The sequence below is a fragment of the Rutilus rutilus genome (assembly GCF_951802725.1).
Source record: "Rutilus rutilus genome assembly, chromosome: 15".
NCBI classification, from domain to species: Eukaryota; Metazoa; Chordata; class Actinopteri; order Cypriniformes; family Leuciscidae; genus Rutilus; species Rutilus rutilus.
In genome coordinates, this window is record NC_140220.1 from 3,716,948 (window position 1) to 3,789,036 (window position 72,089).

The following is a 72,089-nucleotide window of genomic DNA, read 5'->3' on the forward strand; positions in this document are numbered from 1 at the left end:
TTCCTCTCTCTAATTATGTGCATATGCATAATTTATTTCTCCTTCACTGTAAAAAAAAAAATAATATATATATATATATATATATATATATATATGATAAATAAGTTTTTCAACATATGTTTTTACATTGCTTTAACTCATTAAAACAAGCAATTTTCAACTTTTTCTATAACTTACACAAGATTCAACTAATTCAAGTCAGTTTAATGTAATTTTTTTTGTCTTAGAAACACTGAAGTTGAACCCTCAATAAAAAGCACTATTAAATCTCCTGAGCCACAAAAGAGCAATATCTGAGCAAGAGTAAAGAGGAATGAGTGTAGACTGGAAGAGAGAGGAGAGATGAGGGTGTAGACACAGGAGAGATGGATGAAGAGATACAGTGAACTGGACAGTAAAGTAGAGATGATAACACCACAAACTGTCCGTCTTCGCACAGATCGGGACAATCGGACCGCCTCTCTGACCAGAGGAGATAAGAGATGTGACAGCTGAACACACACTCCACACTGCACATTTTTCTGCTGTCATAACACTAAACTAAACATTCGCGCTACCTTCTTTTCTGATAGTTTCTCTGGAGATGTTTCTTTGTGTTGGTCCTGAAACTGAAGACACATGAGGAACAGCAGCACAGCATGAACTCACGCCACATCAGCGAACTACAGTCTCGCATGCAGTGAGCTTCGGCTTTCAGATGCACATTCTGACACATGCACTCCATCATCTACTTCATGCATACACAAAATATGCACTTACTGCACAAATAGTAAGAGTGTATGATGGTATGCTATTATTAAACAAAGACTTAATTATGCATATGTACATAAACATAATTATGAAATTGAAACCCAATTGTTTGTTTGTCTAAATAGCATTCCTGGAAAGACCAGCCAAAAATATGCATGGAGCGCTGGGTTGGCTGTTTTGCTCTCCTCTAAATATTTCATGTTCATAACCACCTCAGTCTCCCCTATCTGAACCGACCTATTAAACTATTTATTTTTCATGTGCATTTGCTATTCAAATAAATTACAGACAACAGAATTTGCTAATATATTTTCAACACATTACCCATAAAATCACTGTGATGCACGTAAGTGGCTTATTGCTTTAGATCACTATAGGATTGGCAAAAATAAGGGAAGATGATAATTGATTTATTATATTTTATAAAACTTATTCATATTTTAATATTCTATTTTGAGAATACACCTTGTTTAATCCAATTTGTACTATTTTATTTAAAATATTTTGCGCTACTTTTTTAGCTATTCAAATGTTCCGCAATAAAACACTAAATTGAATTGAAATAGAAAGAGAGAGAGAGAGACAGAGAGAAAGAGATGTGGGGAGGGACAGAAAAAAAGTGTGTGTATGTGTGAGCACGCAAGTGTGTGTGTGAGAGAGTGAGTGAGTGTGTGAGAGAGAGAGAGAGAGAGAGAGAGAGAGAGCGCACGCACAAGCATTCGGGAACGAGGTGAATTGCATCGTGATTTCATCCGAGCGCAGCTGTGAGACACGCTGGAATCCAAGCAGGCTTTTTCTATTTGCAAACGTTTGTTTCCTCGTGCAATGCTTCAGTGTTCTCTGTGTCACTACATGAGTTGGATTTTAATACAGTGAAGCCTCATGGAATCAGACGCCGGACAGGTTTGTTCTCCTGCTGGATTAAAGCATCCTTCAGTCCGTTCAGCTCCACGGACAGCGACCGAGCTCTGAGGTGAGGCGACCAATGACAGCACTCATCTGTGTCCTCGACCTGTTCATCAGATCATTTCACAGGACACAAAACAGCACTTTTAACTGATATCACAGAACTAAACTAAAAGTAAGAGTATACGACAGTGGCTCTCAACTGGTTTTGTTTCATTGCACATCACACTGAAAGAACTACAAAATTGTCTTAAACATGCGAAAATGTCGAGATTGGACATGCACAAGTAGCCAAAATACACACTGAGCCAAAAAAAGCATCAATACACACAAGTGACAGATGAATTTGCACCAAAATAGCAAACACTCTGGGTTGTTTCAACCTATGTTTGAGTCAAATATGAACAAACCCAACCATTGGTTACATTTTTTAAACCCTACTGTTACATTTGACCATATTTGACCAAAAGCTAGAGTTCAATTGGCCAATGACAAAAGATAATGCATTTATTTCCTTTGTAACTGTTCAAACTGTGCACGATTAGATGCATTTTATTGCATGCACTTGCAACTACTTTCTCCCTGCTGTCCAAGACCCATCAGAACCAGATGACAGACGGCTGGTTTTACTCGTGTTTTGTGGTGTGTGTTCATTTCTGTCTGTAGACGCTGCAGTAGTTTGTTGCTTCCGGCTTCTTAAGTATATTACACACACATACGCAGCGGCCTCGAAAGGCTCTCTGGGCGCTTTATGATATTACGCAGCTCAACTTTTGATTTATGATTCCTCAGTGCTGTGGAAACCACTGAGCCGGTGGTTCTCTTGGGAATGACCCGGTTCCCCAACCCGGCTTGTGAGTGCTACAAAAGTTGCCTCTGAATGCAATCTGTGACGGGTCTTGCTTCTCCAAAGGAGTACGAGATACAGAGACCTTCACTGGTTTATTTCAGCCGGCGTTTATAATGAGCATGTTGACTGGAGAGGAGTTCTCTCATCTACAGTGTCTAAAACACACACTATACGACCAAAAGTACGTGGACTCTCCTCTTTTATTAATAGGTTTGGCTATTTCAGTAATTGCAGTGAAATCCTCCAATTTCATTGGAATAGTTTTGGGAGGATTGTTTTCTCTTTGCTTTCCTGACTGTGGTGGGGATGAACTTGACTGGCCTGCACAAACCCAGACCTGAAGACACAATGAACTCCTTCGGGATGAACGGGAACAGCGAGCCTGTAATCCCTCAACAACAGTCTGATCTCACTGGTGCTCTTGTGTCTTGTTGAACATTTACTCTCAAACACGTTAATCCTTCTCTTCTGGGAATATTGAAACGTATTGTAGGAATTTGCTTCCATTTAGACACAAAAGCATCAATAGCATGGGTTTCAATCCATATATTTTCATAAAAATTAGAAAATTAGGTGTTTTCATCATAGCTTATGCACGTCTTATTGAATAAAAGTTTTTAATATCAAATTTATTGTAAGATTAAAGAAAGCTGAGACGTTCAGTGTAAACGTACAGTAATTATGCATATGCACAAGACCTTAATAATGAAATTATTACAATAACCCAAAAGGATAGGCTGTTTTGTTTTCCTCTAAACATTTCTAAAGCAATTTGAAGTAATTTATTATATTTAGTAAAGGAGTCACAAATGACTTCCCCAGTGGACGTAGCTTTCATTTCCATTTTTATTTTATTCCTCAGAAGTGAGGATTTTGTTCCCTCAACACACATATGATGGAAATGCTGCTTTATTCGAAAATATTGCTCGTGATATTTAGACGGCTCCAATTCATCCCAAAGGTTTACTCTGACACCGGAGTCAGTAAGTCATTTTCATATAGACCTCACTTTGGGTCACTGTCGTGCCGGAACAGAAAAAGACCCTCGAAAAACGGTTGAATGCACACAATTCTCTCTAGCATGTCATTGAATGGTGTAGTATTAAAGGGATAGTTCACACAAAAATGAAATCGCAGTCATTAATTACTCTCCCTCATGTCGTTCCAAACCCGTACGACTTTCGTTCATCTTCAGGAACACAAATGAAGATCTTTTTGATGAAATCTGAGAGTTTTCTGTCCCTCCATTGACAGCTATGCAACTACCACTGTGACACTTCAAGAAGTTCATAAAGAGACTGTAAAACTAATCCATATGAATTGAGCGATTTAGTCCAAATTTGCTAAAGAGACTCGATCGCTTTATATGATGAACAGATTGAATTTAGGCTTTAATTCACATATAAACATTTGAACCATTTATGATTTGTCCTCACAGAATAATCAAACCTATAATTTAGAAGGGGCCGTCCACATATTTTTGGAGCAGGAATCAAATCGTGGCTCAAAAGCATATGGTGTCCATCACACCTCGCATTATGAGATCCTGACTTGAATCCAAGTAAGTTTAGTTGGTCTATGCCTCCCTCACCAGAATGACTTGCCCTACTGCCGTAATATTAATATTATTTATTTTACTAAAATCAGCTGTAGCAAGAACAAACAGACCATTTTCTAATTTTCCACTGGCACTGAAATGTAAAAAAAAAAAAAAAAAATTGGAAGTGGAATAAACAGAGATCTTGCAAGATCATTGCTTTGTTTTGGAAATATTAAAAAATCATAATTTTACATTTATCTGGGATAGTGGAATAATGAGACGGCTGTTTTGCACATAAAAACCAACGCAATTTTCCCTGAGGATGAATTGTGCCTTTTCCAACTCCCCCAAATTGAAAAGGAAATAAACTCTACAAATTGCCACATGAATGAACTGGTTCCAAGCCAGAATAGATGATTTTCTTGCAGCTTAGTTTAAATAGGTTTCGGTCTGAAGTGTGTGACAGATACATTCAGAATCTCTTTTATCAGCTTTATTGACACTGGCGAGTCCCACTGGTGGTTTATCTAGAGGCCAGTAATTGAATCGCTCTATTATGTGTTTGTTTATAAGCCGCTCTCAGAGGAAAAGGCTTTTGTATGTTCAGATATGACACCCTGTGATAATACTGCTTGAATGGCAATGAATTCATCTCTAATATAATAAGCTAAGAAATCAAAAATGATTGATGTTGCACAAAGATTCGAAAGGCACAGGTCGTGACCACAAATACTGACAGACAGTCCAGTTAGAAACGACATTGCATGCTTGTTAATGCAACATATGCACATCGTGCTGCTAATGCATCTAGCTCAAAAAGTGAGAAAAAAGCCAAAAGAGACATGAGGCCACAGAGAAGCTCCTTCTATCTGATGGTACCGGACAGAAATTATCCCTAGTGCTGTTTTACAGCCGTGGACCAAAAATGGGTCACAACATAGCAGTCACTGGAGGGTTGTGACCCATTTCAGTGGCGGACAGCAGGGGGAAAAACCATAGCCATAGTTAGAATAGTAAAATAAAATAAACAGTCTTATCAACTTTTAAAAGGAAGAAAAGCACATATGTGACCCTGGATCACTAAACCAGTCACATGTCGCACGGGTATATTTGTGGCAATCGCCAACAATACATTGTATGGGTCAAAATTATCGATTTTTCTTTTATGCCAAAAATCATTAGGATATTAAGTAAAGATCATGTTCCATGAAGATATTTCGTAAATTTCCTACCGTAAATATATAAAACATTTATTTTTGTGAGTGAATGCAGCACAATCGTGAACATAAATGGATAAAGGCGATTTTCTCAATGTTTCGATTTTTTTGCACCCTCAGATAGTTGTATCTCGGCCAAATATTGTCATATCCTAACAAACCATACATCAATGGAAAGCTTGCAGGTGATGTATACATCTCAATGTAAAAAAAATTGACCCATGTGACTGGTTTTGTGGTCCAGGGTCACAATATTAGTTGGTACGCCATGAGTCCAATTTCATAGATGTCAACATGTCCTGTATGCACAGACTGACACATGTCCTCGTCCTAAAAACACACAAGGTAAATACAGGTTTAAAGTGCCCCGATTATGCTTTTTCGAATATCACCTTTCATGCAATGTGAAATAGGGCTGTATGTGAATGTAAAGGGTCTGCAAAGTTTTAATGATCAAAGTGCATGACCAATACATTTAATGTCTCCTAAAATAAAGAATCGATTCTGAACTGCTGAAACGAGTCGTCAGTAGTTCCAGTCTCACTTCCTGTTGCGTATTTGCATAATGGCAGCCTGTGATCTTGATTGGCTGCCCACGAACAGCGTCTGCTTTTCCCCGCCCCTCAAACGCTGCAGTTGTAGCTGAGACCGGTTTCGTGTGTCGACATGTCGAGACTCAAGAAGATGCTGTTTTCAGTGCTGCCAATCCACTTTGCTTGCACTTTAAAAGGTTGTAGCCTGGAAATCCAGACCTAAATCTGAAAGATTAATGGTCTGGGATCGACTAATGAAAATCGGCCAGCTCGAGGGGCGGCGCCAAGAATGCATTTGAAAATCTCACTGCACGCAATTGGATAACACTACGACCAATCACAACAAGCCCCATACGCTTAGCTACCAGCGGAGCTAACTGGTAGATTAGACTCTCGCCGTATCCGGTCGGCAAAACAGCAAACGCCCTTCTTGCAAAGGAACGATTAGAGCGCCGTCTTCTGTTCCTCTTTTAGATAAAAAGCCAAGTCTAACTCGTTCATTGTAGCGGCCAAAGCCGTTTCAAACAACTGGTGTTCATCCATAGCCATCTCGCAATGTTTACTAATGACTTCGACGTCACAGCGCTGTCGTCATCTTTAGCTCGCCTCTGGCCCGCCTATATCAGATAACCCGATGTGATTGGTGCAGCTCGGATACAAGGGCATATTTAATGAGCATCATTACTCGACGCCAGAGTAAACTCGCTGAGCAAATTCAACTTCAAGCTCTCGCGAGAACTCTGGATTTCCAGGGTAAAAACAATGAGGACTTGGGTTGGAATTGCTATGGAGAAACAGAAGCCATCATTCACATCACTGTCGACCAATCACAACAGACCGGGCCAATCTTTTAAAAATAAAAGGTTTTAGGAGACCGCTGAAATAAAATTAGGAACCTTTCAAATAACATGATAGGTGCACACAGTGTGTTATTGGCAGCCCAGAAACACACACCCATAACCTGTGGTGTTTTTTTAATGAAAACAACAGGATCCACACACATCTTAGCAAATCAGCAGACGAAGAAATAAAGCAAATACAATACATACAAACTAAAATGTCACGTCATGTTAATAATCTTGAATATTGTTGGGTCAATGCCTTTTTTTTATGAACTTAAATGTTTGATTTTGTTTGTTTGATTATTTGAAAGTTTGATTTAGATTGTTTTAATTTGTATTCCCTTCAAATAATTCTAGTACTGCGCTCGCTCTGGGCCAGATTTACTAACAGCTTGCGCCAGTGCAAACCCTCTTTTGCAGTTAAAAAAACGGCCGTCAGGATTTTAGGGATTAGGGATATTTTTGCGGCTGAGTTTATTGCATATGCATTTGTAGGAGTTTCCCTCTCAGACGCAGTATTTATGGGAGGAGAGTATTAAAACGAATCATGCAAGGTGATTTACTAAGGTTTGCGCTTGTCAATTTACTGGTATTTGCGCCATTATTTATTTATGTCTTAAATCAAATGCTAATTTGCGTTGCTCTTGTTAGATTGCGCTGGTCATTATGGAAATTAACAAAATTGAAAGGTTCTTTAATTTGAACTTTCCACTCCCATCTCCCATTTTTTGAATTGCGCTCTCACGATCCTGAAACAAAACCAGTGGCTTACAGAAGCTGCAGTGGAATCAGTTGCTGGCCAATGTGGAGACATGAGCAGAACGGTTCATAATGGATTCCAATCTGGCAACATCCTCGTGCTTGTCACTGCCTGGGGTGAGTCCAGCGCGAGGACGCTAATGGAACGGGCTCTTTTGATTATCCTGCTCAAACAAGCTGGAAATACTCTTCCCGTAGACCATCAGTGTGGAAACCAGGCTGACCATGAGTCGCTATTGATAGAACAGATCTAAACAGCACAGTGATTGCTCGGCCTTGCATTTGCTTTCTGAAACGATGCAGTGGTATTTGTTCAATCAGTGAGCACCAAGCTTCAGCGTCACACCAAACTCAATTTAAAATTGAAACTTTGACCTTGTTTGATGACATTTACAAGCACTAACAATGACGCATGTCATTAAACATAGAAACATGGCCACAACATAGCATGACATTCAGAGAATAATCATCACAATATATCAGTGCTACACTGGAAAATACCACAAGTTACACCATGAGAGACATTACATTCTTAGACATAATGCAACAGCAATATGATAAATGATGCCAGCGTTCAATGAATTAAAATGATTAATGATCCCAATAAACACATCTTCTGCCAAGTGATATAGTTCATTAGTTTTACTGTATCTGTTTATGGTAGACACGCAATGCAGTGAATGAATGTGTGGTTATATTGAGTATTTCACAATATGAATTTAGAGTCAGATGAGCTTTATAAGAAAATTAAAACATACAGCTGGTCATTAAAGCAAAATAAACCACAACAGGGAGAGCTGGAACCAATTACAAAGTGAATATGCCACTTATAGTGAGTCTACTTAACAAATAAATTAATAATAGGACATATTTTCAACTACAATTAATATTTTTATTTTATTATGTGAGAACAAAGATTGTGTGGACTGAGTTAGATGACAGACATGAAACTACCGCTGAAATGTATAAAGGGCTGGTTGATATTTATCAGGAAAAAATGAAATCCTCAATATTAATTATAATAACTGATTTTGGGAATAAATAAAACTGATTTCATGGGTCCCTAAATTAAGAGGTAGCTTAACAAAAAGTTGTTTGCATTACCGTAATTCTCAAAGTCTAACAAACATACAGTATGGAATGAAATTAATATCGTATGTAAGAAATTATTTACCTGAGAAAAGTACTGAAAATCACAGTTGTACAATGAAAATATCTGATCATAGTGTCATGATTGACCAGACACATGGTACTGCTAAATATGCCTATAGGAATGAAGATTTTAAGATATTATGAACATTAAAATCATGATTTTCTGTGAAGCAGCCGTGTTTATTGTTAAAAGTGCAATATAAATCATTCAGAATCCCGTCAGTCGAATCTAAGATTCTCTGACTTTCTCTCAAGCTAAAGCTCTTATTCAGGTGAGAGCAGAGTTAGTAGAGCGTGCAGATCAGCATGTCATCACAGGACGTCCTCCAGGGCCAGTGGCTCTTCTACAGGCACAAACTGAGGAAAGCAGAACCCCACAGAGATGATGGCACCTGCTATCAGAGGGTTTCAGTCTGTGAGATGGTTCTACGGCGACCCAAATCTGCTTACGTGCATCTAAAGATTAGAAGCAGCCCTGCTGGAAGAGCATGATAACTGCTGCAATCCTGCACCTGCACTAAACCCGGTTCCCCAGTTACACACGAGAGGCTTTTCCAGGTCAAGACAGCTGGACTCGTGCATAAAGATGGCCGGAGCCGCTCAATTAGATTCATCTTCTTCCTCTCAATACACTGGTGAAGTTGTGTTAGCGCGTACTGGACATCTGCAAACACAATGCTGTGCATGTCCTTTTGCATTGCATTTAACCTTAGGTTAACTCCAGAAGAACTGAAAGTAACTTTATAAACAAGCATTTACTAAGTGACTATTTACACTCCAGCTTTAAGTAAAAGCAACACAAAAAAGTATACATTTACATGTAGATCTAAGTATTTTATACCAATAGTAGGGTTGTGCGCCATTCAGAAATGAATTTGAATTAATAAAATTCATAGGTAGCCTACATTTTTAGCTGTAATTTAACTAGCAAGGTCTAATTAACTAGAAAAGTCAATACACACTTTGAATGTTGGCCTTACAGAAAAAAGACAGACAGACAGATAGATAGACAGACAGATAGATAGACAGACAGACAGATAGACAGACAGACAGACAGACAGACTATCAACCTTTACAATTAGAAATTGAATCTCACAAATAACTTCTTATAAGTAACGTGATAAACTCAAATCCTTTGCCATGATGTTTGTACACCATTACATTGAATGATGGGCCCAGGTCATAGAGACCATAGAGATATATAGAAACTATAGTGACCACCAACAACACCCCAACATCCACCCACAACACCCTAACAACCACAACACTCTCACAACCACCCACAACACCCTAACAACCACAACACTCTCACAACCACCCACAACACTCTAACAACCACAACACTCTCACAACCACCCACAACACTCTAACATCCACCTACAACACCTTAACATCCACCCACAACACCCTAACAACCACAACAATCTCACAACCACCCACAACACTCTAACAACCACCCAAAATACTTTCACAACCACCCACAACACCCTAACAACCATCTACAACACCCTAACACCCACCCACAACACCCTAACATCCACCCACAACACCCTATCATCCACCCACAACACCCTAACATCCACCTACAACACCCTAACATCCACCTACAACACCCCAACATCCACCCACAACACCCTATCATCCACCCACAACACCCTAACATCCACCTACAACACCCTAACATCCACCAACAACACCCCAACATCCACCCACAACACCCTAACAACCACAACACTCTCACAACCACCCACAACACCCTAACAACCACAACACTCTCACAACCACCCACAACACTCTAACATCCACCTACAACACCTTAACATCCACCCACAACACCCTAACAACCACAACACTCTCACAACCACCCACAACACCCTAACAACCACAACACTCTCACAACCACCCACAACACTCTAACATCCACCCACAACACCCTAACAACCACCCAAAATACTTTCACAACCACCCACAACACCCTAACAACCATCTACAACACCCTAACACCCACTCACAACACCCTAATAACCACCCACAACACCCTAACAACCACCCACAACACCCTAACATCCACCCACAACACCCTAACATCCACCCACAACACCCTAACAACCACCCAAAATACCCTCACAACCACCCACAACACTCTAACATCCACCTACAACACCCTAACATCCACTCACAACACCCTAACATCCACCCACAACACCCTAACATCCACCCACAACACTCTAACATCCACCTACAACACCCTAACATCCACCTACAACACTCTAACATCCACCCACAACACCCTAACATCCACCCACAACACCCTAACATCCACCCACAACACCCTAACATCCACCCACAACACCCTAACATCCACCTACAACACTCTAACATCCACCTACAACACCCTAACATCCACCCACAACACCCTAACATCCACCCACAACACCCTAACAACCACCCAAAATACTCTCTCAACCACCCACAACACTCTAACAACCACCCACAACACCTTAACATCCACCCACAACACCCTAACAACCACCCAAAATACTCTCACAACCACCCACAACACTCTAACATCCAACCACATCCTAACATCCACCCACAACACAAAAACATCCACCCACAACACTCTCACAACCACCCACAACACCCTAACAACCACCCACAACACTCTCACAACCACCCACAACACTCTAACAACCACCCACAACACCCTAACATCCACCCACAACACCCTAACAACCACCCAAAATACTCTCACAACCACCCACAACACTCTAACATCCAACCACAACACCCTAACATCCACCCACAACACCCTAACAACCACTCAAAATACTCTCTCAACCACCCACAACACTCTAACAACCACCCACAACACCTTAACATCCACCCACAAAACCCTAACAACCACCCAAAATACTCTCACAACCACCCACAACACTCTAGCATCCAACCACAACACCCTAACATCCACCCACAACACAAAAACATCCACCCACAATACCCTAACAACCACAATACCCTAACAACCACCACACTCTCACAACCACCCACAACACCCTAACAACCACAACACTCTCAACCACCCACAACACTCTAACATCCACCCACAACACCCTAACATCCACCCACAACACCCTAACAACCACCCAAAATACTCTCACAACCACCCACAACACCCTAACATCCACCCACAACACTCTCACAACCACCCACAACACTCTAACATCCACCCACAACACCCTAACATCCACCCACAACATCCTAACGTCCACCCACAACACTCTACCAACCACTCACAACACCCTAACATCCACCCACAACACCCTAACAACCACAACACTCTCACAACCACCCACAACACCCTAACAACCACAACACTCTAACATCCACCCACAACACCTTAACATCCACCCACAACACCCTAACAACCACCCAAAATACTCACAACCACCCACAACACCCTAACATCCACCCACAACACCCTAACAACCACCCAAAATACTTTCACAACCACCCACCACACCCTAACAACCATCTACAACACCCTAACACCCACCCACAACACCCTAATAACCACCCACAACACCCTAACATCCACCCACAACAACCTAACATCCACCCACAACACCCTAACAACCACCCACAACACCCTAATAACCACCCACCACACCCTAACAACCATCTACAACACCCTAATAACCACCCACAACACCCTAACAACCACCCACAACACCCTAACATCCACCTACAACACTCACAACCACCCACAACACCCTAACATCCACCCACAACACTCACAACCACCCACAACACCCTAACATCCACCCACAACACTCTCACAACCACCCACAACACCCTAACAACCACCCACAACACCCTAACAACCACCCACAACACCCTAACATCCACCCACAACACTCTCACAACCACCCACAACACCCTAACATCCACCCACAACACTCACAACCACCCACAACACTCTAACATCCACCCACAACACCCTAGAATCATTGCAGGCTGCTGGCACAGGCAAACACCACTCACACTTTAAAAAAAAAAGTAAAAGTCTGGTTATATACAGAATACTTAGCATTTTAATTTGAGAACACTTGCAAAGAAACTCAATAATCAGTCAGGAAACTACAAGGCAGAAAACAAGAATTAGTCAACAGGTCACATTAATTCAAGAAGCCAAAGCGGAGGAAGATAATAGTGCAGAATGAAATGGCATCAGTCCTGCTGCTGGCACTGAGATAATGCTGCTTTACAGGACAGAACGGCTACATCTCCCCCACTGTATTGACCCGGTGCACGATCGGGGAGATGGATGCTCAGGCCCGGCAGGCAAAATATCACACTGAAATGACCCACACCAATGAGGCTGTTTTCTGCATCTATGTGTGTAACGATTGTGCTTAATTACTCGGTGTGTTTGTGTGTGCGTGCTGTGGCCTGGAACAGCTGTGTGAAGGTTGGTTTGTGCTGTACCTTCTCTCTTTAAATACATTTTTCTTCATTACAGACGCTTGCATCCAGTTTTCTATATTTAAAGGTGTTTTCTAAGTCAAGCATCACTACTACTGCTGCTTATATTTAGAGTCAATGATCTGAACAACCACTAACTCTAAGCATTGTAACATCTCCAGAAATCATTTCTGCTACACACATGAATGATTCATCAATGAAATGGCACATGCCACTTACACTATTTTGGCTAATTTAGGCATCACAACATTATAATGTACAGTATAACAATATATATTCATTTTGATATTTGCTAATACATAAGTGTTTTTTTTATTTTTTATTCCTCACTTTAAGCAGAAGCATATGGAAAAATTTGCATGCTGTGTTGAGCACTGAGCATGTTGTTATTGTTAACTAAAACTAAACAAATTGGTAAAAATGTTGCCTTGGAAACTAAATGAAACAAATATGTTGAAGCTGAAATCACAAAAAATTCAACTGATTTAAAAATAAATTAAATCTAAACAGAACAAAATACAGTAACACTTTATTTTACAGTGCCCTTGTTATATAATGTTACATGTACTTACCATAGTAATAACAGTAAATTATGCATAATTACATGCAACTAACTCTCAACCAAATCCTAATCCTACCCTAACCCTATAGTATAGTATATGTTACTCAGTACTTAAATATATAAATACACTATAACAATGACACCTTAATATAAAGTGTAACCCAAAATACAAATGACAGAAGCACATAACAATTACTAAACTTGAAATATTTTTTTTTGAATGAAAACTGAAAATATAAAAAGAATCTAATTTAAAGTTATTAATACAATATAAAATACTATGAAATAAATACAACCAAAATAAATAAAAAATGATGTGATTAATAAGTCATAGCAACATGTTCAATATTTTTCCTCATCAAAATATTTTAAGCAACTTATATATTTATAAGTTATATGAGATTCAACTCAAGTCACTTTCATTTAACTTAAGTTGAGATGACTTGTACAGCCAATTTGATTATACTTAATTTCTGCATTATACTTCGTATACTTCATTATACAGGCAGCAGCTGAACTTAATTATTTAAGCTAAAATCGGTGGGGGGGTTTAACATATCAATGTATTTAACTTTTGCACAGGAAAACACCACTGGTATTTTCTTTAGACAATGTAAAGATCTACTTCTCCCTTTCATTCTGCAATTCTGCCCGTTTTTCTCTTTCAGTTTCGTTCGCTCTCAAATGAACCACAATCCCATACCGACATAATGGCTTCCATTTAAATCAAACTGGCATCTGTGATCAATGGGAGGTCAAACGTCCACCAGAGTCTCTGATGAGCAGCCAATGAAGTCAGTGCAGCCGTCTTACATTTCTATGAGCTTTACATATACAGAGAGTAAAACACTCACATTAAAGCGGCACCAGAAACATATACAGCACAAATGACTGGGCTGTTTGGAATTGCATATTGCGTATTACTCATACTATTTATGTACGTGGTATACTTAGTAGAGTTTACAGCAGAGAAAACTGCTTATAATACTGAACCCTGCAATGAAATGTGCTTTTTCAATCTGATTACACTGCCGATACACTCTATATGCTGGTTGTGTTTTAAATGTATTACCAAATCAGCTTCACAGGCTGTTACAAGGCAGATACAGATTCAACAATCTACAAAAAATAAATACAAAATAAATGCAAAATTCAACTTATAAAAAAAGACTAAACAATTTTGCATATAAAACTATAGAAATTATTCTGGTTCTCCTCATATCGTCGTCACACTCATGCCAAACACCTCAAACGTAACTTATTTTTTTTCTCTCTTTTTTAATTAAAATCAATGTAATATATGTTTATCAATAATATTTTTTATGTAATATTTTGCATTTTAAGATGTAAGTAATATTTATGTAATAATTATGTTATCCATTTGTTTCCACAATTTTTACAATACAATACAAGTTTTGTTTTACAATACAATACTATTATTATTTTATTTAATTTTTTTACTATTATTATTAGTTTTCAATTAATCGCTTAATTGCTGTGTTATTTTCTGCATTGTGGCTGATTTGTAGATTGTAGACCAAAAATATGTTCTGTATTTTAAAACTTTCTTTTAAATTCCCACTCATTTCCATGCTGGTCATTTTTGACCGTGAGGAGTAAAAGTGTGACTTTTTTTTTTTTTAGGACCATTTAACCTTTTCGAATCATGTCCACGATGTGTGTGTGGCTGATGTGATGTGTGTGTGTGTGTGTGTGTGTGTGTGTGTGTGTGTGTGTGTGTGTGTGTGGCTGATTCACAAAAGTCACCAAGTGTCATACCATTCTGATTAAGTAAAATTGGATTAAAAAATATATATTTTCACAAAGATGCTGTAATGTAATGCCACTCCCTGAACTGTGTGGTCATGTGATCGTGTAGCATGCTGCTGTTTGAAATATGCATCATTGCATTATGTGCACATTTCACATACTGTTACATGTACACATGCACATTTACATTTATTCATTTGGCAGAAGCTTTTATCCTATATGAGTCAGAAGCACTGCATGCAGTTACCAACAATATTTGCAATACAAAATGCCAATTTCCAATTGTAATCTAGAGCAGTAAGAGCATGTCAGATGACTCAAATCAACAGATTTTCTGAAAGCGCCACAGAGTCGGTTATTTATGTCAAACTTTGATAGTTCTCTGCAGAGAAAGTATTTTAGCATTGAAATATTACGCATGGCATCTTTAATCTCCTGCTCTACACATCCAGTTAAACACACGCAGGAAGTGCTAGAGTAGAGCTGATGGATTGGAGACCTTCGTTTCCTCATGGCACACAGTAATTAGTCGTGTGATGTGAAATCAATCAGCTCAAGTGGTGAGCCCAGCAGATACACCTACTAAACACACACACACACGCACACTAATGCCTCGCTCACTACTGCCTACATAGACAGCTGCCTTCTAAGGGAGCATATAACAGAAATCAGCCCTCATAAACCACTGATTTGGAGCACCCAATAAAGGTTTTACATAACTCTGCATGTGTTATTTTACTATCACTGAGATGCTATTATAGTTTTTTTTTTTAAAGTTTTTCTGTTTTATTTGTTTTAGTACATTATGAAAATGAAGAATGCAGCTTTGTCAACTGCTGAAATAAAGGGCCCTATCATACAGCCGGTGCAATGCAGCGACAGGCGCAAGTGTGTTTTTCTAGTTTCAGCCCGACGCACTTTTCATTTTCATGTCCTGCGCCATGTTGTTTAAATAGCAAATGCATTTGCGCCCATCTGTTCGCCCATGGGCTGCTGGTCTGAGAACGAGGTGTGTGTTCAGGCGCATTGTTGGTGCGTTGCTATTTTGAGGCAAATGAAATAGACTGAGCCCTTGACCAACAAAAACCTGGTCTAAAGTCAATGGCGCAGTATTATTTTTGTTATTTAAAGGGCGCATTAGTAATATGAGCCTATAGGCGGGTTCACAACACGCGTACACTCTCATTATTACACACAATCTGCTTATTACACACACAGGGATGCCAAGCACAGCACACAAGCATGCCAAATATTAAAAATAAACGGATTCCAATGTAAAAGATTATTATTGTGTACATAAAGATATGGTGGAATCCGGCTTGTCCCGTAGATGGTCTTCTCACACCCAAAACACACCCATTACTCATTAAGAGAATAGGGACAACCCTTTTAGACCATGCGCCGGGAGCGCCGACCATTTTTCCCGTCGTTAAACTAGCAAAAGTGGATTCGGACGCCGTAAGTGCACTTGCGCTTTAGACCATGAGCTTAGATTGTTAAAACAGGGCCCAGAATGTTTAAGTTTTGTGATGTAGACGTAGACTTACTCTCTCACAGCAGTGTGTCGTGTGTATTGACAGTAGCAAGTCCTGTATTTGCTCTGCAGCAGCAGCAATAACAGATCTATTCCACCAAGACCAAACATATCAACATTTTCATATCCATTACCATGCCAAACACTCTGAGAGTCGTCATGACAGAACTAAGGTTACTGGTGGTGAGAGAACAGTATTCAGACACACAGTATTGGAGACGCCACTGTAAGCTGCTGTGTTAACAGGAGTAAAAGTAAATACAGTTGTTGATCCCAAAAATTCACTGTGAACATACTTGGGGTTAGTGATTTAAAGCTGCATTCAGTAACTTCGGGATTTCTTCGCTGTATTCTCGCTTTTTGCTCGCAGGTTTCTCTCTAGAGCTCCCCCCACAGCTTCGGAATAGATATTTGACAACACTGTTGTAAAAACTCGTTGGCTATTCTCAGACACCAGAGGCTAGTAGATCAACGACATCAAAGCAGATCATGGGACATTCTTTAAAACGTCTTCTTCATTCGGGTTCGAACAGCGTGAGGGAGCGCAATAATGACAGCATTTTAGCAGATTTCTTTTGGCCGTAAAGCAATTGTTTACATCGCGAGACCTGATATCACGCGATACTTCCTGACGCGGCGGCCGGCGGCCCGCCGGCTCAAAGTTGCAAGTGCGCATTTTCCGCTCACGGGCACCAGGGGGGTGCGAAACGACCACCATTCAACCCGAAATAAGTATTATAACCATTCCAATGACTCCGAAGCTGTTCAGTTAAGGTAAAAAAAGTTACTTAGTTCACCTTTAAACAAACCCAAGCATAAAACTTTAAAAATCACTCTGACTTACGTTGAAGGAAAGGCCGAGCCATTTCTAGAGAGCAGAATATATAAGAGACTTGTGTGGTGTGTGAGAAAGCATCTGTCTGGTTCTGCTGTGTGTGTGTGTGTGTGTGTGTGTGTGTGTGTGTGTGTGTGTGTGTGTGTGTGTGTGTGTGTGTGTGTGTGTGCGCGCACATATCTTATCCTCAATTGTTATTGATTTTATCTTTCCAATTACGGAGTCCTCCGGCTGAATGAGAAACAGGAAAACAGTGGCAAGAGGTGAAGAGCATGAGCTTTTCTGTGCTGAACGAACACAAGCCCATAGAAACATCATGAGTTCAGCAGACAGGAGGGAATTCACTAAGAAAAAACTGCATCTGCTGAAAGCATTCTTATTTGAATGGGTTTATTTGCTGTTTAAGCACCTAATTTAAATTTGCCCCTAATGAACGGTGTAAAATTAATCCTCTCTAAGAACAAATAGATCTATCTATCTATCTATCTATCTATCTATCTATCTATCTATCTATCTATCTATCTATCTATCTATCTATCTATCTATCTATCTATCTATCTATCATAACTATGCAGTACTGTATGTGATGTAGGTGAAACGAGTAACACGACCGCATATACAGTATTCCATAAACAAAAGCTGGATAATACCCAGATGTACATCAGATAGACACTTTACTTTCAGAGCAATGCCAACATGACGGATGTAGTATGTCCAGATTGTATTGATAATAAATATGCATTCACTACTGTTCAAAGGTTTGGGATCAGTAACATTTTTGGTAACACTTTATTTCACAGTGTCCTTATTACACATATTATATGTAACATGTAACATGTAATATTATATTACTACCATAGTAGTAATAACAGTAAATTATGCATAACTACATGCAACTAACTCTCACAACCAAATCCTAATCCTACCCTAACCCTATAGTAAGTACATGTTGTGAATTAATGTTACTCAGTACTTGAATGTATAATTACACTGTAACAATGACACCTTAAAATAAAGTGTAACAGTTTTTTTTTTTTTTAGAAAGTAGCCTAATACTTTTAGGATGAATTAAATTTAGCAAAAGTGACAGTAAAAATTTATAATGTTACAAAATATTTATATTTCAAATAAATGCTGTTCTTTTGAACTTTCTCTTCATCAAAGAATCTTAAAATATGAGGCAGCACAACTGTTTTCAACATTGATAATAATAATAAATGTTTCTTGAGCTTCAAATCATCATATTAGAGTGATTTCTGAAGGATCATGTGACACTGAAGACTGGAGTAATGATGCTGAAAATTCAGCTTTGATCACTGGAATAAATTACATTTTAAAATATATTCAAATAGAAAACAGCCATTTTAAATTGTAGCATTTCTCAATATGACGTGTTTTTCGTCAAATAAATGCAGTCCTTATGAGACTTCTTTTTAAATTGCAATAATATTCTACAATATTAAAGTTTTTACTGTATTTCCAGTCAAATAAATGCAGCCTTGGTGAGCAGAAGAAACCCCGACATCAAATTTCTGAACAGTAGTGCAAGTTATACAAAGTATTAAGTTCTTCATCAAATGCAGTACATATTCTGACAGTAAACAGATGACAAATTACTTACATATGTATAGCGCTACATCAGCATCGTTAAGCTGGACTGCGGGTGGTATGCAAATAAGCAGTCATTGCACTATATTAAAATCCACAATTGTTAGTGTTAGTGTGTGTGTGTGTGTTTCTCGTCTGTGGGGTTAAGTTGGGGTTATGCTGTCTGCTGTGCTTTCCAACTTTAACAATACCGATAATCTTGACATGCATGCGTTTGCAAATCCAGCAGACGAGGAAGCGATCGGATAACCCTCTGGGAATACGCCTCAGTCTACAACGAGACGCCCATATCCCCAGCTCCTCTTTAAATAGATAAGAGTCTTTAATAATCCATAGCGACATATATGGATCTGTCCCCCTTATAATTCACTCCCTGTGAAAAGGTCAACTATATTCACAGGGATTTATGAAAGCATTACGCGAGTCTCTCATAAGAACATTTGTTCGTGCTCAGGTCAGCTACTTTGTATTAACGGATTTCCTGAAAGAAACACTTTCACTGGCGCTTTATCGAGTCTTTCGCCATTTGTGCAATGATCTAAAATGAATGTCCTGTCAGCTGTGGCCTCGGGGTCATTGTGATTGGTCAGAAACAACCAATGTGTGTGTGTTTGTGTGTGTGTGTGTGTGTGTGTGGATGGATGGATATATATATTAGGTATACTAATATTAGGTATAGTATTATATTCTATAATATAAGGTATTAGGTTTATTAGGTATCCCTTCAGACCTGCATGCCATGAACACAATAGACACAAAATAAAAAGACAAAAGACACCTAAAATGGAAAATATTAAGATTTAAGTGCCATTCATTGAAAAAACCTTCATAAATTATATTAACTCAACTCTTTGTTCATTAATGATTCGTATGTATGTTGTGAGCGATTATTTGCAAGTTTAACTTTAACTATCTCTCTAAATTATCGAACTATCCTTATAAAGTTGCAGGTTTTTCCTTCCTGATTTTTATTTTTATTATTATAATTTTTTTTATCTGGATGAATTTTAACTACAGTAGATTTAAATCTGAATCCAGAGCTGTAAATATGAATGTATAAAAGGTAAGCAGTTAATGTATCCGTACAAATTTCTGTGCGCTTTTTTTGTACACATATATAGGAAAAATAATTGACAACAGACAGAGCACATGGTCACACACACAAGATGCACACACAAATGCACATCCATTTGTGCTTGAAAACACAGTTTTGTTTGTCATCTGCCCATCTGAAGCTCAGCAGCTGTGTGTTCCTGAGGGATCGACTCCTGAACTCCATACAGTTCAACACAATAAGTGTGTGTGTGTGTGTGTGTGTGTGTGTGTGTGTGTGTGTGTGTGTGTGTGTGTGTGTGTGTATGTGTATGTGTGTGCGTGTTCAGTTTTGAAGGTTATAGCTTGTGTTTTGCTCATGCACCATTTCCCACTTGGTAAAAATCCAACACTAAATTCTCTCATTTCATTGTCCTCCAAATACTAGCAAAACATCAACACATAAACTAGCATCTCGCAGATCAATAGTCAGATTGAGTCTCAAACTTATGTTTCCTCAGTATAAATCAGTTTTAGGACTGTGTAATTGTTGCATGCACTACAACCATATCTGGAAAAAATTGAATTTGACTCTAAAGGAAAATAAACACCCAGAATGCACTGCAGTTTTGCCAGAAGCATTGCTGTTGGCATCCTTGTTTTTAGCATGTCTAAACTTGAAAGCAGCACGCATGAATATACAAGATAATTAGGGCAGAAATAATATCAGGCCGTCGAGTTGAGATGTTGTTTGAGGATCGCGTCTCAAAGACGTCAAACCTTAGCATTGTAATTTCATCAACACAGCAAGAAGACCATGTGCAATAAACAGAAGCGTTTGTAATGCACTGGGGTAATGTCACAACACGCTGGAGGGATTAATTGCACTCCTGCTAGCGCATGCACTGTTAGTGTCGTCTTAACACTCAATTCACTCCAGGAACTAATGCAAACCAGCTAATGATACAACACGCCAAAATTAGTGTTCATCAAGGAGGTCTACAATACCTGGAGAGAGGGAATGATGCACAACCCCAGAAATACACATCATGCATGCTGCCATCTTTCCCTGTGTGATACAGGTGTATGTTAATAGTGCACTATTACAGGTTCAGGAATGCTTTTAAAATTCCAATTCCAACTCAGTGAATAAAGTGTCATTTATTTGCTGGAAAGAGCAATCTACCATGCCACTCTTTGCACATTTTATGTATGCATGCAACATCCAGATCCAACTACATTTGCCAAAATGTGAGAAAAAAAAAAAGATAAACAATATGATCTGTGATTTCCAACAACATAATTTATTTGATCTTCAAAATAGCACATTCTACACAAACAATTATGTTAACTGAATTTGAACTGGAGTAGCAACCCGGGAATAGAATTCCAAATTGAATTTGAATTTAAGCCCCAAAAGTGTCATTTTTAACAAGACAAACTTTGACACTTGAAAAGCCAAAAAGTTTTGGTTTAAAGTTTGAAGGTTTTCAGAAAGACAGACAAATGTTCGAGAATCTCCCCAAATGCATTACCAGAGTTGAATTTCTTTAAAGTACAACTCCATATATTCCTGTCACGCCAATTCAACTTCCTGTGTTTGAATTGGATTCAAATTCACACTCAATTCTGAATCTTTTGCACAGCTCTGCCTTTGACATTTGCTAATACACTCTCAGAAAAAAAAGGTACAAAAGCTGTCTCTGTGGCCGTACCCTTTCAAAAGGTACACCTTTGTCCCTAAAGAGTGCATATAAGTCCCTCAAAGGTACATACAACTGTACATATTAGAACCCTTTTGAAGGGTATTGTCCCAGTGACAGCTTTTGTACCTTTATTCTGAGAGTGTACAGTACATGCTATAATAAGCCTAATTTGCATATCATTTAAATATGCATGGCGCAGTGCTATACTAGAGCTGGGTATTGCCTACCTGATGATTAAACATATTGCAATGAAACACGGTATCATTATTGCATCATGAATCAAAGAGTTCCAAATCTCTTTTTCAATCTCACAGCGCGCATCTCAAAGACGCTTATTAACACGGCCTGCTTATTCATCTGTGAGACATGAGATTAATAAACACAAAAATAAATGCAACATTAGGAGAAAAGAATCACAGTATGATATCGGCACAGTTAAGTTTGGTTAAGTTGGACTGCAGCTAGTTCGTGAAAAAGATCCAGGGTAAAATATTGCGAGTAGTGCATGGGGTGCAATACATTTTTTAATAACAATTAATCACCTTGCTAGCTATGAGTGCAGATGGATGTATTTCTGGTTAGATACGGTGAAATGATATCACTCTTTGAGCCGTGATATACGCATGCTGGTAGTTTATCACGGTATGGCTGGAATCAATGACAGTGCATTGAAGTCTGCTGCGTAATTTATTATGGATTTCTGACTGAAATGGCCCGATTTAATCAAGGTGGCGAGTTAGCATGCGTGTATGTGCGCGCGCATTTGTCTCTGAAATGCTCAAGTGAGACGGCGGCCGTGATGATGAACGATTTGTTGGTGTCTGTTCAATTGTGTGAAATTGGCCGAGTCTGTGACGAATTTACCAACAAGCTTTTCAGCTGATTGTTGGTGCATGCGTTTTTCTCATCATATTCATCTGCTCGACTCTTACCTGAAATGAACACCATCTCTAGAGTTAAATATGACAAACTAGTCCTTAAATTGGACCATTACGTGTGGTTTGCATGTATGAAATACCCGATGACCTAATAAAACAATCTGTGAATGCTGTATCCCACATTGCAATACAAAATAAATAATTAGCCTAAATTTAAATTACTTCAAAATTAAAGTAAAATAACTATTCATTTCCGAGATGACTCTTAATACTCTTACTAAATTAAACATGCAACATAATAAAGTCTCATGCAGCATCTACTCATACTAACATAATAATGCAGCATATTTGTGTCTACCTATAATTTCACTTTTAGTTACGTTGATCAAGGTATGCTAAATAAGATCACATCTAACCCTCTGGTGGTCTTCTGTCATTTTTGACAGAATTTTTGTACTTTTTTTTTTATTTTTTATAATAATTCATCGAAATGGTACAAAACTTGGTAAAGGTTTTGGCACTTGCTATGTGAACAAAAAAAGAAAATCATGGACATGATTTGAAAACAAATAGTCAAACTTGCACTCCTCGCGGTCAAAAATGGAAATGAACGGGAAACTAATTTAATCTAGTGGAAACTTTTGGTACTGCGCCCAAACAAAATCTTACCTAAAGCTCATTTTTTTAGATATCAACCTCAAATTTGGAGCACAACTTGTTTAGATTTATGGCTTTGATTTTCTCGCAGCTTTGGAGTAAAATGTGTTTTGGAAAATATATATTTGATTTAAAAAATTTAAATAGTAGTTTTGTGCAAAGTTTTGTGTTAAGTTAACTTTTTCAAATGTTTTTAACTTCAGCAATAATCTGCCAAGTTTCGTCCTTAAAAAGAGACCAAACTTTAAAGTTTTATGACTGAGTTGGAAATTTCTGATTTCTATGCATAACTACTGCATGAATATAATTTAGTACCATAAAATCCCCTAAAAATGCAAAACATTAACATTATTGAACTAAAATATGTACATTAATTTCAGTATATATAAAAAAAAAACAGCACCAGAGGGTTAATGCACATTTACTTTGATATGAATCATGGTCCTGTATACAGTATATTCATTTACAGTAAGGTGTCTTTCCCTGAATAATGCTTATTAAATGTGTTGCGGTACGGCATTAAATGTCATCTCACTGTGCCATAATAACCAGCCCATGTTTCATCTGCGGCTGATTATTATTATAAATACACAGGGAAAAAGTATTAACAACCATAATGATCTAATGGCTCAGTTAGTCAGTTCCTGGGGTAATGTACATAATTTATGATTCGCAGAAAGACATTTTTAATCTCCAGATCCGTCTGTAGATTCAGAGATCAAAGCCGGAGAGACGTACCGTCTTCCTCCTGTAGATCTTTACTGGCTAACGTCGATTTACTTTCTTAAACGAGCTGAAATAATTCACTCGTTAAAATGTTCACATCGGATGTGGAATATTTAAGACTGAGCAGGTACAACAGGGCTCTCACATTTCATGCACACCGCTACTGTTATATTATTTAAAACAAACAAAGACAGAATGTGAGAAAAGCGTGCCTGAGGATTTGAGAAGACAAAGGATTTCAAGTGTAGGTCAGTGAAATATTTTGTGGAGTATTGTTTATTAAAACATGCGATCAGATTTCAGGACTGCAGTTTCTGTTGTTTTTCACATTGCAAGGACAAAAGAAAAAGAAAAGACCAACATTTTGCATCACAGTGCTCGATAAAGCTAGAAAATGGGCTCAAAAATAGGGTTTTGTGATATTAAGGCCACATTAAAAATGAATAAACACAAAGCATTATACTGATGGATAAAATATTGACAGATAGATGAAAAATATCAGAGGAGCATGACATAAAATGTTCAACTCAAAGTGTCGTCAAGTATGAATAATGGTTAAAGTCATTTTTGTAAAACAAATGTGGTCAGACTTGACTTAATTGGGATCCAAAAAACTGGAAAATTGCTCGTTCATAGCTTTGACGGTTCATTTAATTATTAATTTAGTCTCAGATGTTTCTCCTAAAAATAGCAAACCACTGATACACAGTAAGAAATGTTTGAGCTCATATTGAGATCTCTAAATTTGGTATCTTTGCAAAGCTCAATTTGAGATTCTCTTCTGAAACTATAAGAGATGTGAGTTTGCCCTGGGGTGTTTTACTCATGAAAAACCTCTGAGATCGCACTAATATCTAGGAAAAACAATTACACACAACATGTGTGTGTTTGTGCCACGGCTAAACGTCTGGCTGCTGTTGCCGCTCTGCCATATGTGAGAACAGCAGAGGAGATGTTGGATGTGTCACTCAAACTAATCATTAAAAGCCCATAATTGGACCGTGACAGGCACTCTGAGAGCACTGATATTTCCTATGAGAACTTTTCTAAGACACACTAACTATCTGTTCCCTCATGAAGATGTTCGTTCTGTTGTATTTTTGGAGACATTCAAGTGTTGAATAGAGAAAAGTGGTGCATTGCATATAATTAAAGAAGTAAAGCTTAAAATAACATCCTGGAACTGTAGGCGGCTTAACAGCATTACAAAACTATCTGCTCCCATTATCTTTCTCTAGGAGAATCACGGGCACGTTTGGGTTTGTTCACCCCCTCTGGGACCGGATTCAGAAATCCGATTTCTTTTTTTGACGACCAGCTTATATCTTTTAAAAGTTACCCATATCCGATATCTGCATTTACACTATTCACTTGGCAAAACAACCCGAGGTTCGGCCGAAAAAGGAAGTAAAAACGGCGTGATTTGCAATGGATGCAGACGAAATGATAATACAAGCTTTTGCATTCCGCACCATCTTTAAAGATCAGCAAAACATTGGTCTCTTAAAAAGAGGAGAGCTCTTGTTTTAGCCTGGGCGAATGTAGAAATGATCACTGCTGTAATCACTGTGGTTAGAAAAGAGCCATTGGTGTTCATCCAAGTTGACGTCATTCTCTAAACGTCACTTTTTCAATGGCGTACGACTCGCATTGACGGGAATATGACCGCTTACGTCTCAGACACAAATGCACGTATCCGATTCATATCGAATCCATGTGCTTTTTTTCCTGCTTCCACATTCGTAGGTCAAATCCGATCTGTGCCACATGGGAGGAAAAAAATAATAATCGGCATTGGGTCACTTGAACCATATAATGTATGCGGCTTGAATGGCATGACACTTGATGGCTTTGTCGACAATTAAAAATATAAATCGGAATGGTATCCCGTTGTATGATAGTGTGGAAAAAGAAGTCACACTCAGGATGTTTGGGTCTCCCTAGACCTCACATTGAAAATGAACGGGGAATCGATAAAATCGATAATTAAAAATGTTTTTTTTACTATAACACATCCACAATGTGGAACGCTCATGCTAACACACACGCACAGTTATTGCAGCGTCATACACTGATATTAACACACAAACCAAGACACATACCATTAAACAACATAATTCTAAATTAAACAACAAAGTTCTAAATTAAAGTTTAAAAGTAACCATCTACCAACCACTCAAAACACCTTAAAGGAACACTCCACTGTTTTCTCATATTGAACTATGTTATTCCCTTAACTAAGACGAGTTGATACATACCTCTCTCGTCTCAGTGTGTGCACTCAATCGGGTAAAAAGGATAACTATAATGTATGGCGGAATAGCACTCGGGACTCGGGAGCACTTCGACTCGGCGCAGTAAAAAGTCACGTTGGTTCTAATGACAGAAGAGAGAGGGAGAGGATTTTTCAGGCGTGACTTTTTACTACGCCGAGTCGAAGTGCTCCCGAGTCCCGAGTGCTATTCCGCCATACATTATAGTTATCCTTTTACCCGCTTAGAAAAGCGCCACGTTTTATTTTGTGTCGCCATACTTGGTCTTGTAACTACTCGTGTAACTGTATTTAAATAGGGAAACCGTGGAGGTGTTTGGTCGCTTCTAACTTCATCTCTGTTTGTTCCCTAATGAATGAACTGGGCTAAGCTAAGTGCTATCAAAGTGTCGCCGCGTGCCAGAGCGCCGAGACGAGAGAGGTATGTATCAACTCGTCTTAGTTAAGGGAATAACATAGTTTAATATGAAAAAATGGTGGAGTGTTCCTTTAAAGAAAATGAAAAATATCCCATAATTTTACTGTGTATGTAATTTACTTTATATGTGTGTTTCTTCACATTGTGTTTGATTCTTTAGTCAAACACAATCAGAGTTACATTAAAGGGATAGTTCACTTTGAAATAAAATTTTGGTATGTTTTAGCTTACCTCAAGGGCATCCAAGATGTAGGGGTCTTTTTTTCCGCAGTTGTTTCAATTTTGATATTTTTAGGTCAAACCGTTCTTGTCTGTCAGTCATATAATGCAGGTCTATGGTCACTGTCTCAAAACACAAGCACAGAGTCCAAATTAAAACAATTCCCCGTCGTCCAAATTAAACAATTCCCCATCGTAAGTACACATTGATGGCCTAAGACACGAAACGAGCGGTTTGTGTGAGAAAACGAACAGTATTTATATCGTTGTTATCTCTTGAAAACAGCACACGTCCAAATGATCTGACGGCGCGGGCGGGTATAGATATATAAATAGATGTCGCCTTGGCTACTGCAGTTCATTGGAACGAAACCGTAGCCAAGGCGACATCTATGTGTACTTACGATGGGGAATTGTTTCATTTGGACGATGGGGAATTGTTTTAATTTGGACTCTGTGCTTGTGTTTTGAGCCAGTGACCATAGACCTGCATTATATGACTGACAGACAAGAACGGTTTGACCTAAAAATATCAAAATTGAAACTACTGCGGAAACAAAGACACCTACATCTTGGATGCCCTTGAGGTAAGCTAAAACATATCAAAAATTTATTTCAAAGTGAACTATCCCTTTAAAACTATCCTGCTTCTTCCAAGCTTTCCATCCATCATAAAAGTAATCCATATGACTCCAGCAGGTTAATAAAGGCCTTCTGAAATATCCATATTTATAACCTATAATTACTGGCTTCCGGTAACGGCTGTACACGAGTCCATTTCCGGCGGAAGACTGACCTCTGACCCGACACATATTTTTCTTACAAAAACACATCGCTTGGCTTCTGAAGGCCCTTATTAACCCCCTTGGAGCCGTATGGATCACTTTTATGATTGATTGAAGCATAAATTATTAAGGGTGAGTAAATTATGGGATAATTTTCATTTTTGGGTGAACTAACCCTTTAAGGCTGGAATTCAATACATGACTTTATAAATTTTAACAGATTTAAAAACACTAGGCATCATACACTTGCCGACTTTATACATGTTTACAGAGAAAAACTTGGCATACACTAGAAGACTGAGGATCACACACTAGCAGACTTTCAAATAGTTCAGAACACAATGAACACACACAGAAACACGTACCTCATTGTTAAAGGGGTGGTTGATTATGATTTCACTTTTCTAACTTTAGTTAGTGTGTAATGTTGCTGTCTGAGCATAAACAACATCTGCAAAGTTACAACGCTCAAAGTTCAAAGCAAAGGGAGATATTTGCTTTTAAAGAAATCGCTTTTTAAGGACTACAACAAACGGCTGGTAGAGACTACACCACATTCCTCCCGGGTTAGTGACATCACCAACCCTAGAATTTACATAAACCCCGCCACCGGAACACGATTTATAGATTATCATGACAGAATATGCTAATCAATGACTAGAAGATAACTACACATAAGCTTCATAAATTCATCAACTAACCATTCAGAAATGTCCTGTTGCTTCTACATGTTGTCACTTCTTCTTGAGTCTCTCCATCATTGTCTGACTCCGGTTTGGACATAAAAGGCTAAAAGTTTTTGAAATTTTCAGTGCATGTCTGTGTGAGTGCAAGCTGTTGAAGCTCCGCCCCCTGTGCCGGGAGCAGCAGCTCATTTGCATTTAAAGGAACAGCATTTTTGCTCACCCTCAAAAAGTGACAACTTTAACATGCTATATAAAAATATCTGTGGGGTATTTTGAGCTAAAACTTCACATACACACTCTGGGGACATCAAAGACTTATTTTATGTCTTGTGAAAAGGGCATTATACCACCCCTTTAAGAGACGCATGACAGATGAAACAAACAGACGACCTCAGTAGCCTAGTTGTTGTTGCAAATGTTGTTCTGAGTCACAAAAGAGAAAACAAGCCAAGTGCATTTGGATGCAGTCTTGAGAGGGTAGAAGCAGTTAGTATGAACTCTACAGATTACAGCGGGAGTTAGAGAGGAGCGCAGTCAGTTGTTTTATCTGTGCTGATGAGGCAAACATTAAAGTCCCCCTGTGGTGAAAATCAAGCTTTTAATGTTGTTTATATGTCTATGTGGTGTTTTTAATATGCTTCAAGACAACCATGTGTAAATTCATAAGTCGACACCATTGCTGAGTATTTCCTCCTTAAAACTGCAGTGAACCAAAGACAGTCTCAAAAACACGATTTGAAATCGCTGGTGTTTCTGACGTCACAGATCACGGCGTGATCGTCAACGAGTGGATCTCTGAGCTGAGTGAGTGAGTGGAGGCGGGGCTCATTTGCATATTCATAAGCGCGTATACTAAATGAGGCAAGGGTGTCGAGTTACAATCAAGCTATTTTAAGGCATGAAGAATTTTTGGTGTCATTTTGGTGATCAGAGATGAGTTTTAAGGGATAAAATGATTGACCAAGGCTAATTTGTTACAAATACAATAACAATACAAAAGTAAATTACCAGAACACGAGTATTGTATTTTACTGCAACTCTGGCAGATAGAGGACAGCTTCGGTTTCAGTAGCGACGCGTCATACACTACGATAAGCGCTCTAAAATCGGCTCAAAATATCAAACACGTTTTGATATCCTCCGACAGGATTCGATCATAATCTAAAGCTAAAGATTCGGAGTCTGTGTTCATCATAAACAACGCAATTCAACTCAGACTGACGCACACATTCTGCAACTATTGACTCGTCCAGACTGCAAATCAGGACAAAACTCGTGTAGTTTACTCCACAACACCATCCAACCAGTGTAGCATCTCTGCACAGGCACAAGACAACTTTCTTCAGAAAAAGTACAAATATAGTTATTCTTCTTGATCTCTGAGGGCTTGTGAGCACACAGCTCTGGGTCTATTTTTAATGTTCTTGTTTTTGTTTGTATATTTCACTCTTATGGTTTAAGTTAAAGCCCGTGCAGTGATCACTATGTGTCTCATGTGAATGTTCTGGAAGGAACGGGAACTTCTCTCTCTCTGTCTTCTGTTTCTGACGGATTGGCACAGAAAGATCTGTCTGCGTTTTGTCTCAGAGGATGAAGCAGATTTTGCATCAGGAACACGTTCCATCTGTGATGTTGTGAGGATTGTATTAACACTCAAATCAGTCACCATCACAAACACTGCAATCAGATTTAATAAAACAACAATGCATGTTCCTGTTGATATTAGCTATGATCCATCAGTGCATGTAGTTTTGGGATATCAAAGCCATGTTATTTTTTTTCCCATATGTATTCATTATATTATATTATATTAATAACTTAAAATAATTGTATATAAATTATATATATATATATCAAAAAACATGACAATACCAAAAAATAATCTAATGGTCTTAAAATATTTAATGATCCTTAATTTTATACTTTACTACTTGTATAATTTGCGTATATACATATATATATATATATATATAATTTAAGGACCATTAAATATTTTAGGCAAGGCAAGGCAAGTTTATTTATATAGCACATTTCATACACAATGGCAATTCAAAGTGCTTTACATAGAAGACATTAAAATAATAAAAAGAAATAAGAATAATTAAAACAGTTTAGAAAAAATAAATAAAATACAGTACAGTACAAACAGTCGGACGAACAGCGGCACAGTGCTCATTCAGTAAAAGCACAGCTAAACAGAAGTGTTTTGAGTCTGGATGTGAATGTGACTACAGTAGGAGCACATCTGATCTCTTCTGGTAGGTGTTCCAGCATAATAGCTAAAAGCGGACTCGCCATGCTTAGAGTGAACCCTTGGTATTTCTAGCTGATATGATCCTAATGATCTGAGTGATCTGTAGGGTTTATATTCAGTGAGCATATCTGCAATGTATTGAAGTCCTAGGCCATTGAATGATTTATATACCAGTAATAATACTTTAAAATCAATCCTAAATGTAACTGGCAGCCAGTGTAAAGACCTGAGGACTGGTGTGATATGTTCATATGTTCTGGTTCTGCTCAGCGTTCTGTATGAGCTGACACTGTCTTATGGTCTTTTTGGGAAGGCCAGTGAGGAGTCCATTACAATAATCCACCCTGCTGGTGATGAAAGCATGCACAAGTTTCTCTAAGTCTTGTCTGGAAACAAAGCATCTAATTCTTGCAATATTTTTCAGATGAAAGTATGCTGATTTAGTTATTGCTTTGACATGACTACTGAAACTAAGGTCTGACTCTAGTGACACACCAAGATTCCTGACTTGATTTTTAGTTGTTTGACCCCTAGATTTTATGACCATTATGATTAGTTTTTGGTATTGTGACATTGAGAATATATGTATAAATAAATGTGTATACATATATGTGTGTGTGTGTGTGTGTGTGTGTGTGTGTGTGTATAAGAGCTATATATATATATATATGTGTGTGTGTGTGTGTGTGTGTGTGTGTGTGTGTGTGTGTGTGTGTGTGTGTGTGTGTGTGTGTGTGTGTGTGTGTGTGTGTGTGTCTATCTATCTATCTATCTATCTATATATATATATATATATATACATATATACAGTACATATATATTGCCATTTAATATTGCTATCTAAAATTTCTTCTATTATCAAAATTTCTATTAATGAGTGTTTATCTCATGATGGTATTTGTTATACTGCCTTTATGGTGATTTTCTCCCAGAATATTCAGTTTTACTAGTAAATACACCACATCACAATAACTCTATGACAAGACAAACAATAATGTTGACATGTTGAAGGTGTCAGTCTATACAATCATCTTTCAGTTTCATGCATTTTTTTTTTCTCTCTCATATAAAGGTTTCCAATAGCACTCATTCCCCTCATTATGCCTTTGATTTTCAAAGAAAAGAAAAATCTGCATTCATTGAATGATATGTCAGCTGTCACAGATTCAGCGGCACTGACTCATCCGGCGCGTGAACGCTTGTGTCGTTTGACAGGAATATGGCTGTATTTTTAAACAGAATGAACATTTTGGAAGTGAAATCTGAAAGGTGAATTATGGATTATTGAATTTTTAATAATGAAAACGTCTGTGAAATGTTTTGAATTGAAATATTCACAGCTTAAATACACAACCATGTTGAATTTCAGCCCATAAAAATGCAAGCCTGATGAAAAATTTTAATTTTTTTTAGGGTTAATGCAATGCATATTTTTTCCAAGTAGTGCAATTCAACAAGCTTTTTTGTTTCAAATGCATTTGTCATTATTTTACTTGCATACAGGCAGAGATGCGCGTTGATCGGGAAAGGGCTTTGCCTGCACAAATGCAAATGAGTGGGTAATTAATGACTGACGCCTTGGATAATTATCAAAAACAAAGATGGCGTGTGAGGCATTTAATGAAGCAGCACAACGGTGAAAAAGACAGAAGAGACGAACACGCACGTTAATAGAAAAATATGGCTAATTGATTTTTTTTCTACAAGGGTGATTCTCACAAAACCTGTCAAGAATGTGTCTGGGTCAACCCCAAAATATATATATATATTTTAAATATATATAGTTAATAAAATATTGAATGGACATTAAGGGGTTTTATTTCTGCCATATTCTATATTATATTATATTATATTATATTATGTTATGTTATGTTATGTTATATTATATTATATTATATTATATTATATTTAATATGCTATGGTATTCCTGTTTTTATCAACTTTTCTATAAAGATGATATTTGTTATACTGCATTTATGCTGGTTTAAATAATAAAACTACTATCAAAAAAAGGTACAAAACTTCAGAGGTATTTTCAGGTCGTTCAGATTGTTTTCACCATCTTCAGTCACCTGTCAAATGCAAATAAATGCACATTAAATCTCTCACCCCAGTTTGGCCTTTGAAAGCCACAGTAATTCCAGCTGAACAGAGACGTGGATCATGAAGTGATCATGGGACGCATGTCGGAAGACTCCACTGTCCCTGTGTGGGGAAACAGGATGATTTGTTAGTAGAGTTATCTTTTGAGCTTTAAAGGGAAGCTATTGTGCGCTTTTTCAAAGCCTTGATTTTGTTTTTAAGTCTACTAGAACAGGTTTTCATGCTTAAATGTTCAAAAAACACACTTTTTTTCCCATATTCTCCATTGTTACGGCTCTTCCCGGTCTGTCAGTAACGCTCTGGGGTGTGTTTCCCGTACAACGACGTAACCTGCTGTTTAACTACCATAGTACGAAGCATTGTTGAAGAAATCACCTAGTCATGATGACTGTTTCCCGAAACCGTACTGTCGCAAATTGGTTGTTCAACCTCGTTGGTTAATGATGTCACACAGGAGTGGAGTAATAACTAATTTTAATGAATCTGTTTGAGATCGAATTAACACTAGATGTTTTGCTATAAATGACAGACATGACATCTGAGGACTATTTCTCATTTTTCTCAGTTATTTTTCTTTATTTCCAGATTCAATCATAGCCTCGTTCTTACATACTAGAGCACGTATACGCACATGTGCACTCTTCAAAAACTACGCTTTAAATCTCTTGACAAACTAAAAGACGTAAATGACATTTTTATGTATTATAAATAAAATATATAGATTGTACTGAATGTCAGCTTGCTTATTTTGCTCAAGATCAGGATTCATTGAGTCCACATGTCATGCAAACTAGAAACTACTCTTCTAACCACAGGTCGACGCTGTCGTTCCAAACACACACTTTGCGATGCTGTTTGCGAATGTTTGTTGGCTAACGATGCTTTCGGGAAACACATCCCTGTTTTTAGTTCCCGTCTCTAAGAAACCCCTCCTTCTGAAAATCACACTGTGCTCTGATTGGTCGGCTAGATCAGTGTGTTGTGATTGGTCGAGAGCTTCGAGTGTGTTTGTGTCCCGCCCTTTACCATAACTCAACCAGGCCCCGCCCCTTTATTCTGCGTATTAATTATTTAAATGAGGAATATTGTGACGTGTTTGTTCCCGGAAGAAACTCAAGACTACAATGGAGGCGTTTCAGGAGTTCAGAAACACTGACACTGATATAGAGAAGAACTCCCAGTGAAGGAACTATGGAACAATTTCATTCACAAACAGCAACATTACACACTATAGGACCCCTTTAATATTAATGTAGCATCAAAATCTGAATTCATATCCCTCAGAAGAGTTTCTTCTCCATTGCTTAATGAATTTCTCGGTCTTAATTGCACATTGCCTCTTAAGCTGTTGGCAGATCCTTTCACCCATCCAAAGACATTTCTGGCAAACTGTTCACGTTCACAATTTCTTTTAAAATTGGCACAAGCCATGTTACGCTGTGCTGCGTTTGACCCCTGTTGTTAAAGAGTAGTAAAAGATACGGATGCACATACACTAATTGTCTATAATTAATTGATCCTGTTGGTTACGTCTAAATCCTGATGTGCGGACAAAATGAATCCGATTGACGGAAGGAAAGTCGTTCCAGATCCTCAGCCAGAAATGTGTCTGGCGCAACTTTTCCAATAAAATATTGATGGCAAAATGTGACAAAACACGTTCATATATTTAAATGTCTGAATTATTTCATTTGGAGTGTTTTACCCAAAAAATATTATGGCGATGTGGATTTTCACTAGCGCTCGGTAGCAGCCACAGATGTGTCAAACTTATTAATGTCTATTATGGTCGAGGAGCCTTTTCTCAGCCTGAAGACATGATTCTGCATTAGTCTGTATTGGTTGAGATCAGCTTTGACCTTGAAAACAGGCAGAGAGCTTTGCATTATGCTTCTAGTCAGAGTAATGACACATTTGCTCATTTGATGTTAATAAATGTGTAAATGTGTGGTTTGTAATGCTGCGGTGTGAGACTGGCTGTCATCGACACAGCGTGAGCCTCAATCCGAATTAAACATTAAACTTTCATCTGATTCGATTAGCTGGATGCCGTCTGAAGAAAAGCTGCTCCTGCGTTATTCTAAAATACGTTGACGTTTGCCATTATTTCCAGAGGCCTCATAATGTCATACAAATGTTTGAGTTACAAAACCACATGTCAGATTCTACACCAGTTAGCAAAGATTATACATGCACCTCCTTCCCAAATACCATAATGAACCTTACAACACTATACATACAATTTTTGCATATGCATATAACTGTACAGACACGTGATACTAGAGTGTTAACATTAGATGATACCGTTCAAAATATTTTTGTAAAAAAAAAATCATACTTTTATTTTGCAAAGATGCATTATATTGATCACAGCTGATGGTAAATACATTTATAATGTCAAAAAATATTTTTATTTAAAATTAATGCTGTTCTTGTGAACTTTCTATTCATCAAAGTATGATGAAACACTAAATGTATCACGGTTTCCACAGAAATATCAAGCAGCACAACTGTTTTCAACATTTATAATAAGAGATATTTCTTGAGCTGATGTGATGATGATGTGATGATGCTGAAAATTTAGCATTGATCACACAGGAATAAATTACATGTCAAAATATATTAAAATAGAAATGAGTTATTTTACATTGTAATAATATTTCACAATATTACTGTTTTCACAGTATTTTTTGAACAAATAAATGCAGCCTTGGTGAGCAGAAGAGACTTCTTTCAAGAACATTAAAATATTAAACTGACCTCAAACATTTGAACAATATAGTGTAAACTGTTTGCTCCAAATAAGAGTTAAAGGGGTGGTGTAATGCCCTTTTCACAAGATGTAAAATGTGTCTTTGATGTCCCCAGAGTGTGTGTGTGAAGTTTTAGCTCAAAATACCCCACAGATATTTTTATATAGCACGTTAAAGTCGTCACTTTTTGAGGGTGAGCAAAAACGCACCGTTTTGTGTCTGTTCCTTTAAATGCAAATGAGCTGCTGCTCCCGGCACAGAGGGCGGAGCTACAACAGCTTGCACTCACACAGACATGCACTGAAAATTTCTAAAACTTTTAGCCTTTTATGTCCAAACCGGAGTCAGACAATGATGGAGAGACTCAAGAAGAAGTGACAACATATACAGGTAGACAACCTTTCTGAATGGTGAATTTATGTAGCTGATGTGTAGTTATCTTCTAGTCATTGATTAGCATATTCTGTCATGATAATCTATAAATCGTGTTAAGGGGGCGGGGTTTATGTAAATTCTAGGGTTGGTGATGTCACTAACCCGGGAGGAATGTGGTGTAGTCTCTACCAGCCGTTTGTTGTAGTCCTTAAAAAGCGATTTCTTTAAAAGCAAATATCTCCCTTTGCTTTGAACGTTGTAACTTTGCAGATGTTGTTTATGCTCAAACAGCAACATTACACACTAACTAAAGTTAGAAAAGTGAAATCATAATCAACCACCCCTTTAAAATAACCTAAGGCTACTGCATTTGCAAAAGTGAAGACAATGTCAATCCATTAAGGACTGAACCTCAAGACTTGTATTCTGATGTTTTTGCGTATGTCAAATCGGATGTTTTTTTCAGGAATACACTGATCCTGAACCGAACGGTTTGACATTGTCTTCACCTTGAGTTAATCCATGAGCGATGAAGGTGAAATGACTGGTATAATCACAATCCCTTGCATTAATCGAGGCTCTGGAGAGCATGAGAGAGAGCGATTATCTGAGCTGGATGTGTTTGGTGAATACAGAGTAGATACTTTCATCACTTTATCCACCACAGTGATTAACACGACTGATAGAAAGATCAAGACTTTGCACTCAGGGGTTAGTCTTCTCTGAATTGCTTCTACATTCATTTTAATCAGTTATTTTTGTTTACCAAGTCACTACTGCTCATAATAGGGTTATTGATCTGAACAAACTCTAACTCTAACCACAAAACCTCAACCTCAAAATATATCCCTCAAATCTGTTGCATGACGAACAACACTGAAGCATCACAGCTATATAGTAACTAGGATATCATGTCACTTCTGAACTGAAACAAATATGAAATCCAAATAGAGGTTTAGCAGACTTGTGGCTTTTGGTATCCTGATATGAGTGTGATGTTAATATAAAAGGTTTCTTTCTTTCTTTTTTTTTCTTCAATTACACAAAAAGTAACATGTTTATCTCTTCAATCGCTTGAATAAATTGCACAAATCAAGCCCGCTCCAGACGAAATTACAATGAAGCAAAGTGCATAATTGTCCGGATGAGAAGCATTTACTAAAATGCAAAGTAAGCACAATTAAACTTGTTATAGTTGCTGATTATTATTAATGAGCAACTCAGAACAATATTTATTCATTAGTGGTGTTTACTAAGGCTACAGTCACTATTGCTTATTCTCGGAGTTAGTGATTCAAACAAACCCCCTCAAGCAACGATTAAGAACCACCCAGAATATAAATGGACCAAAATGTAGAAACAAAAATATTGAGTGTTTATTGAACAAAAAATATTTACTACCCTACAGCAAAATGTCCAGTGAAAATGTCATTTCTAGCCAGTTTCAGATTTCCCATCAGGCAAAGCACTGGATGTTGTTGTTTTTTTTTGTTTTTGTTTTACTCTTTGGCAGTTTTCTGACTAATGCATTTGTTCAATTTACTCTTAAAGAATTTATTATGTTGGCTTGACAACAAAAACCATAAAATCTCTTTTAAAGCTACATCCTAAAATCAAAACAGCACTTGAGCTGTTACATGCTTTGTTAACTTTACATGCTTTATTTTTCTAACTGATCCGTACTTATGATCTTCCCTTCTGATATTGATCTCATCCATCCCCAGTACAGACCTACAACATTCAAACTTCAAGTCTATGGGCCCTATCTTGCACCCAGCACAATTGACTTTATACACCGATACATGTATCATTCCTATTTTGCACCCGACGCACATCAGCGGCCTTTTCCCTCGGCAGACGCACGTCGGTAAATAAGGGAATGAACTTGCGCTCCCGGGGGCGGTTCAGTGAAAAGAGGAGGCGTGTTCCGGCGCAAATGTTCCCTGGTGCTATTTTGCAGTTTCAGAAATCAATTCCACCACAGACCAGGAAAAACCTCGTCTAAAGTCAGTGGCGCATTATTCAGATGCTATTTTAAGGGCAAATGCTTTGCCATAATGTAGCGTGTGCACAACGCGCATACACTTTGCTTCTCTCATCTACACAGACGCAGCAGTTGCCATTTTTGCAAACCATACATAATTACAAGGAAAAATATTACCACACGAGGGAAATCATTGTTGTGTCCATTAAGATGTGAAAAAATAGGCATAAATCTAGCTTACACATTTACCCAAATTGTTATACGCCTGTTTAACCGAAGCTAATTTGTGGGGGGGGGGGGGGGGGGGGGGGGGGGGGGGTTCCATCACCAACGTCACTTCTCTGTGTTTTACGGCCCTGACGAGAACGTCGGTCTTCTCGGCTGTGAACCTCTCCTGGCGTGCGCCTGGCAAATCCGCCGCTATAATAGCAATCCGCCATGTAACAAGCGCGCCTGCTCTTAAAGGGAATGTGAGATGACGCTCTGATTGGTTTATTTCACGTTACGACACCACACCTATGAATAATGAAGCTACTTCAGACCAACCCATTTTAGATTTGCGTCGGGCACAAGAGTCATTTATCCCGCCGGTATAATAGCAACAGCGCCCAAGACCCGCCCACAAAGTTACTTGCGTTTCGCACTTGATACTTGTGTTTCAGATCGTTAAAATAGGGCCCTAACTGTCAGACAAAGTTAACAAACTCATGACAAACTATTGTAGTTGTAGTTTTTTTTTTGTGAAGATCAGTTTTCTTTTACTCAGCACAACAGACGATTATTTACTGTAAGTCTGTTGTATTTCTCTGCTAGTTTGAAAGGGAAAAATGTAGGTATAATACTAGAGACGCAGATTAAAAGCCGAAGATTGTTCAGCACAGAATAATAAAATCACACCTACGTTTCTTTTTTATGAATTACAGAAGGAGATAAAAAGTGGATATTGACATTTAAGATTAAAGACTGTGGATAAGCACTGGAAAAAGAACCTTTATTGTCCTGAGGGTGAACAGTGCTCATCATTAAATAAATGAACAACATTACGTGCCTAACAAATCAATGTGCTCACTGTGCTGCTGATATACGAAATCATATTCAATAATTTTTATTGATCAGTATGCAGTTTTTTATTACACATCCTTTTCATCCGTTTCATCAACAATTTACCAAAATAACAAAAGTAATGTTCAGTAGAAGAGTGCTTATTAAAAGTATGATAAAATCAGCAACAACCGCTGAAATAAACGTGGCATTTTCAAATAAATACAAGCATAAATATATACATATATATGTTTGTGTGTGTGTGTGCGTGCATCTGTGTGTGTGTGTGTGTGTGTGCGTGTTAGAAAAAGAATGCACACCAGGTTAGTAATGCGGCCATGATGCGAAGCATTATTTTTCAATAATTCAACGGCTTATTACGCTTATACTATACGGTTACCACACCTCAAGACATTGTTCAGATAATGTATTGAGACATTTGTCATTAAAACACCATTTGGTGGGGGACTAATTTCTTACGCATCTAATCCCAAGCCTCTGTTGTAGCAATACTCTACTACTAATAGCGAAACTGTAAGTTTATCTGCTTCAAGAACAGCGTCGTTATTCCGTTACGCCGTTATGAGAAATGTCATGTAGCTTTTAAGTTGTTAAACTATTTTACTGATAAAATCATCAGAGCAGCGCTGACAACACGTTTCTGTGCGAGTGTGTCCGTACTGTGTGTGTGTGTGTTTAAAGCAGGAGAAAGAGTATTTCCGTACATCAAAAAACGTAATTTTAATCGCAAAAAACATGGAAATAATTTGTCGTTTTTGTCCTATTGTTTACTATATTTATGTTCTTGGTCAGTGTCGTTGTGGGTTTTGGTTCTTCTGCTGTTGTCGGCTGTAAGGACCTTTGAAATCACTGAAATCATTTGGCGGAGTGATATGTAATGTGGTCAAAACCTGCTGGAACTACTTTAGCCGTGCGTTTCCCTGAAATCAATTGCACACCTTAGAACGTTCATCAACCAATCAGATTCAAGCATTCAACAGCACTGAAGTATAAAATATATATTTACAGAGCTTGACATTAACCTTTTTGCTCACTAGCCACTGTGGTTAGAGGTTTTCCAAAGTTACTAGCCACTCAGCATTTTCACAATTTTGACATTTTGACACCATGGGGGAAAACTGCCACATAGATATTTTTATGCATGACTTCTTAATAGACTACAACTGAAAACTGTATATTATATCAAATTCAACCTGCCAAAGTGGCTATCAGGAGTGACTGTGTTACACACTGCTGAAATACACACGCATTTGGTGAGTTGGCGGGTGTTAATGTCAAGCCCTGTATATAGTGTGTGTGTGTGTGTATGTGTGCCCTTGTTTATATTACATTGTGGGGACCAAATGTCCCCATAAGAATAGTAAAACCTGAGATCACCTACATTGTGGGGACCAGCCAGCGGTCCCCACTTTTCAAAAGGCTTATAAATCACACAGGATGAGTTGTTTTGAGAAAGTAAAAATGCAGAATGTTTCATGTGATGGGTAGGTTTAGGGGTAGGGTTAGTGTAAGGGGACAGAATATACAGTTTGTATGGTATAAAAACCATTACGTCTATGGAGAGTCCCCACAAAGATAGTGAACCAGACATGTGTGTATGTGTGTGTGTGTGTGTGTGTGTGTGTGCGTGTGCGTGTGCGTGTGCGTGTGTGTGTGTGTGTGTGTGTGTGTGTGTGTGTGTGCTCTATCATATACACACATATATTCTCAATATATAAAACTCTATCATCGTAAGGCCTTTTTAACTGTTTATTAAATTGTATAGCAGGGAAGCAGAATAACTGGATGTTCATTAATTAATTGCTAATCTAAGACGGAATATTTTTGTACGTTTGATGTTCTTCTGCCTGTTACTCTCTGAACTCTCACGCCGCTTGTTTTTCTCAGGAGGTTTGAGTGACAGGAGGGAGGAATCGCACGTATTCTCTTCACTTTGAGGATGAATTATTTATACATACAAGCTTTGATCCCTTTTATCCTTCTTTGTGCATAAAGAACACATTTGGATTGACATTTTAATAGAAATGTTGCTTAGAACAAATCAACTTACTCAAAGGGAGAAAGACATTTCTGTGAAATGAAATCATCGCGCAAGATATGTGCCTCCTGAAAATGAAAGTTGGAAAATGATTGGCATTACTCTAATTCAAAACTTAAAAAAGCTAAATGTGATTGGTTGCTCGGTCAGATGGTCTCTTCCAGTTTAAGTGGGGAGGTCTTGACCAGAATAAGCTGCAAATTCAACTAAAATGTATCGATATATGTTTCTGTGTCCCTGGATGAATAGCTCTTATTGCATAATGCCTCATTTGTGAGGCACTTTGGATAAAAGTGTCTTTTAAATGAATAAATGTAAACGTTTATCCATTTAGCATTCGGATTTGGCTTCATGCTAATACATATTTGATTAAACACTCCTATCTTTCTTTTGCCTGTAGTCAGTTTAAAGTAGTTGGTTTTTCAAGGATTATTTATGCTATTAATTTTGCTAAAACCCCAAACTATCCCATAATGGCCAAAGAGATCAAATTACTTTAAAGACTTTTGCATGGTTAAACGCTATTTCTTTAAAGTGCTGGAGGGATGGCAGATTTTTGTAGGCTTTACTTCAGTTTGCATCACCCTGGTTCAGACAAAAACCCAGCAGGATTTTGGATTATTGCTAAAAATAAGCTCTGTGACCAACATAAATGTATGATTCTTAAACATTGTTTATCATGATAGGGCACAACTACAATAGAGCTCGGGTATACTTCATTTTGTGCGTTCTCACACACAATCTTGTCTGCACAGCTTTCAAAGGCTGTGTCCCAAATCCCCCCCCAATTCACTATTCCCTACATTACTCCACTAATATAGTTCACTTGACGGAGTGAATGAAAACGAGTGAGTGAATTCGGACACTGAGTGCGACGGAAGGGCCGCCTCTTTTGTGTACTTTGTGCTTGCTTTATAATAATTTGAAACGTGGCTAACTGGCAGCTCCAGTAGTAATTAAAGGATTTATCTTGAAATCTGTCATGGAAGTTGTTGAGCTGCACGATTCATTGGTAAAAGATCATGATCTTGATTAAAACACCCACGCAATCTCATTTCAAAATGACAAAGTTCTGTTAAAACTTTGATCAAATCACACCGAAAAACGAATCTGTGTTGGCGCTGCCACTGAGACTTCAGTTGTCATTACAGTTTTTCTCGATTGTTTACACACATTTTCTGAAAGCATGCCTCATATTCTCAGAACTCTACACACAAATCCAAAAACACACACACACACACACACACACACAATGGGCAAAACCCCTCAATTCTCCTGCAAAATGAAACTTTACATTCAAAACAATGTTATTTCTTCTCAAAATGGTATTTTGTTTTCAAATGACACACACAAACCATCATATGAATAGACATTTATAAGAACCAGTTGAACACTGATGTGCTCAATGTAAAACACTATGATGAATGGAAAACACTTCTTCTCCATTCATCATAATGATTTAGGCCTTTTTTTGTTCAGTGTTACACTTACTACAGACAGTACATATATAAGTGTGTTGTAAAATATCTGAGAATATTGTTTTTATACTCAGATCACACAAATACACGGTAACGAATATATTTTATTTTTCCCACAAAAACAATGTACACAGTGTACATCCCAACCATCACAAAGTACATACAGTGGTCTACATACAAAACAACAGAAGAATTTACTGTATACAGTTACAGTAATAAAAAAAAAATTCCAATGTTGGCATCCATTGCTCCATTGAAGAGCTCACCTGTTGCCCTTTAATGCTAAAGCTCTGATTGCTAATTGTAAAACTGTGTGACGGGTGTTTGCCCATGTGATGAGTCAGTGTGCATATTTGAATGGCAGTGTGTTCCTTGTGAAAACAAGAGATTTTCTGCATGAAAATTGTGCCAAAAGCAGAGAATTGTGTGTAGTGTTTTGAAAAAAGTGTGTTTTAGAACTGCAATTTGAGTGTAAAGCAGGAATTGTGCTTGTAGTTTAGCAGAATTGGTTCAGGGGGTTGGTGAATGAGTTACATGTTGTGGTCATTGTGTCTCAAGTACCAGAAAATGTGTGTAAACAATCGAGAAAAACTGTAATAGGTATAAAACAGCTTCACAAACAGACTTTTCAACCACACACTGTATCATTTTTTTGTTACAAATATTCAAATGATCACAGAAGTACTGGAATAAAAGTTAAAGGAGTAGGTCACTTCAGAATTAATATTTACTCACCCCCACGTCTTCCAAGATGTTCATGTCTTTCTTTCTTCAGTCGAAAAGAAATAATGGTTTGAGGAAAACTTCAATCGGATCCAACGGTTTGAAGGTCCAAATTACAGTTTCAGTGCAGCTTCAAAGGGCTCTACAGGATCCCAGCCGAGGAATAAGAGTCTTATCGAGCCAAACCATCATTTTCTAAAACTTTTTTTTTTTCTAAAACTTTTTAACCACAAATACTCATCTTGCACTAGCTCTGCAATGCGCCACACATTACCTAATCACGTTGAAAGGTCGTTGTCTCGATTTGAAACAAAAAAAATCATGATTCTCAGTTTATCCAGCTGTACTGTATGATATTACGCTGTAGCCACATTGGACCAGCGCGGTTTGGATTCGGCTGCATGCGCCATCTTCTGGTCAGACACTGAACTTCTTTCTGCTTGCGACTTTCATAGTGTATTATGGGTATTTTCTTACCGTACATAGTGCCCTATTTAAGGGTATAGGGGACAATTTCGGACACAGATAAAGTATACTCCACCGCAGATGACTTGTGCAAGTGCGTTTTATACCAGATGTCAGAGGGCAGCACTGAGCCGTGTCATTTACAAGACATTCACTCGGAAGGATAGAAGAAGAAAAGTAGGGGATCCGCTGAAGTGTTGAGTCCCAGCGAAGTGATGAGTCCCAGCTTAGGACCCCAGTAATATGCCTGAGTTGGAATAGTTCGCAAGAGAGGGATTATAAACACAACAAGGAGGAAGTTAAAGCGACTCGTGAGTAGATGAGTTTACCTGTTTGGTGTGATCATGTTTAATGTCCCGACAACCTCTGTAGTCTCATTTAGACACTTGTTAGTAACCAGCTTTTTCAAGACAAGTAAAAGCTGTGAAAACAAATCATAAACTACAGTTCCTATTTCAGGCATTTAACAAAAATGCTGAATCATATTAAGGTTTTGGCCTACAAAACTACGTCATCCCTGCAGCACTCTTTTGCTACTTTACTAGGGTTGTTGCTTACTGGTTTACCCTTAAAGTAATCATGAAACTGAGGTTGCGATAGTCTTTTCTTCCCTATTGTGACGTATATCCGAGTGAAACAGCTTCTCATAAAAAAAAAAATATATATATATATATATATATATATATATATATAAGGCGGGACTTGATTTTGTGGAAATGGGGAATGATTGGATGGTTGTTGTTTGCTATCATCAGAGAAGAGAAGAGAAGAGAAGAGAAGAGAAGAGAAGAGAAGAGAAGAGAAGAGAAGAGAAGAGAAGAGAAGAGAAGAGAAGAGATTACGAGGCACTTGAATAAAATAAAATAAAAAAAAGATGTGCACAGATAAATCATTTATAATAAATACTGCAATTTTACATAAAATTACGAATTGACATATTTCATGGTTAATTGATGTTTTATCGTCCACCAGGTAAAAATCAAATGCTCTGGCGTGAATTACATGCCAAAGTGGTTTAATGGTTCGATCAGACCACCAATTTGAGCAAAAGTAACAGTGATGCTTGCCCTACTTTAGCATGTAACAACAACCCTCAACTAGTATTGGTTAATTATCTGAATTAGCCTCCTTGAATAAGCCTCCTTGTCATTTAATTTCATGGCCCAACTCATCTAGTTTCTTTAAGATGACCGAATAAGAATAAGCCATGAATAATTACACAGAACTAAATGAGAGCAACCTAGTGTACCAGCATTTTCATGACCTTGCTTAATGCCTGTGAATTAATATACATTTTAATTTTATTTTTTTTGCTGGGGGAATCAAATAACTGTCCCTCAGGTAAACAGCTGGCACGGTTGGTGTATATTTAGCTGAGAGCAAACAGACTGACTAGCACAAAACGCACAAGGGCCACAAAAATCTGTTTCCCAATTAATATTTAACATGTCGTTTTACTTCATTATGCTGAGACAACGTCCATGTTAATGTGTTTACTTTTGATAATAGCTTGTAAAACAGACATCCACCATGTACATCGTGTTCTGTCAGCACGAAAAGTCAGAGAAAGAGGATGTAAAATGCACAATTATAAAAGGGATGTCAGGGGACATCTGCTATGCCAACCGAAGTGCCAGTGTAGCATCTGGAAGACATGTTAATATAATTGAGACAGCATACTCTACTTGCTTGACAAACCTAAGACCCAGATGCATGCTGTAGACATTGTTAATGATTAATACTTAAATGATGGCATCAGTGCCAGGTGATTCACTAAGCTGGGCATACTTCTTGATAGTGTGATTGATTACTTTTTTGGTAAGTTTGATTCATCTCTAGCGGCCAGATGCTTTATTATGGACATAAAATCTGGTTTATTCTGGGCCAAAAATGTATATCGCTGAACCAACTATTGTGTTTGTATCCATTTACATAAAAATGTATTATAACTGATGATTATAGCTAAAATAATGCTTGTACAACATGATTTCTAATGCATGTATAAATTGAAAAGTGACCTTATTTAAAAGGACTGATATTGTAGCTATCGATCCAATCAAAATCCATGTGAAAATATCTCATATACAGTATAATAAAAGAAAATTATGTGTACAGGTGTTACATGTTGTCTTGGTTTTGTTTTATGGTCTTTTATTTTGTAGTGTTTTGTTCTCATTGTTCCTGTATTCCGCATGTGTTTAGTTCCTGTTTGCTTTGATTCATTGCCTACATTGTTTCCATTGTAACTTATTACCTTCACCTGTCCCTTGTTAGCCCTTGTGTATTTATACCCCTGTGTTTCAGTTGTCTTTTGTCGGTCATTGTCTTTACACCTCTTGTAAGCTGTTGTGTACCTGGTTCCCCTTTGTTTGTGTTTTTTGAATAAACGGATGCTGCATCTGAATCCTCACCTCTCCGCTTCCCTGCCAAACACACCTCTCTAAGACTGTATGAGCTCACTTCCATTCTGTGGCTTCTGTTACTGAAACTGCAGGCGCTGCGGTTTTCGCTGCATGACAAATGATTCAGACTACCAAAATACATTAATACAGCATACTGTAAGTAATGAATAATTGACGACAGTCTGTTGAATCTTAAGAACATAATGCACACACAAAGCTGTACCACCTCGGTGTATATCATTTTCTAATAATTCAATGGAACAGAGTCAATTATTACACTCTACGGTTACCACACCTCAAGACATTGTTCAGACGTTGTATTTCAAGACATTTATCAGGTTTTTGTCACTAAAACACTGTATAGGACTAGTATCTTACACATCTCATCCCATAACTACCATAACCATAACTACCACAATGTTAACAGAAAGTAAATAAAGTTAATATAAGGCTGATTTGACGTTTACTTGACTGACAGGACAGCTGTTTCGGTGGTTGCCTCGCCAACATAAAAAACGCAGCGCACTGCTCGTTCTGTGTGATCGGGGCAGTGCTGTGTGCCTCGCGTTTTTGAACCTGAAAAACGTGTTAGGTGTGATCGGGGCCTAATGCAGTCATAGAGAGAGAGAGAGAGAGATTAAGCGTGTATGAATAACCTGAGTCTGTGTGTCTCTCAACAGTGTTCGGCAACAGCGTCTCTACTAATAGAGAAACTGTAAGTTTATCTGCTTCAAATACAGCGCCGTTATTCCCTCGCTAGTGAGAAATGTCATGTATTGAATCTATTTTACTGATAAAATCGTCTGAGCAGTGCTGACAACACGTTTCTGTGCGAGTGTGTCCGTACTGTGTGTGTGTGTGTTTGAGCGGGAGAAAAAGAGTATGTGCTTTCCGTACACAAAACGTAATTTTGTGGCAAAAACATGGAAATAATTTGTCGTTTTTATCCCGTTGTTTACTATATTTATTTGTTCGGTCAGTGTCGTTGTGGGTTTTGGTTCTTCTGCTGTTGTCGGCTGTACGGATGTTTGAAATCACTGAAATCATTTGGCGAAGTGATATGGAGCTGTAATGCGGTCAAAACCTGCCTGGAACTACTTTAGCCGTGCGTTTAAAGGACAAGTTCGGTATTTTACACTTAAAGCCCTGTTTACAGATCGTTTCTGATGAAATAGAACGGTTAAGATTAAAATTTGGACACATGCTGCTGTCCCGAGAATTTTAGGTTTATTTCGCTTTCCCCCCCACCTACAGAATGGGTGTATAGGTGCACTCGAACATATCCTTCCTAAAACGCATTAAACTTTCGTTTACAAAGAGATGAAACTCACCGAGTGGTCAGGGGTGTTCACTGATATGCTCACACAAAAATCGCTGCAAAATATGCTTTCCAACAGGTGTTTTACCATTCGTTGTAAAACTGTGGATCTATTTTTCCAAACGTCTCACACCCGTAGATTCTTCCGTTGAGAGCTTGAATAATAGACACTCCAGCCCAGTTGGTGGCGATAATGCACCTTTGCCAATTGCAAGCAAACCACTAGCATTTCATTGAATACACGGAAGAAGCAGAAGAAGAAGCGGCGGAGTAATACCGTACCTCACACAGCTCTTTCAATACAAGTCAATGGAGTTGGACAAAAACTACGATAAAACCTGTTGGAAAGCATATTTTGCAGCGATTTTTGAGTGAGCACACCAGTGAACACCCCTGACCACTCGGTGAGTTTCATCTCTTTGTAAACGAAAGTTTAATGCGTTTTAGGAAGGATTGTTCCAGTGCACCTATACACCCATTCTGGAGGTTTTGGGGAAAGCGAAATAAACCTAAAATTCTCGGGACAGCAGCATGTGTCCAAATTTTAATCTTAACCGTTCTATTTCATCAGAAACGATCTGTAAACAGGGCTTTAAGTGTAAAATACCGAACTTGTCCTTTAATAATTGCACACCTTTGAACATTCGTCAACCAATCAGATTCAAGCATTCAACAGTCCCGTAGTATAAGTAAATAATAAACAGCAATCTGCTTTTTTTCAATGAATTTATTCTTATGTAAACTGTCAAAAATCCTCACACTCGATAGAGGGGATAAAAATCAAGTCAAAAGCTTGCTGTTACTATTTGAGTCTTTGATGCACTCACTATTTAGTGTCTAAACCTTCGAATGACTTCCTTAAGAATAATACGGTGACGAAATGTAGTGTAAACTTCAAAGTTACGGTTGTCAATAAGCCACAACATTTTTTTCACACCAGAATACTGTTTTGCACAGGTGAAGTCCATGTATTTTCATGAATTCACGTTGCGTTTCACACACTGGTGGTCGGCCCTGTTATCTCTAATATTCAGTTCTGCTCATGAATATCTTGTTTACTTGATACCAAGTGTCTCCAATAAAACTCCAGGATATCTTCCAAATGTTTGATGCCATGAACCTCACAAACTTTGGCTCTTCCTCAGAAGCTTGTACACATGATTGTGTTTGCTGGTTGGACTGATAAAAACCTGTGCACTGTGAAATGAATTGGCACTGGTGATGTCAGCCAGCTCTGATCAAAGATTTAAACTGATTTGACGATTAATCAGAAGATTTGTGTTATTTTTCAGCACTCGATAGGCTATAGAAAAGGACAACTGACAAAATGCGTTTCTTTGAATGACATATGAAATGAATATTGCAGACTTTTTCATTATGCATTAGGGCCTTGAAAGAGGATGCATTTTATAATTCATTGTTTTAATTCAGGCAACACTAAAGATTTCTGTTTGTGTCTGAGAACAGCTGTGCTCAACATAATCGTGTCTTCACTTTGAAGCAAGTTGTATTGAAGAGACATTAAGAAAAGTTTGAACATTTGTCTGGTTTGCAGTCGGTTATCTGCAAGGGCTTTGGCATCCACTTTGTCACAGATGTTTCTTTTAAAATTCCTTTGCCGAAATAAAAAGTAGGCACAAATGAGTCAGTTGTTGATTTGCTGTGATGCGTATAAAGATGTAAAATGAATATGGATGGATATCAACATATCGTTTGATGAGAAATGGTTAGCAATTTGAAAAACACTGAGATCTCTTCTGAAACTCTAGAGGAGACGTGTGTGAGATTACTGGGGTCGAAAGTCTCCATCTGCTCACCATGGTCATGTCTTGGAGAAGCAACTGACATAGTTAAGAGATTTGTGAGTTTTCTTTCCATAAGGGTCTTTTACAAAGAGTAACCTTTCAGCCTTTAAGGTTTATTTTATGAATTAATTTCGATCTGTAATTTCAATTGGAATGAGTCTGTCACATGTCTGACAAGTTTCACCCAAAAATCTTTATTAAAAATATGAAATTATATTTTGCATAAAACTAAATTAAGCTATTTTTTATATTGTAGATAAAACAATATGTATATTTTGTATAACATGTATTGTATATTTTTATATTGTATTGTACATTTAAAGTTCTCATTTCTTAAATCTAGCTGAAATGTGACACTGGATGTAAAAAATATGAAACTATATTTTGCATAAAACTAAATTAAGCTATTTTTATACTGTATATAAAACAATATGTATATTTTGTATAAAATATATTGTATATTTTTATATTGTATTGTACATTTAAAGTTCTCATTTCTTTGATATAAAAAAATCTAACTGAAATGTGAATTTGTAATTAAAATATTTTACTATTTATACATCTGAGTAGTATTTGCTTTACTGAAATTAACAATTATTAAAAATGACAGTATGCTTACTAGGCATGTCGCAATCATGATTGCAATAATTGCAAATAACAATTTAATTCGGTTTTGTTCATGTCACTTACAGTGTAAGCCTAATGTTATTTTTTTTTACATGGAATCATATATAATATAATAATACAAATTATAATAAAATAGGCCCACATGATTTACACTTTAATGCTGTGAAATAATATTATATTATATTTCACAGCATTAAAGTAAATTATATATTATATTCTAATATAATATGATGCAGTCTGATTAAACCCACAAACCTTTATTTTGTATGAAGGAAGACCTTTCACTGTCTATCTATGTACTGTGATTGAAATTCAAACTTCACAATTATTGTGGTTCTCTCAAATAATTGCAATTAGCTCGAATAACCGTGATCAGACGACCAATCGATCATCGCGACAGATCTAATGCTTTTACTAATGTCACGGTTTTGCATTTAATCATTTGGAAAACTGTTTGAAACAAAATTAAAGATTAATATTTCTTCCAAAATATCAAAGCAGATACTGAAAAAGTACATCGCTTCCAGTGTTTTCATATTCAAGTGATGTATCATACAGATAGTGTAAAAAAAAGCCCAAGGTGATCACTAATGCATCATTCTGAGGACTATTACATTGATTTAAATCTGCCCCCGTTCTGAGCTGACAAGCATAGAAATGAGATCTATGTCTGCTATCTGTGTACTCTGCCAAATGCTAATAAGATTGTGTTGGACATGACAGAGAGCTTAACTCATCTCCTGATGGTCTGCATTAAAAACACACTCCAATTACCTGGTTTTAGTTCAACTGTTTTTTTGTTTTTTTTAGTTTGTTCTTCCATTTTTCTGAATGACATTTTACTCTGGAATGAGACAAGCGGATGAGATTTAGCTAGCTGCGTGTTGTCAGGTTTTCATTATTTGTGCTTAATTTTTGTGAAATGTCAGCCCAGTGTGTTGATTAGCACTCCTGCGACCTTGGCTATCAGAAAAACGCCAGTGGCTTGGTGTGTGAATATTAAACAGGTCAGTCTAAATGGATTTCCAAACACAGTTCTACGGTCTCCCAGCTTGAATTATTAATGATGGACGTTTATTGACCTGCATAAATCCATCAAACTCATGATTAGAAATTATATTATTCTTGGCTCGACAGACGATACATATATTTGTTTTAACATCAGGCTTGAAAAAGAGACATTATCTTAGAGCGAGGGGTGTCCAAAGTCCGAAGCTTGTCTATTAAAATACATTAAGCCTATATTTGGCCCGCCACGCATAATTTACAAATCATGCAGTTTCACAGTGTGACAAGGTGACAGCACTAGATTTTGTTGCACTAAACCGTGAGTGAAACTAAATTTAATAACTGATGTTTGGTGCAAAAGGTCTGATACAAAACCTCAAATGTCTCTGTGATTTAAACTGGTCGGATGACACCAGTCTCAATAACACTGATGTGGAAAGCAGGAGGAACATTACGCCACAATAGTTAGAATACTTTTCAATTCACAAATCACCAACGTTATTTACTGTAGTAACACTAACTGTAAACACTTTCACTCACTCCTACGAGCCTACATCCCTACCAGACGCCTACGATCGATCAACGAGCGACGTCTCATGGTTCCATCACAGAAAGCCACAAAATCACTTTCCAGAACATTCTCATTCACAGTTCCATGCTGGTGGAACACTCATCGGGAATGCAGAATCCCTGACAACATTCAAAAAACAGCTGAAAACCCATCTCTTCCGTGGGCACTTAACTTCATATAAAAAAATATATATAAAAAAAAACATAAAAACCTTTCCCTTTAAAACCTCACTTATCGGGCTTGTGCTACTCTGAATAATGCCTGAACTTCGTATTTTGAGCACTTCTTGCGTTGTTGTTGTTTTTGCCTCTTCATGATGACTCGCTTAATTTAGTCCTAATTTGTAAGTCGCTTTGGATAAAAGCGTCTGCTAAATGACTAAATGTAAAATGTAAATGTAACTGTAAACATGGTATTGTGGCAAAAATGTGGGATATTGAAGAGAGAAGAAGCATAACGAAGAGAAAAGAAAATCACAAATGTGATCTCCTTAATAAAAAAAGGCCCCAGTAATCTAGTTTCAACAAGGTTTTAAAAAGTGTACAATGTTTAGCCAATACACCAAAGTTTACAATCAAACATCAGAGCTCAATCATTTCTCAGCAATTCTTCCAATATCAAATGATCTGAGCTCTACTCTTATTGTATAGCTATTGACTCAGCTGCATATTTGATCCTTCTAAGGAATTAAACATCCGAGACAAAGTCGCTACTTAAAAGAAACATTCCTGAGAACCCAGTTATGTCTGCTAAAAAATGAAAGAGCAGTTTTGAGCAATGAAATATTAATCTGCGATTAGATAAGTATCAAAGATCAAAGACATGTCATGTATACATAAAAAAAGAAATTGCATGTTTGCATTTATGAAAAAAAAAATGCATTTATGAAGTGTTAACTAAAAGACCAACTTATAAAACCTGTATAATTCTAACCTCAATAACTATATCTATGGAGAAGAAAGGTTTGAGTGAATTCTGCTGTTTCTCACACATCTCTCAGCTTCCATCATCCTGCATTTGAGATCAAATCAATGCTGGAATATTGTCATGGATTATTGCACTGGATTGAGCATCCCCTGTATTAATACAAAGTGCAAATGAATAAGTGGCCATATAACAGTGTATTTCCACAATGTTGTTATCACATGTCTTTAAATGATGCTGACACCATGGCAGGACCGGATGTGCTGTTGGCTCCTAGCAGTAATCCGTGATTTATTATCCACTTTGTGCTGACAGCTCTTCTTCTTCCCCCTCTCTTTCTAGGTTGTGTCAGAAGAGCAGGCGAGGATGAAACTGAAGCCCAGTAAAAGAGATTCCCCCTGGGGGAGCCATAGACAGATGTGGAGCCCCTGGAGCCACTGACCCTGTGTCTGAATGATCTATGGATAAAGACCACCAGCCCTCAAGAGTCAATCTTCTACTGCTGAGCAGTTCTACATTGGCAGACACAAACAAATGGTGCTCTGTAATTGCTGAATATCTACAGTCTGAACATTCGGTTCCTGGGCTCCATTTTCTCAAAGTTACCTTCCCGTTATTAGAAAAATGACCTACCACGACCGACCTCAGCCTGAAGAACTCTGACTCGGTAATTGCTGAGTATCTACAGTCTGAACATTCGGTTCCTGGGCTCCATTTTCTCAAAGCTCCCTTCATGTCACAAGAAATACGGCTAACTCACAATCCAGCAAATGCATGCAAAGCTTCCGGGAAAGCCCATGTATCCTCACATCACCTTCCAATCGCATGACCGTGAAAGAGGAAAGTTATGGCGTCTCATTGAGAATGCTGAGGTCGGGCAGGCATGCGGTCTAACAGGATCAATACAACCCTGCTGATTAATGGGCAGATTTCTCTTCCATTTAGTGTGTCAGAGAAGAATCATCTGCCAAGACCAAGATTGTGAAACCAGGTCTCTTCGGTCTTTAAGAGTCGCATTTCTATTGCAAAGTAATCCTGCTCTGGACCTTTTTTGGAGCTTTGTATCATTTAACACTGCTTCTTCAGATTTACAATCAATACGACCCTTGCCAAGCAATGTGAATAAAACTGTCAGTCTGGAGGAATTGGCTTTTTTGTAGAATAAGTTATTTTTACTTTGTCCCTGAGTCAAGTTTACGAAATATTGGAAATGCAAATGCTTTCAAAGTTCACCAAACTGGGATGAAAAAGCAGCTGCTCCAAACAGCTTGAAACAAGGTCTCCTCAGTATTTTTCTTCTTTTTTTTTAGAGTTGCATTTCAATTGCAATGTAATCCTGCATTGGGCTTTTTTTGTAACTTTGCATCATTTAACACCGCTTCATCAGATCTACAATCAATACGACCCTTTCAAAACAGTGAGTCAAGCTGTCAGTTGGAAGAAATTGGCTTTTTTTAGTAGAATAATTTCTTTTCACTTTGTTCCTGGGTCAAGTTTACGAAAGATTGGAATCGCAAATGCCTTCAAAGTTCGCCGAACTGGGATGAAAAAGCAGCCGCTCCAACAAGCCCAGCAAAGCTTGACCTGCAACATCGTGAATCCTTCAAAACCAAGTGCAACTAAGCGGACGACATTGCTGTGAGTGAGTGCATGTGGTGGTGGCCCTCAGCATGGTGTTGCCACCACCGGACAAGCGGCATGTGTGTCTTACCACCTTTGTGATCATGACCAGCATGGCCTTCATGGACGCCTACCTAGTGGAGCAGAACCAGGGCCCACGAAAGATCGGCGTCTGCATCATTGTCCTGGTCGGTGACGTCTGCTTTCTTATCGTCCTCCGCTATGTGGCGGTTTGGGTTGGAGCAGAAGTGCGGACGGCTCGACGAGGATACGCCATGATCCTATGGTTCCTCTATATCTTTGTGTTGGAGATCAAGCTTTACTTTATCTTCCAGAACTGTAAGGCTGATCGTAAGAGTCTGGAGACTGTCGCCCGGAAGGCTTTAACTTTATTGCTGTCTATTTGTGTGCCAGGCCTATACCTGGTTCTGGTGGCTCTGGACAGCATGGAATACTTCCGTACCTTTAGGAGGAAGGAGGACATGAGGGGTCGGCTCTTCTGGGTGGCTTTGGACTTGCTGGACCTGCTGGATATGCAGGCAAACCTTTGGGAGCCACAGCGGACGGGTTTGCCTATTTGGGCTGAAGGTTTGATGTTCTTCTACTGCTACATTTTGCTTCTGATTCTTCCCTGCGTGTCTTTGAGCGAGATCAGCGTGCAGGGCGACCACGTGTCTCCCCAGAAGATGATGCTCTATCCTCTTCTCAGTCTGGTCACTATCAACATCGTGACCATCCTCATACGCGGCGTCAACATGGTGCTCTTCCAGGACAGCCGGGTTTCCACCATCTTCGTCGGGAAGAACGTGGTGGCGATCGCGACCAAGGCGTGCACCTTTCTCGAATACCGAAAACAGTCGCGAGAATTCCCGAATCGAGAGAACGCAACCGGAATTCCCATGGAAGTCCAGCAGAACTCGGTGGGACATGGACAAGCTCTTCCGAACGCTACGAGCCTCCCACATGAACCCACTCCAGCACGGGATATTATGGACACATGACCAAGGAACCAAAATTAAGTCTTTTGTTTGATGCAATTGTACTTGGAGCCAACAAGGAGTATCCAAACCAACAGATATGAACCGATGAACTGTTTTGAAGTACTTTGGTACAACATTTCAGCATTATAAGGTCCTCCGTCCTGTTCTTGACTGAGGTAAATCAGCCAATTTTGAGCGGTGTTGTTCAAAGGAAAACATTCAGTGTTTTATAATTTGTTCTCCTCCATCTTCTCCACAGTTAGCAATGAAGAACTGCTTCTTTCTGTACAGTAGTGGAGTGACTGTGGTGCAAAATACTTTTCCCATTTGAGGCAAAATACTCGTTCCCACGTCCACTTTTTTTGTGTCCGACTGAAATTTCCCTTTCTTGCAAGTACAGAATGGTGGAACTAGAGTGTAATGAGTTTATAATTGAAGGAACTAGACAGATGAGTTTGATAATTATGACCAAATGTTGAGGAGTAGTCCTACATGCCTGCAGTATGTGTTTGCGCTCGTGTTTTATGATGTGTTGATGACATTACAGAAATTAGAATGAATAAGAAAGTAAGAAATTTGTATCCGATGATTATAAGGAATTTCTTAGGAAATAAGCGAATGCACTTCCAATTGATTGGTGTATGGATTATTATTGTTGTTGTTATTATTATTATTATTATATATATATATATACACCACTTGTGTACTTGTTTTTTTTTTTTTTTACATTTTTGTTTGAGAACTTAGCCATTTAATAAAAAAAAATTAAAATAAATGTTTTTGCTATTGCTTGAAGGGTTTTTATGCTAATAAAATGCAAAAAGTGATTTCTTACTCAGTATTTTTGTCTTGTTTCCAGTACAAATATCTAAACATTTTTAAATCATAGATACGTGAAGAAGCAAAATGACTTGTTTTTCAGAAAACAAAACTTAATATGTTAAATTAAGTGTTTTTGCTTAAAACAAGAATATCAGCCAATGGGGTCCTTCGAATTATGTGGATTTTTCTGACCCCGCTGAAATATTTTTTTCTAGTTTTAAGCATAAACTCACTTCATTTTGATAGCTTTTTTCATAAAACAAGATCAATATCTTGAGTCGTTTTGCTTTTCAAGCAAATGTATCTTGATTTAAGAATGCTTAGATATTTGTACTGGAAAACAAGACAAAAATACTGAGGAAGAAAATAATTTTCTGCAGTGCTCTTTTTGTCCACACGAACAGACGATCACAGCATTTCTATTTCAGCCCTTGTTTAAATCAGTTCCTCTAATGTTTGAGTAAACACATCGTGTCTTCGGGAGCGGATGGGAGGGTAAAATGGCATCTGGGAGAATGAAATAAATTACGCATGGCCCCATCAGCGGGCACTCACCTTACTAGAGCCACACAGCGTGAAACTGATTCCTAAAACACTAAAGCCTTTTCCTCTGTATGCAGTGCGAATGCGAAAACCATTTACCATCCACGTCTTATTTATTCAGCATATGTAGCAACCTGATGTATTCCATTTCAACAACATTAATTTATTGCCACCTGCATATGGTGGGCGGTCTCGTGTGGCATTGACTCACTCCAAAGCGTGTTGTGCTTTTTGAGAATTTCTCTACTTTAGCGTCCACCCACCATCTGACAGCTTGAATATCCGTTTACCGTACAATGTAGCATATGGTGACATACCATTTACCTCACATTAACAGTGAATATATTCATGCACCAACAGAAGAAGCATGCCCTTAAAATTGCACTGTTCATTAATAGTCAATCAGCACTTATATGTACAAGTAAAAATTAAATATAGTTTCAAGGGGGTCAGGAAGTGCAACACAGAAAACTTTATATAAAATATTATAAATAGTGTCAAATATATCCGTGCCACACATACATGCTTGCTTGCTGCATCTGTTAAGTTATACGCCGTTGTTCAGATTTACTGAAAAATTTGAAAATATTAATGTTTCCTTATGGCACTTCTGTACCGCAGTGGAACTGCAATCATGCATTTCCCTAATTGCAATTTTTTATAAATGTGTTCATCAGTTATTGCAGTTGATAAGATAGTGTTTCTATGACTGCATCAATTATAGTATGAAAATAATTTGGTGTAGGATTTACTTACTACTATTTAAACTATTTTCACTCATAAATTGCAAGTGCATTTCATATATGTGTTGCATATATTATGATTCCTGAAATAAGCAGGATTTAATTTAAAGTGAGTAAAACTAGATGTTAACCAATTTACATTGTGGTACAGAGTTCCAATATGAAAAGAAAATGTTGTTTGTTTGTTTTTGGATGACAGAAAATCTAATAGGAAAAATGCAATCCATGGTCGGAACACAATTAGTGCAATTAGCATCTGACAACATGATGAATATGCTGTAGTTTTATATATTAAAAGCCTCGTTTGACTCCCAAACATGAAAATATTCTGTGTATGTGAGACATGGATGCAATGCCCACAGCTACATATATTGTAGTGCAAAAATGTTATTTTCTTTAATAAATATTAAAGATTCAGCCTTAACCTTCAGCCCTGCAGCATTACACTCAGATCTATAATTCAGTAATGTGGGTTTTTACCAATATTTAAGCACATACTGTAAATGCAAAAAGTGATATAATTAGAATTATATAAATCTGAGCATGCAAATATTAAGGATCTGCTATGATAAAGTCAAATTAAGTGGAACTGATTTTTGTGCACAATACTGAGAGACGCACTTGTTATCATTCACATTGCATGAAGAGAAAAGAGATGAAGGAACATCAGCTTTCATTCGAAATGCATCAATAAACCACATTCAGATGTCAGCACCCCCGCAGGCACTCTTTGATTTGCTTTACAACATTAAAGATTCAGTCTCACTCTAAAACCAGTCAAAGGGTCCCCAAGACTTCAAATGTGTGTTTAGTGCTCAGAAAAGTGGCAAAGAGAGAAAAATGCCAACACTTGATTGCGGCCTTTATTTATAATGCATTATTAAAAAAAGAAGTACATTTATGTGCCAAAGTTATTCAAATTTAAGGCCTATTCGTGGTAGCCCTTTAAAAGAGTCTAAAGGGTTTTAACCATTAACGCATGATGTAAGATGTGAAATTGGTAGTCAATCGTGTGTTTTAATAGATTAAACTTGTTATTAAATATAAAAATATATATTTTGTTGGTTACCTCTGGCAAAGAAAACCAGAAAATATCAGGGAATTAAAAATGTGTGATTGCCAAGCCATAGTTAATTAAATCATGAATATATGCATACAATCTTGCTCCCTGTGGGATTAATAAAGTTATAACTAAACTAAAAAAAAAAGTCATTTTTAAAAAGGACATTTCTGTAGTGAATATATCTATATATATTCTTTTAATGAAAGTTATAATTGATTGCAAACTATTTAATATGATTTTTTAAGCAGTCACGTTACAAGATGTTAACACATTGGCAATATAAAATTTTCACGTATAAATCGCTTTTTATATTGCCAATGTGTGAGCATCTTGTAACGAAACTAATAAAAACGAGATCTTCCCCGACTTAGGTTGTCGTTGAGAGCCTCTTGAGGACTCCGGACGTTTTTGGCGGGAAAATCTAAATGATCTAGACCCTTTACGCGAATGGTTACCTCCCTTCAGTGACAGAGAAGAACCATTTAAGAACCACATTATCATCTTAATGTGAAGAACATTTTAATAATCCAAAGAACCCTTTTCACAATAAAGAACCAATTTGTGCGTTGAAAAGTTTCCATGGATGTTAAAGGTTCTTCATGGAACCATCGATTCCGATAAAGAACCTTTATTTTTAAGAGTGGAATTCAAACTATAGTCTCACACAGCCAGATGTACATCAGTCTTTAGTCTTAAATATACTTTATAAGCAATCTATCATAACAGTGTAATTTGAATTACCTCATCAATCGACATGGTGTTGGAAGAAACATCCACGTCACTATGAACAGATGCTGTTTTCTCACCGCTGTCACTGTTGTGTGTTTATCTTGTTATTGAGAGGAAAGTGCACCACACATCTTTACATATCCAAACGTTGCTCTCAGCAGCAGCGTACGGCGTTTGGATATTAACAGTATATCACTGCTGTGAAGTGCGAAGGTATTTCCAACGTTCTCTTACGAGAGGTTCTCTCGTATTGCGTAAGCTAGCTTACGCTGCGGGAAAGTCTCCTTTCACGAGATACTGAAGCCAAAAATTATCCTAATTTTATAAAACTTGTCAACGCAGTGCGGCAGCCTGCAGACCTAGGGCAAGCGAATCGCGTGCCCATTGGCTGCTCTGCGGCAACTGCAGCAGCCTATGGCTGAGCCTTGCGCGTGACGTCACGTCCAATGAGCGCGCTTGGCGCGCTTAGTGCGTCACAGCCCGTCATTAGGGGTGTGGCTTAGAGTATATAAGCAAGGAACAGAGGCTGCTTCGCTGATTTCTGTCTCTTCAGCGAAGCCCTTCGCATCGCTGATCTCCGAGGAAGCCGCCGTTGAATCCAGCGACCAGCACGCCGAGGATCTCAGCCTGAGGACGCCGGCCGCTCGCCGCCTTCAGCCTTCCCTGCCTGCTGCGCCATCCGGCACTTATATCCTTTTCTGCTCTGTGTTGTGTGTGTGTGTGTCCGCCGCGACACACTTGCATCTAAAAGAGCGCGAGGCGTTGTTTCAAATGCCTCGCACATCCTGTGGCTCGTGCAGAGCCTCGCTCAGCGACGGAGACCGCCACGTGCTGTGCGCTCTCTGCCTGGGTTTTGACCACGCTGTTCGCGCTCTCTCCGAGGGCGGCTGCGAACAGTGTGAGGAGTTACCGATGTCGACCCTACGGGCTCGACTCGCTAAACTTGAAGAAACTCCATCTTCTCCGGCCGCTTCTTCCGCAGCTGAGCGCTCGCCGGAACCTCTCCCGCGAGCCTCGCTCTCTCCTTCCCCCCCACCCTTCTCCGACGCGCAGCGGCCGGCCACTGCCCGCACTGCCGTCGCCCTGGGGGACGATGCAGATGATGCCGCTGACAGCTGCTCTCTGCTCGCGTCTGACAGCGAGGAGTGGTCGGGCTCGCACCGCTCCGCCCCCTCGACTCTGGAGTCTTCTCGAACCCGCGCTAGTGTTGACGCAGAGCTTCTCCGCCTCCTCACTTTAGCGGTCGAGAGAATGGGACTGGATTGGTCCCCACCTAAGGAGCCGGAGCCCAATCGCCTCGACGGGTTTTTTCTGCCTAGCCGCCGCCCTGCGCCTGCCTCTAGGTCAGCACCCTTCCTGCCTGAGCTCCACGCCGAGCTCTCTAAGTCCTGGAACGCTCCGTTCTCCACCAGACTCCGCTCGCCAGTCTCCTCGGCTCTCTCCCAGGTGGACGGAGCCGCCGAGAACGGCTATAACGGCATCCCCGCCGTTGAGGATGCTGTGGCAACGCACCTTTGCCCGCCGTCTGCTAGATGGCGCTCAAAGTCTGCCCTGCCGTCTAAAGCCTGCAGGACCACCTCAGCTCTCGCCGGCCGCGCTTTCGCCGCCTCCGGCCAGGCTGCTTCCGCCCTGCACTCAATGGCTATTCTTCAGATCCTTCAAGCCGACCTCCTCCGTGAACTGGACGAGAAGGGCTCGGATCAGTCTGCCTTTACCGATCTGCGCAGCGCTACGGATCTCGCGCTGCGCGCTACCAAGACCGCTGCTCAAGCCATCGGCAGATCCATGGCCGCGCTCACCGTCATCGACAGACATCTCTGGTTGACGCTCGCGGACATGAGTGAGTCAGAGCGCGCTGTGTTTCTCAACGCACCACTCTCGCCCACCGGCCTCTTTGGCCCTGCGGTCAGCGGAATTGTGGATCGGTTCTCTGAAGTACAGAAGGCTTCGCAGGCGATGGACCTCTTCCTGCCCCGCCGTTCGAGCTCAGCCACAGGCCGCCCTCAAACTCAGCCTCCTGTGCGCAGCTCTAACCAGCGCTCTTCCAAGCCTCCCAGCGCTTCGCAGCGACGCCAGGGCAATCGCCCCAGGTCGCGCTCGACCAGCCGTCACAGACCGCCGCCCCCACGGGGCCCGCGGTCCAAGATCGTGTTGAAGCCCGAGCCCGCGAAGTCCTCCTAGCATCCGCAAGGAGGAAAAGATGGTTGAGTCCCGCTACGGCCGGACCGCCATCAAAACGCACAGCTCTGTCAGTCCCCTATGTTCAGGCTACTGCAGCAGCACACACCGCAGCCAACGAGCCAGTATTAACACTCGCTCGCCTGCACACAAACGCCGTTTTCACGGCGACCCAGATAAATCTCAAAAAGAGTATAAGTGCTTTAAGTGTAGAAAATGTGCCCACACCCATGTGCTCACTGCTTCACACAAGTACAATCCCCATGGTAACGCGCCCAGAGCGCTCTCTCATAAAGCGGCCACACACCGCTCGAGTTCTAAATGTAGTAAATGTGCCCACACTTCCGTGCTCACAACTACTCGCTGCTCGCTCTGTCACTCAGTTACCTCAATTTGCCACGGCTCAAGCTGCAGGGGTATTAAGTATAGAAAAAGTGCCCACTCCCGTGTGCTCACTGCCTCACACAGACCAGGTTCCCATGGCAACGCGTCCAGAGCGCTATCTCTTAAAGCGGAAACTTTCCGCTCGAGCATCAAGTGTAGGAAATGTGCCCACAGCTCTGTGCTCACACCTGCCCACTGCCCGCTCTGCCAGACAGGTTGCAAACCTCACAAAGCCCCCAAACACTGGCCGTGTCATAAGTGCAAATCCCGCGCCAGCTCACGAGCACGCGCGCCCACTTTCAGACACCATAATCCCCACGCCGCTCTCGCGCCTGGGATGTTTGACAGCAGTTCACGCTCCATCGTCCGAGATCGAGCTACTAAATTCTGCACAGTCGGCCAGCCCTGTTCTTCTGCCCTCGTGTCCGAGCATCGGCGGCGCGCGCGCCGCCCCGTCTTCTCTGATACAGGTTCCCCATCCCGCGCAACGCGGCGATCTGAACCCAGAGACCATTCGACCCCTAGCCATGCATGCAAAAGCATGGGAGGCTATTCAGGGCGCGTCAGAATGGGTGCTCAACACCATAAGACACGGTTATTCGCTCCAATTTGCTCGCCGCCCTCCGCGCTTTCTAGCGCAGACGGAAACGAAAGTGAGTTTGGAAACAGCACATCTGCTTCAAGCAGAGATAACAAAGCTGCTGCGAAAAGGGGCCATAGAACAGGTACATCCTTCCCTGAGCGAGTCAGGCTTTTACAGCCGTTACTTCCTCGTTCCCAAGAAGGACGGAGCATTAAGACCTATTTTAGATCTGAGACATCTGAACAAGGCTCTCATGAGACGGCCGTTCAGGATGATTACAACCAGACAGATCCTCGCGCAGATTCGCCCAGGAGACTGGTTTATCTCTCTCGATCTGAAAGACGCTTATTTCCAGATCCAGATAACTCCCCGTCACAGGCCATTTTTGAGATTCGCCTTCGACGGTCGAGCTTATCAATACACAGTCCTGCCGTTCGGCCTGTCTTTAGCACCCCGTACATTTACGAAATGCATGGACACGGCTCTCGCTCCCCTGAGGAGTCAGGGAATGCGAATTCTGAACTACTTGGACGATTGGCTCGTTCTAGCGCAGTCAGAGACAGAACTTGTGTCTCACAGAACAGCGTTACTCGACCACCTGGAGGGTCTGGGTCTAGCGGTCAACTGGACCAAGAGCTCGCTCTCGCCCCGGCAGTCGATTTCCTTTCTCGGAATAGAACTGGACTCGGTGGCGATGACGGCCAGATTGTCGGAGCAGCGCGCGCGCCGCATCCAGCGCCTCGCTGCATCCTTCAAAGAAGGCAACCGGGTTCCCCTGAAGGCATTCCAGCGCATTCTGGGGCATATGGCCTCAGCTGCAGCGGTTCTTCAGCTGGGTTTACTGCGCATGCGCCCGCTTCAACGCTGGCTGAGAACGCGCGTATCCCATCGAGCCTGGGCGACCGGCGGCTCGCTAATCAGAGTGACTCAGGTCTGTGTCTCAGCCCTGCAGCCCTGGCTGGCAGCCGAATGGTATCACACAGGAGTGAATATGGGAGTGATTTCACACCGGAAAGTTGTCTCGACAGACGCGTCCAACCTAGGTTGGGGAGCGCTCTTCGAAGGCAGACCGGTCTTTGGCCACTGGTCAGACCAGGAGAATCTCCTACACATAAACTGTCTAGAGATGCTCGCGGTCGAGAAAGCGCTCATGCACTTCCTCCCTTTCCTCCATGGTCACCATGTTCTAGTCCGCACGGACAACACTTCAGTAGTGGCCTATGTGAACCGCCAGGGCGGTGTCAGATCAAAGCAACTCTGCGCCCTGACGGAACGCCTCCTCGTATGGGCTCAGCACTCTCTGCGCTCTCTGAGAGCATCGCATGTGCCTGGCCATCTGAACGAGGGCCCCGACAGACTGTCCAGGGACAATGTTCCCCCTGGGGAGTGGTCTCTACACCCCCAAACAGTCCAGTCGCTGTGGCGCCGCTTTGGCAGAGCGAAAGTCGACCTCTTTGCGTCAAAAGACAACGCGCACTGCCCAGCGTTCTTTTCAAAGAGCGAGGACGCGCTGGCCCAGTCTTGGCCCAGCGGCCCGCTATATGCCTTTCCACCAGTCTCTCTGCTGCCTCAGGTTATCGAGAGAGTCAGGAAAGCGCGCCACACAGTGCTCCTCATAGCCCCGTTCTGGGAGAACCAAGCTTGGTTCCCGGAACTCATACAATTGGCAGACTCAGCCCCTTGGCCGATTCCGGTGCGGAGAGACCTTCTCTCTCAAGCCCGCGGCTCGATTTGGCATCCCCACCCAGAGCACTGGTCTCTGCATGCGTGGAGCCTCAACAATTACATGCTGATCTACCAGAAGGGGTGATGAACACGATCATACAATCTAGAGCCCCCTCCACGAGGCGGCTCTACACGTCTAAATGGTCTGTGTTTAACAAATGGTGCACTACCAAAGGGCTCAATCCACAGACATGTGGGGTCTCGCAAGTATTGTGCTTCCTTCAAGAGCTACTGGACGCGGGCAGGTCCCCCTCCACGCTCAAAGTCTATGTCGCGGCCATTTCAGCGCTCTCTGTTTCAGAGCCGGGCCGCGCATTAGGAAGGAACGAGTTTGTCATCCGCTTCCTTAGAGGAGCGAGGAGGATGAACCCCCCGCGACCCCCTTCGGTTCCTATGTGGGATCTTTCACTGGTCTTAGACGCACTGAAAGCACATCCCTTTGAACCCTTAGAAACTGTGGATATGAAATACCTCACGCTCAAAACCGTTTTTCTGATAGCACTGTCTTCAGTAAAACGTGTGGGAGACCTTCACGCGTTATCCACTAACGCTGCGTGCCTCGAGTTCGGACCCAATGACTCTAAAGTTATTCTCAGACCGAGGCATGGGTACGTCCCAAAAACTTTGGGCACTCCCTTCAGAGCGCAGGTCATTTCCCTTTCAGCCCTGCCGAATACTGGCTGCGAGGCAGATAGTCACCTCCTCTGCCCAGTTAGGGCGCTGAGAAGCTATATTTCGCGCTCCGCCGCCTTCAGGCGTTCAGAGCAGCTTTTTGTTTCGTTTGGTGGGCGCACCAAGGGTCTCGCCGCCTCGAAACACACTCTGTCCAGATGGATAGTCGATGCTATCGCAGCTGCTTACGCATCTAAAAACCTGCAGTGCCCCTTGGGCATTCGGGCACACTCCACCAGAGGCATGGCCTCATCGTGGGCGTGGTCCAGTGGGATTCCCATTCATGACATTTGTGCAGCGGCAGGCTGGGCCTCCCCCTCTACATTTGTTAGGTTTTACAACCTGGAAGTTCCCGCCTTGCAGGCCAAAGTGCTATCAGTCTAAGTCTCGCGTAAGCCAGCCCACTGTCTGTGCGCGGGCTACGCTGCTGATTTAGCTCTACTGGTTGAGCTGCACTATATGGAAGTGTTAGTTGGACCGGCTGTGCCGCTCCCTGCCCCATATTATGTGCTTGTGTACTGTGGTATCTTGGCCGCCCAGCTCCGCTTCGCGTTCCCTGGGCTCCCCATGGGACTCATTCAGGATGCTGGGCGCGCGCACGGCGTTGACAAAGGTGTTCCCGCAGCGTAAGCTAGCTTACGCAATACGAGAGAACCTCTCGTAAGAGAACGTACTCGGTTACTAACGTAACCTCGGTTCTCTCTAGAGAGGGAACGAGTATTGCGTAACCCGCCGTGCTCTCGCCACGAGCTCATTTTCGCTTCATGCGACAGAAACCAGCGAAGCAGCCTCTGTTCCTTGCTTATATACGCTAAGCCACACCCCTAATGACGGGCTGTGACGCACTAAGCGCGCCAAGCGCGCTCATTGGACGTGACGTCACGCGCAAGGCTCAGCCATAGGCTGCTGCAGTTGCCGCAGAGCAGCCAATGGGCACGCGATTCGCTTGCCCTAGGTCTGCAGGCTGCCGCACTGCGTTGACAAGTTTTATAAAATTAGGATAATTTTTGGCTTCAGTATCTCGTGAAAGGAGACTTTCCCGCAGCGTAAGCTAGCTTACGCAATACTCGTTCCCTCTCTAGAGAGAACCGAGGTTACGTTAGTAACCGAGTACGTTTTACTTTCTAAGCAGAACGAATGTTCAGTCTCTCGTGCGCGTGTGCACGAGTGCGTGCACGAGCTTAATATTGGGCTGGCTGCAGTTCACTTAATGGTGTGGTGAAGTGATGAGTCCCAGCTTAGGACCCCAGTATGCCTGATCTAAAGCTGTTCTCACGATTCTTAATGTTATCAATCAAACTTTAATTAGTGTAATAATCTTTTATTTTTATCTTGATTATTTATATAGTTAAAGTGAAAGCAATTGCATTATTTAAGGTATGTTTTGCGACATTGTTAATTGTCATTAAGAAAAAAGGCATAATATAATTTTCTTTTAATTACAAGCATGTCATGTCATAGTTAATTCTTAAACAGAATTATGCTTGTATCATCAAGTTTTTTATCAAAAAATATCGTAGATGGTGAAAAAAATCCTTATTTATAATAATTTCGGATAGCTGCAATGCTACTATCTAAGCTAACACTAAGAACGAGAAATGTTTAATTTCACAATCTATAGCTTCGGTTATATATTAGCATATGAAACATATAAGTTTAAAGACATTAATGGTCGTATAACGTAGTGATTTCTGATTTGTAACCAGGCACTAAAGTGATTACCTATAAAACGTGGTAATTTTATTACCTATAAAACCAATCGGATTGCTTGGTTCCTAAGCTGGGACTCATCACTTCACCACACCGGCCACCAGTGTCGCTAATGGACCCTTTTTCACATTTCGGGGTCTCTCAGAAGCGGAAGTGTAATATTAGTTGGGCAAACTTCTATAGCGGTGAATGAGAGACTACATTAATTTTTATTTTATTTTTTCACCATTTGCTCAAATAGCAAAACAAAAACTCAATTGCATTTTCACAACTTTCAAAAAGAGGAAGAAGATAGAGAGAGACTAAAGCCAGTCAGAAAAAATATGTCAACTTTACTGTCACTTTCACAGCCGCTGTATTAGAAACACTCACAGCAGCATTAACTAGTTTTTTTTGTCACTTGTATAGTGTTATAAATGTACATAAACATTTTTTAAAGTAAAAATATGAAAAACTTTGCAGGATTTACGATGTTGATAAAATGCATCATCACAGTCTGCGAAAATGGTCAAGTGTTTGTGAATTATGCATACAGCCCCTTTAAAATCATAATCCAGTAATCATGAATGACTGTAAAAGTCAAAGAAATTCATTTGGTAAAAGGTGCGGGAACCTTAAGCGTTCAGGCTTTTTCAGGTTACTGGCAATATTTTCTCAGTTTCCTGTATGTTATGGATTTTAATACAATGATGCAGCACATTATCAAAAAAAAAAAGCAATTTGCATTAATAACACTGAGGCAGATTTATAATGTCAGAAAATGAAGGTGCAGCTGCTGCAATCACACGCTCGCCCGTAAATGTGTGACTTGGGCGTTCTCCAACACTAATGCTCATGAACTCCATCATAGGAAACATCCACAAGCTTCCATTAGAGCGCTCAGGAAAGCTCAGGATCCGCCATCGTGATTTGTGAACTTCAGCAGTCATAGGTTAAGCAATTTTGAGATCATTTTTGAGATGGGGAATTCTGCCATTTTCAGTATTTCAAGGCAACTTATGGAACTAATCCAGAATTGCAAATGGTTCATTTGGGAAGTGTAGCATGACAGGTACGTTTAAACTCTAAATGAACAGAAATGTGTCTTGTGTGCTGATGGCAGGCTTTGTTCGGAAAGCACAACTTGCTCTTCGAAGGACGAAGTTTAATTAGATTGTGTTAATGAAGACAAAGTATCAACATGCATACTATTTCTTGTCGAAAATGCTTTGTTTCAATACTGCATTGCACACTGTACATCAAGTGGCGACCCAACACAGTCATATAGGCTAAAGATATAAAATATCATATAAACATACACACAAATAAATATATAACTTGCGGTTTTATGGTCATGTTTCGGTACAGAAAACTTAGGGAAACAAGGATTGTCAAATAAAGATAAAGAAATAAGAACAAATAATCAAACTACAACAGCACAAATAAATGCAATAAAGCAAAGATGCAAATAAAATAAACAGCGCTTTTTAGGTATCTAACAGTTTTCATGTACAGAAATGGAATGAATTAATCAAATTTAAAACAACATTGCATTGCATAAATTAAATAAAGATTAAAAAAGTAAAGTTACAAAAGCTATTCAGTCAAGAGCAGTGTGTGGTTTCCATGTCTTTTGTTGCTGCTGTCATTAGGCTGCTGTCACTTTAAGACATGTAATCCACGGATTTAATACAATCACTGATACACATGCGTTGTCCTTCTCGACTGTTTACATTCACTTCAGACATACGCTACTGTTCGCTATACTCGCCAGAACGGGCATGTTGGCATAATGTGTCCGTTCAAGCGCAAGACTTGTAAGAGAACTCAACATTTACGCGCTGTCTGAGTTCTCTTAAACGTTTTTTTGCGCTTGAATGTTTAAATTGGCAAGACTTAAATGAGTTTAGTTTGAACACAGATAGCAACGTGTGCTGTTCAGGTCTCACCCATCAACACCCAGATGATGACAGCGTAAATGACTGGTCATAGCATACGACACTCGCATTGAACAAAGTTTAGGAGAAGCCAGAATGCGTATCCCTCGACAGAAACATACACTGGCCGAACTCTGATGAAAATGACAACGCATAAAATGACGAAGCCTAGACTAATGGACTGAATTCAACAATTCAACAAAGTCTTAACTAATGGATGGAAGTTCTATTGGGAAATATGGTTACATGACTAGATAAGACCCATATTGCTCGACTGGGATCGTGTAGAGATCTCGAAGCTGCATTGAGACGGACATTTGAACCTTCTTTGAACATTGGGATAGTTGGTTGCAATTGAAGTCCATTCTGTGTTGAAAAATCCTGCAATGTTTTCCTCAAAAACCTTAATTTCTATACGACTGATGAAGAAAGAAAGACATGGATATCTTGGATGACATCGGGGTGAGTAAATTATCAGCAACATTTTTTTGAAAGTGAACTAATCCTTTAACAACCACCAACCAACATGAAAGGCACATGAAAGTCCTGCTTGTTAGACGATTCTGCACTCATTAGGGAGACAGAGACCAAGAGATCTGCTTATCAGCACCAAACCCCTAGTGTGAGTCTCATTACTCAGAGGCAAGTGGAAGAGTTTGTCTTGAGCTCAGATTGACTGACCACTATTATCTTCAAACACTCATTACGCTGTCAAATTATTTTCCGTCTATCTTATGGTTGTTGATTGGATGCGCGGCCCACTCTGAGATACCTCTCATTCGTACTTCTGCATTTTCAAAATTGGTTTTGTTTATCATTAAAACTTTTTGTGATGGTTCGCAGTCTAAGATTGAAATTTTATAAGATTGAATGAAAGAATGAAAACAAATGTGAAAACAAGTGCTTGAATGTGATATTTACGCAAGTAAAAACTTAATAAACAGGCTTTCCTGTTACTCAAACAGTAGAGCGTTGGCGCTTGCAACGCAATGGTCATGGGTTCGATTCCCAGGGAAAGCAAGAACTGATAAGAATGTAAAATGTGTAACTTGAAATGCAATATAAGTCGCTTTGGATAAAAGCGTCTGCCAAATGCATAAATGTAAATAAAGTCCCTGTAGGTAAAAAAAAATTAAATTGTAGTGTATATGTAGTTATGAAAATTACAGTCATTCAGCAAAAGGCAAGCCAATGCTGAAGAAGCCCTGACAGAGTTAACCTCGCAGACTGTTATATCCGCTTGACTGGGAGAGCAGAATCGCAGCTTTACCAGTCAAACTGGTGTAATTACGGAGCAAATGCTCCAACACTGACAGGTGGTGAATTGCCCCCTTAATAAGAGGTTTTACCTGCAAAATGAGAGAGTTTAACTGTTGCAGATGTTTTATATCTCTCACACACATAAATACTCCATTAAATCAGACATCATTCAGTTTTAAAGGCTCAGATGATGTGGCTCACAGGAGATTTTAAAAAAGGTTTATAGCCAAGGCTTTTACAAGCACAGACTGGTTACTAAACTTAGATTTGATCCCATTGTATTTATTCTTTGTCACATTGCCTATATAACTAATGCACATACAGTGACTCAAAAACACTTAAAGTCACTCTTTAAAAAGTCTGAATGTTAAACCATCAAAGCAAGTCTTTACAGGGCTAAACTGCAGGAGGTTTTCTCTGTGTTTTCATTATTTATAACAAATGCCACTTAGTTTGGTTTTTATGTATCTAATGTAAAAGCATTGAGACGTATGTGCAAATATAATCTGTGGCCATTCTGAACATCCAATGATTTGCTACTGCAAAATCTCTGTAAATCAAACAGTGGTGTTAGTCTGCCATCTGCTGGCTACTGAATCCAATCATTTAAGGCATTTAAAGTTATGGACGGTGCATGTGTTTTCCATGTCCTAATAGCCTATTACATTGAGTATGCCAACTTAATATATTTGCATTAACATAATTAACACAAAGACTTTGTGATAAATAGGTACATGTAAAGAGAATATTTATATTCGCTTTCTTTACTGATGCTTTGCACTTGCACTGCAAATGACCGGTCAGTAAGTCAGTTATACTTCAAGGACATTTGAAGTATAACATATACACTCTCAGAAAAAAAGGTACAAAAGCTGTCACTGTGGCGGTACCTTTTCAAAAGGTACACCTTTGTACCTAAAGAGTGCATATTAGTCCCTCAAAGGTACATATTGGTACCAAAAGTGTACATATTAGTGCCAATGGTACATATTAGAACCCTTTTGAAGGGTACTGTCCCAGTGATAGCTTTTGTACCTTTTTTCTGAGAGTGAAAGGGAAAGGGGCAAAATTATAAATAGGTAGGCCTAAACATCGGAAACCTCATTCTGTAAGAAAGATAATCGTGGTTCTTATGAAATTTGTTATTCTATTGTTTTATGAGTTTAAGACATTTTACAGTGTGGGAATTTTCAGCAAGAAAGACATTAAATCTAGGCAAAGTGGTTGAGAAGTTTGTTCTTGCGTCAGACTGATTCGAATCGGTAACGTCTTGTTGAACGATTCATTAAAAGAACCAACTCATAAGAGTCTAAAGCTCAATCCTGGAGGGCCACAGATCTGCAAAGTTTCGCTCCAACCCTAATCACACACACCTGAAGCAGATAATCAGTCAGACTCATCAGGATTAATAGAAAGTTCCAGGCATGTGAGTTTGATTAAGGTTTGAACTCAGTGGACCTCAAGGGCCAGTGTTAGTGGAAAATAAGATCTTAAATCCACACAGTGAGCAAAAGAAGGGACAACCCCTCTTTTTAACCCCTTCCTGCCAGCTGATAAACTCATTTCACCCAGCAACACATTTGTGCTGTGCTGAGAGTCCCCTCTCCCTGATTGGTTCCTGCTGTATCAGTAGCCAATGAGCTCACTGTTCAGCCTTCAAATACTTGATTAGCATTTGCAATAGCATTACATCACGCTTTTAGAAACCCTCCACCTTCCCCAGCTCCACCTGTATGTATCTGCTATGGGTAATTCGTGCTATATTGTGCAGTAGCAGCATGTCTTACTTGCTCACAGCAATGTATCGTGTGTGTATTGGCAGTAGCATGTCCCATATTTGCTCTGCAGAAGCAGCAATAACCAACAGCAGATCTATTCTGCCAAGACCAAACATATCAACATTGTCATATCCATTACCATGCCAAACACTCTGAGAGTTGTCATGACAGAAATAATATATACACTCACCGGACACTTTATTAGGAACACTTGCTAGTTCCAGGTTGGACCCGCTTTTGCCTTCAAAACTGCCTTAATTCTTAGTGTCAGAGATTCAACAAGGTGCTGGAAACATCCATGATGTGAATCTCTCGTTCCTCCACATCCCAAATCTGCTCTACTGGACTGAGATCTGGAGACTGTGGAGCCGTTTGAGTTTAGAGACTCACTGTCATGATCAAGAAACCAGTTTGAGCTGAATTGGTAAGGTACTATAATCATCCATGCTTTCATGTCGTTTTGACCAAATTCTGACCTGAACATCTGAATGACAGCAGAAATAAAGACTCATCAGACCAGGCAATGTTTCTCCAATCTTCTATAGTCCAGTTTTAGTGAGTCTGTGAATTATAGCCTCAGTTTTGTGTTCTCAGCTGACAGGAATGACACCGGTGTGTTTCTTCTAAAGCTGGAGCTCTTCTGCTTCAAGATTGGATGTGTTCAGAGAAGCTCTTCTGCAGACCTCACTTGAGACGAGTGTTTATTTGAGTTACTGTTGTCTTTCTGAATCAGTCTGTCTCCTTTGACCTCTGGCATCAACAAGGCATTTT

General features: G+C 39.5%; 1 protein-coding gene across 3 annotated transcripts; it reads left to right on the top strand.

Moving 5' to 3' along the window:
• The first annotated feature begins 1,524 nt into the window (after positions 1-1,524).
• Positions 1,525-55,935, top strand: tmem121ab (transmembrane protein 121Ab). 3 transcript variants are annotated; one of them, XM_084432974.1, is made up of 3 exons: positions 1,525-1,723; positions 14,265-14,390; positions 52,955-55,935. In XM_084432974.1, exon 3 carries the CDS (start codon positions 54,283-54,285, stop codon positions 55,231-55,233), a length of 951 nt encoding a protein of 316 aa, XP_084289100.1. In that variant the 5' UTR covers positions 1,525-1,723; positions 14,265-14,390; positions 52,955-54,282; the 3' UTR covers positions 55,234-55,935. The 3 variants fall into 3 exon arrangements, with proteins under 3 accessions (XP_084289100.1, XP_084289101.1, XP_084289099.1); XM_084432975.1 differs by lacking the exon at positions 14,265-14,390 and having other exon boundaries at positions 1,531-1,723; XM_084432973.1 differs by lacking the exon at positions 1,525-1,723 and having other exon boundaries at positions 14,225-14,390.
• Positions 55,936-72,089: the final 16,154 nt, after the last annotated feature.

What these genes read in the sequence shown, in the direction of transcription:
- tmem121ab (XM_084432974.1), top strand. Translation starts at nt 54,283, where the DNA reads ATGGTGTTGCCACCACCGGACAAGCGGCATGTGTGTCTTACCACCTTT.